Source organism: Bos mutus, chromosome 3 (genome assembly GCF_027580195.1).
Source record: "Bos mutus isolate GX-2022 chromosome 3, NWIPB_WYAK_1.1, whole genome shotgun sequence".
Lineage (NCBI taxonomy): Eukaryota > Metazoa > Chordata > Mammalia > Artiodactyla > Bovidae > Bos > Bos mutus.
Window position 1 is genome coordinate 3,781,387 of NC_091619.1, and position 61,016 is coordinate 3,842,402.

Consider the following 61,016-nt stretch of genomic DNA (forward strand, 5'->3'; position numbering starts at 1 on the left):
ACTGTGGATGATCCAGACAATCCTACTCTCCAGTTCCCTAGAAACAGGCTCTGAAAGTGGTTTCCAAGACTTCTTTTCTACTGTTGATATATGGGTCCCAATCTGAGTTCAGTTCAACAAATATTTATTAAGCTCTCTTAGGCAATGACCCCACGTCTGAGGTCAGGGGTGGCGGCCTAGAGGAGCTATCCCACATCCGAGGTAAGGGCCGGTGGCTGAGAGTGCCAGGCTGCGACGGTTCAGGAGTGGCTGAGAGGAGCTACCTCCCACATGAGGCCAGAGCGGGCAGCCAGGAGGAGCTACCCCATGCCCGAGGTCAGGGGCGGTGGATGAGAGGAGCAACCCCACGTCCAAGGAGCGGTGGCTGCGCAGGCACAGGAGGGCCCAAGAGAGCTACTCCACGTCCAAAGTCAGGAGGGGCGGCGGTGAGTAGATACCCCTTGTCCAAGGTAAGGAGGAGAGGCTGTGCTTTGCTGGAGCAGCCGTGAAGAGATACCCCACGTCCAAGGTAAGAGAAACCCAAGTAAGATGGTAAGTGTAGTGAAAGGGCATCAGAGGGCAGACTCACTGAAACCATAATTACAGAAAACTAGTCAATCTAATCACATGGACCACAGTCTGGTCTAACTTAATGAAACTAAGCCATGCCGTGTGGGGCCACCCAAGACAGGCAGGCCATGGTGGAGAGACAGAATGTGGTCCACTGGAGAAGAGAATGGCAAACCACTTCAGTATTCTTGCCTTGAGAACCCCATGAACAGTATGAAAAGGAAAAATAATAGGATACTGAAAGAGGAACTCCCCAGGTCAGTAGGTGCCCAATATGCTACTGGAGATCAGTGGAGAAATAACTCCAGAAAGAATGAAGGGATGGAGCCAAAGCAAAAACAATACCCAGTTGTGGATGTGACTGGTGATAGAAGCAAGGTCCAATGCTGTAAAGAGCAATATTGCATAGGAACCTGGAATGTTAGGTCCATGAATCAAGGCAAATTGGAAGCGGTCAAACAGGAGATGGCAAGAGTGAACGTTGACATTCTAGGAATCAGCGAACTAAACTGGACTGGCATGGGTGAATTTAACTCAGATGACCATTATATCACTACTGAGGGCAGGAATCCCTTAGAAGAAATGGAGTAGCCATGATAGTCAACAAGAGAGTCTGAAATGCAGTACTTGGATGTAATCTTAAAAATGACAGAATGATCTCTGTTCGTTTCCAAGGCAAAAAATTCAATATCACAGTAATCCAAGTCCATGCCCCAACCAGTAATGCTGAAGAAGCTGAAGACCTTTTAGAACTAAAACCCAAAAAAATGTCCTTTGCATTATAGTGGACTGGAATGCAAAAGTAGGAAGTCAAGAAACACCTGGGGTAACAGGCAAATTTGGCCTTGGAATACAGAATGAAGCAGAGCAAAGGCTAATAGAGTTTTGTGAAGAGAATGCACTGGTCATAGCAAACACCCTCTTGCAACAACACAAGAGAAGACTCTACACATGGACATCACCAGATGGTCAACACCGAAATCGGATTGATATATTCTTTGCAGCCAAAGATGAACAAGCTCTATACAGTCAGCAAAAACAAAACGGGAGCTGACTGTGGCTCAGATCATCAACTCCTTATTGCCAAATACAGACTTAAATTGAAGAAAGTAGGGAAAAACCACTAGACCATTCAGGTATGACCTAAATCAAATCCCTTATGATTATACAGTAGAAGTGAGAAATAGATTTAAGGGATTAGATCTGATAGAGTGCCTGATGAACTATGGACTGAGGTTCGTGACATTGTACAGGAGACAGGGATCAAGACCATCCCCATGGAAAAGAAATTCAAAAAAGCAAAATGGCTGTCTGGGGAGGATGTACAAATAGCTGTGAAAAGAAGAGAAGCGAAAAGCAAAGAAGAAAAGGAAAGACATAAGCATCTGAATGCAGAGTTCCAAAGAATAGCAAGAGGAGATAAGAAAGCCTTCCTCAGTGATCAATGCAAAGAAATAGAGGAAAACAACAGAATGGGAAAGACTAGAGACCTCTTCAAGACAATTAGAGATACCAAGGGAATGTTTCATGCAAAGATGGGCTCAATAAACGACAGAAATGGTATGGACCTAACAGAAGCAGAAGATATTAAGAAGAGGTGGCAAGAATACACAGAACTGTACAAAACAGATCTTCAAGACCCAGATAATCACAATGGTGTGATCACTCACACTCACCTAGAGCCAGACATCCTGGAATGTGAAGTCAAGTGGGCCTGAGAAAGCATCACTACGAACAAAGCTAGTGGAGGTGATAGAATTCCAGTTGAGCTATTCCAAATCCTGAAAGCTGATGCTGTGAAAGTGCTGCACTCAATATGCCAGCAAATTTGGAAAACTCAGCAGTGGCCACAGGACTGGAAAAGGTCACTTTTCATTCCAATCCCAAAGAAAGGCAATGCCAAAGAATGCTCAAACTACTGCACAATTGCACTCATCTCACACGCTAGTAAAGTAATGCTCAACATTCTCCAAGCCAGGCTTCAGCAATACGTGAACTGTGAACTTCCAGAAGTTCAAGCTGGTTTTAGAAAAGGCAGAGGAACCAGAGATCAAATTGCCAACATCTGCTGGATCATGGAAAAAGCAAGAGAGTTCCAGAAAAACATCTATTTCTGCTTTATTAACTATGCCAAAGCCTTTGACTGTGTGGATCACAATAAACTGTGGAAAATTCTGAAAGAGATGGGAATACCAGAACACCTCACCTGCCTCTTGTGAAACCTATATGCAGGTCAGGAAGCAACAGTTAGAACTGGACATGGAACAACAGACTTGTTCCAAATAAGAAAAAGAGTACGTCAAGGCTGTATATTGTCACCCTACTTATTTAACCTATATGCAGAGTACATCATGAGAAAGGGTGGGCTGGAAGAAGCACAAGCTGGAATCAAGATTGCCAGGAGAAATATCAATAACCTCAGATATGCAGATGATGCCACCCTTATGGCAGAAAGTGAAGAGGAACTACAAAGCCTCTTGATTAAAGTGAAAGAGGACAGTGAAAAAGTTGGCTTAAAACTCAACATTCAGAAAACAAAGATCATGGCATCTGGTCCCATCACTTCATGGGAAATAGATGGGGAAACGGTAGAAACAGTGTCAGACTTTAATTTGGGGGGCTCCAAAATCACTGCAGATGGTGACTGCAGCCATGGAATTAAAAGACGCTTGCTCCTTGGAAGGAAAGTTATGACCAACCTAGATAATATATTCAAAAGCAGATACATTACTTGGCCAACAAAGGTCCGTCTAGTCAAGGCTATGGTTTTTCCAGTGGACATGTATGGATGTGAGAGTTGGACTGTGAAGAAAGCTGAGCACTGAAGAACTGATGCTTTTGAAGCATCAGTTTTGAAGTGGTGTTGGAGAAGACTCTTGAGAGTCCCTTGGACTGCAAGGAGACCCAACTAGTCCATTCTAAAGGAGATCAGTCCTGGGTGTTCTTTGGAAGGAATGATGCTAAAGCTGAAACTCCAGTACTTTGGCCACCTCATGTGAAGAGTTGACTCTTTGGAAAAGACTCTGATGCTGGGAGGGATTGAGGGCAGGAGGAGAAGGGGACGACAGAGGATGAGATGGCTGGATGGCATCACCAACTCGATGGACATGAGTTTGAGTGAACTCCAGGGGTTGGTGATGGACAGGGAGGCCTGGTGTGCTGCGATTCATGGGGTTGCAAAGAGTCGGAAACAACTGAGCGCCTGAACTGAACTGAGGCAATGGCTTCTGTGATGAGTGCTGTTAGTGGAAAGATGAATAAGACATACTTTTTTCCTGGAGGGAGATGGGCCCCAAACATGTGACTAAGTGCCTAATTTCTCTGTTTCTAGGATGATCAAGGTAGAACTCCCTGCTCCATCTCTAACCATATGGCTCTGCTGCACTCCAGTTTCTTGTTTCTGATACCCTGTCTCTAGATTTTCCATCCTGTCTCAGGATCCTGGTCATGCCTCTTGCATCAGACTTCATTTTTGCTATTCTGTTTCTGAATTCCCCTCAGCCCAAGGTGCCTTTATGTCTCCTCAGGGTCTGAGTTCTCAGCTGTACAGAGCCTTTGTCATATTGTTAATAGAGCATTTGCTGCTTTAGCTACTTACCTTATCTCTTATTTTCTTGTGAAAAACAAAGATAATAAAAGAATAGAAGCATCATCACATACTTTTTCTGTTTACTTGTTGAAATGAAGCCTGTGGTCTCATTTCTTAGGCACTTACAATGTGTAAATAATTTTATTAATGGAAATTTACAAATGCAAGAAATAAAAGATGACATGGAGAAAAGACAAGCTACCCTGTTACAATCATGGCATCTAGCTTCTGAAATAGACTTAGGTAGCATTTACTGCTAGTGAGCATGTGTGCTGTGCTTAGTCACTCAGTCGTGTCTGACTCTTTGTGACCCCATGGGCTGTAGCCCACCAGGCTTCTCTGTCCATGGGGATTCTCCAGGCAAGAATACTGGAGTGGGTTGCCATGCCCTCCTCCAGGGGATCTTCCCAACCCAGGGATCAAACCCAGGTCTCCCTCATTGAAGGTGGATTCTTTACCATCTGAGCCACCAGGGAAGCCCCAAAGAATGTGTTGCCTCCCCACTGGGGAATTGAATGCCGGTCTCCGACATAACAAATGGGGCTACTCACCACTATACTAATGAGGATGGCACTGGTGAGCATAATCTTCACGTTTGTATTAATCAGTTAATTAATCTAATTTTTTTTTTTTTTTTTTAAGGATCCAAGGTTAATTAGGTACTGCAGACACAAAGAAGAGAAGAGTCTTCTGAGCCAAAACAACTTATTGGCCACCTGGGGACACAGTTGAGAAAATGCCACTGCTATATAATTATCATAGAATATGATAAATGTTACTTTTATGCACTTTTGTACTAAATGTTACAGGAGTGTAAACAGGAAGCTATATATTTAGCTTTGGGTGGGAGGTTTTAGTGGAGAAGGAAGTTGCAACCCACTCCAATATTCTTCCTTGAAAAATCCCATGGACAGAGAAGCCTGGCAGGCTACAGTCCATGGGGTTGCAAAGAGTTGCACATAACTGAAGCGACTTAGCAAGCATGCCTGGGAGGTTTTAGAAGGCTACACAAAGAGAGGATACTTGGTCTGATCCTTGAAATATGGAAAAGTCAGAGATAGAAGGGAGAGAAAGGCATTTCAAGTGGAGGACATAGCATGGGCAAAGGCATGAGAGTGGGAAAGGATTTGATATGTTCATGGATCCATGATATTTCTATGTGGCTGGAGCTAGAGAAGAGGCAGGAGAGGGGCCTGGAAACTCTCGATGGGTCAGATTGTTAAGGGGTGAGGTCCCACAGGAAAATGAATTGATAAGTTCCTTGTTTTACAATAGAAAGATTGATTTTTATGTGATAGCAGCCCAGGTAATGAATGTTAAAGGGATGAGCTGAAAGACTGGGATGGAGAGACAGAATGTGTTTGAGGATTAGACACATTGAGGGGACATGGTTGAGAGGAGCCATAGAAAGGAGCTGGAACTGACAGACTACCGGGGTCCAGCCCCGGTTGGATCCAGGGATTCCCTCGGGAGGACGGCGTCGGCGATTAAAAGGAAAGATAAAGAGATAAGGAAAGAATTTTGTAGTTGAGAAAATAGAGGAGAGAAAAGAGGCTGATATTCCTTGGTTTACTCAGAAAGCCAATAAAGCCCCAGCACGGGACTTGCTCTGTTCACATAGGCCCCAGGCGCCCTCTCGAATAGCTGAAGGTGCCCCACCTTAGGCACCTTCTCGAGTGGGTCTTAGAAGCCCAGGCAGGAAAGTGAACGCAGAGGGCCCCTGCGCTCCAGGGAATCAGCCTGAAAAGGAAAAGGAAAGAGAAAGAACGACACGGGGAGACCAAGCCTGATGAGCAAGGCCCACACTTTATTTTCCAAAGTGGTCTTTATACCTTAAATTGTGCATAGTGGATAATGGGGGGCGGGGTGTGGGTAGAGTCATGCAAGGTCAGCAGTCCTTGATCCTTATCAAAGCCAGGCTTTCTTTCTGCAAACTTATCATATGCAAAAGCTTTAGGTGATTTACATCATCTTCTGGCCAGGAGGCCTGTTAACATTTTATGATCCTTTCTTCAGAAAACTTATTTTTCTCTAAAGGTGATTATTCTAAAGTCAGGCACCACCCTCCAAAAGCATTAGATAAAGTTGCATTCCTATAGGGCAAAAGTGTGGTGGGCTATAACAAGAAAAGAGTTAACTCAAGGGTCCAAGGTTACAAACATTAAAGCTACTACTTACATTTCTATATACCAATTATGTTAATCAATACACTCTCTGGGACACAGTAGGTAAGGGATATGGAAACTTGGCAGCAAGAATTAGCTCAACAAAGAAATCCTCTACTAGTTCTATTCTAACAATTTTAACTCTCTGAGAAACTCTGCATTGTTAGAATATCTTAAGCTTCCCGTGCCTCTCGGGGTTGGGAGGCTGTGAGCAATCACAAACGTAGCTGCAGGAGTCCGAACAAATCTGTCAGGCAAGCTAGAAAGTCATCAGAGGGGTTTGAATTGAAACACTCCTATTATGCCCAGGAGACTTATTAACTAGAGTTTTAAGTTGATTTTCTTACAAAGAAAAGAGGTCGGGGATAGCCCTCCGTTAATGTCAGAAGAGTTGGTGAAAGTCGTGAAATAGTAAAACAGACAGATTTTGGTTTTGGGGTAGACGCTCAGACAGACCAGGGGGTGGCCCTTGAGCCCTGACTTGCCTTGCCCGTCAGGGCTCTCCCGCATGACCTTGTCATGGGTGGGAACTCCCCGTGCTGGCTCCCGGCAACAGACCCTAACAGCTGATTAGATATAGCAGGGAAGTTGAGGTGAAAATAGGAAAGAAAGAAGACAAGGATAAAAAAGCTCTCTGCTTTTGGTAGCTGATGATGGGTAGAGCAGCAAAGAACAGCAATTCAGGACACAGACCTTGGAGTTGGAAGGCTAGGAATTGATTTCTAAGTTTTAATATTTGCTTGTCTGAATTACTTAGCCTTTCTGTGACTCAGTTTCTTAATTTGCAAAATGGGGGATGGCTGCATTTTCTTTAGGGTACATAAGTTTTAATATTTCTTATTGGCTTTAAATGAGTGAATATATATAAAACATCAGGGTGGGAATAGTACATAGTAAGCACTCAGTAATTGTCAGCTATTATGATTTTGGTAGGTTATTAACTAGCACAGGGAAAACAGACTGAAAGCAACTTGGGGAGGCTGAGGAAAGATCTGTGAGTTCAATTTGGGGCACACTGAATTTAAGGTGATTTCTGACATCCATGCAGAAATGATCCGTAAATAGTTGGAAATATAGGTTATAAATTAATCATTGTGATTATGTATTTGAAAAAAATTCCTTGACAGATAATTTATGCAATTATTTGTCTACTATATGATCTCATAAGAAAAATTTCTCAGTTGCAAAGATATGACCACTTTGAATTCCCAGAGTTGATTCATCTGAACCCTGAACCTTGTGCAAGGCTATTCAAAACTGACTGGGCAATCAGCCAGCAAGAGTGATGACAGTAATTATCATTCAAAGAAAGAGTGGTTCTGTTTATGCATTCTTCTAAATAAATTCACAAAGTCTACAAGTCTCTAGAGAATGTACTAGTCATTACTCTGCTTCCTCAAATCAGAACTTCAAGACTTATACTAATGGTCTTTGTCAAAATGTATTTACACTTTAATCTGATTTGAACAACCATCGAGGGCTCCTCACACTTGGACTGCAGATCATTAAAATCTCAAGGTGTGTAGCTGTTTCTTAACCATGAAATAGTATAGCACAACGCCCCAATTCTGACCTCTTTCATTTCTGTTTCTCTTGTGGCATAAATAGTGCAAATTTACACTGTATCTCTCTCATTTTGTAACAACTCATTGGAAATGCTTGACACCTGAATTCCTTGCTTTCTAGGAAACCAGTTCTGCCCAAAATGCAGGCACGGTTTTTATACAAGCTTCTTTAGTAGGTGTTTCCCAAATGAAATTGAGTGGTTATCCAGAGAACAACAGAATTAATATGTGTACACATTTACCTGGAGCTGCAAATGGCACCCCACTCCAGTACTCTTGTCTGGAAAATCCCATGGACGGAGGAGCCTGGTAGGCTGCAGTCCATGGGGTCGCTAAGAGTCAGACACGACTGATCACCTTCACTTTCACTTTTCACTTTCATGCATTGGAGGAGGAAATGGCAACCCACTCCAGTGTTCTTGCCTGGAGAATCCCAGGGAAGGCGGGGCCTGGTGGGCTGCCGTCTATGGGGTCGCACAGAGTCGGACACGACTGAAGCGACTTAGCAGCAGCAGCAGCAGCAGTTTTAGTATCTCTAAAATATCATTATATGTACATATTCATTCAACAAATACTTGTGGACCACCTATTATGTGTCAAACAAAGTGCCAGGTGTGGGCTATACCTGAGGCAAAGTGTCAGGTGTTGGGAATCCAGAGCAGGCAGCATGGTAGAGTCCAAGTATGGACTCTACTCACTCTCATGGTAGAGTCCAACATGGTTCTTGGTGACAAGAAGTCCTAAGTTCAAATCCTTGCTAAGATTTTTATTCGCTTAGCTTTAATGTAAACTAGAAGAATTAATTTCCACTTTACAGCATCCAGTGTAGCAGTTGATATACAAAGTAAGCTACCAGTTAAATATTATAGGCTCCCTGCCCTCAAGTAGCTCTTTATTTCCTTCACTATTATTCAGACATAGCCCCTGTTCTCTCACTAGTTGAGGAGACGGGTATGCTATCAGGTAATTAGGATGTGGTGTGGTAAATGAAACAATAGGAGCAGATCTTGATCTAGGAGGATTAAGAGTTAAAAGTTTGATATACAAAGTTAATTTAGCACAATGTCAGATATATTTCTGTTGCATGGACCTTTATAACTTTGGTTTTAGCATCTTATAATGGTTTCAGGCCTGCTGCTAAGTTGCTTCAGTCGTGTCCGACTCTGTGCAACCCCATAGATGGCAGCTCACCAGGCTCTGCTGTCCCTGGGATTCTCCAGGCAAGAACACTGGAGTGGGTTGCCATTTATTTCTCCAATGCATGAAAGTGAAAAGTGAAAGTGAAGTCGCTCAGTCGTGTCCGACCCTCAGTGACCCCATGGACTGCAGCCTACCAGGCTCCTCCATCCATGGGATTTTCCAGGCAAGAGTACTGGAGTAGGGTGCCATTGCCTTCTTTGTTCAGGCCTATAATAACAGACCTATAATGATCCAGGTCTTTACTGTGTGTGGGCATGGAATACCTCTTTTAATACTCACACGAATCCTACACAGTAAGAGCCAGTATTATCCCAATTTTGCTGCTGCTGCTAAGTCGCTTCAGTCGTGTCCGACTCTGTGCAACCCCATAGACGTCAGCCCACCAGGCTCCCCCGTCCGTGGGATTCTCCAGGCAAGAACACTGGAGTGGGTTGCCATTTCCCTCTCCAATGCATGAAAGTGAAAAGTGAAAAGTGAAAGTGAAGTCGCTCAGTCGTGTCCAACTCTTAGTGACCCCATGGACTGTAGCCCACCAGGTTCCTCCATCCATGGGATTTGCCAGGCAAGAGTACTGGAGTGAGGTGCCATTGCCTTCTCCATCCCAATTTTACTGATGGGCAAATTGAGGCACAGAGAGGTTAAAACAAGAAACTAGGATTCAAACCCAGGTACTCTAGCATCAGAGCCCACATTTGTGACCACTCATTATACTTTGACTGCAGCCATGAAATTAAAAGACACTTACTCCTTGGAGGGAAAGTTATGACCAACCTAGATAGCATATTCAAAAGCAGAGACATTATTTTGCCAACAAAGGTTCATCTAGTCAAGGCTATTGTTTTTCCTGTGGTCATGTATGGATGTGAGAGTTGGACTGTGAAGAAGGCTGAGTGCCGAAGCATTGATGCTTTTGAACTGTGGTGTTGGAGAAGACTCTTGAGAGTCCCTTGGACTGCAAGGAGATCCAACCAGTCCATTCTGAAGGAGATCAGCCCTGGGATTTCTTTGGAGGGAATGATGCTGAAGCTGAAACTCCAATACTTTGGCCACCTCATGCGAAGAGTTGACTCATTGGAAAAGACTCTGATGCTGGGAGGAAGGATTGGGGGCAGGAGGAGAAGGGGATGACAGAGGATGAGATGGCTGGATGGCATCCCTGACTCGATGGACGTGAGTCTGAGTGAACTCCGGGAGTTGGTGATGGACAGAGAGGCCTGGCGTGCTGCGATTCATGGGGTCGCCAAGAGTCGGACACGACTGAGTGACTGATCTGATCTGATTATACTGATTATACTTCTTCCTATTATGTCCTTAAGCTTCATTTTACAGTCAGAAGTTACATGAGAGAAAATGTTTACAACTCAAGGGAAATTCAGGGAAAAGCCTAATAGAAGGAAAGAAATGTATCTTGAAGAAAATATAGTCCGATCATTTCTGTTTTCCAGGAGGAACATGAGAAGTGCTGTCTGTTGACATAGCCTGGACCAGCCAGACTCCTTCCTATGCCCACTTTCCAGAAGTGGCCCAGTAAAACTCTTCTCTTGTGGGCTGTGCAGTTAATAATGTTCTATAGCTTTAAAAAATTTTCATTTAAAATCAGCTTCACTCTCTTTTTCTGAGAGGCATGCAGAAAAATCTGCAGCATTTTTCACTTTCTCTCCCTGGTAAAAAGCCCATGGTGACTTGAGAGGGAATGTCTTGCCTTACCAACTGCTTTCCACTAGAGGCCTCTGCCCCTGAGATTTCAATTTCAAAATACACTAAAAAAAAGCTGGCACATCTTGGTCTGATACAAGTATCTGATACAAATACCTTATAGTAACACATATATATGGAATCTAGAAAAGTGGTACTGATGAACCTAGCAGAGAACAGACTTGTGGGCATAGTGGGGGAAGGTGAGGGTGGGACGGACTGAGAAAGTAGCATTGACATGTATACACTATTCTATGTAAAAGAGATAATTAGTGGGAAGTTGCTGTATAGCACAGGGATCCCAGTTGGAGCTCTACGATGACCTGGAGGAGTGTGATGGGTACAGGGGAGGGAGGCTTAAAAGGGAAAGGATATATATAATTACAACTGATTCATGTTGCTGCATGGCAGAAACCAAAATAACATTGTAAAGCAATTTTCTACCAGTTAAAAAGTAAAGAGTCTGTTCCACTGAAAGAATAGTTTGATTTTATAGGCCTGTTGGTCGTAATATAGCTTATATGGAAAGATGTGAAGGGGAAAATAAGATCCCATTCATATTACAGAAGGATAATCTGAGAACTGAATGGGAATGCAGTGAGTAGCTTATGCCTTCATAAATCAGAAGATTCATAGGGAAGAATCAAACATGGTGTTCTTGAGTCCCAAAAGTCACTTGAAGAATTTCTGTGCACTGGCTGCACCCCAGGTTTGTTCTCCTGGGAAGACCCAAGGAACTCTTAGTTCTAGTTCTTTCATTTCTTCCTTCCTCCCTTCATCTTTCTTTCTTCCTTTCTTTCCCCTTCCTTCCTTCTTTCCTTTCTCCCCCAACCCCTACTTTCTACTGGGGAATTAGAATACTAAGAACATGACTCAGTAAGCACACCAGGGAGAGGCAGGGGCAGCAGTTACAGAATGAATATGTTCATGAGTGATCTCTCAACTCACATAAAGAAGTACTTTTATTTTAGGAAAAATATCTTATTCAGTGTGACTTTGAAACTTCTACATCCTTTGAGACTACGTCTCTTATTTCTTCTTCCATACCCTTCCCTAGGGTGACTGCCTTATACCTGGTTCATTGCTCTACTTGATGTTTTAGAAGATCTGTCTAACTCTGAAAATCTTTTCTCTCCAAATGCCCCTGTACTGGGAATAGCCTCTGATGTTTTCATGTTGATATTTAGTGCTTGCTGTAATTTGATTCCACTATGCTTATTGGCTTATATCCATCAGTACTTCCAATATATACCCTTTTTTCAAGCTAGCTGATCACTTTCAATTCTATTCAACAGCATTTATAGCTCATAAAGCAAGGTGCAAGGCACCATGTTGGCTGATGATAAATGCAAAGATGAATAAAGCTAATACGTCTCATGATCACCTTTTCTTGATCATGAAGTCATGGGCCTTGCCTTTAAGTAATGAACAATACATAAGGAAACAAACAATTATCTATACTGTAAGGTAGAATGAAATGAGTTTTAGTGACAGAAAGACAATAGGGGTGGGGAAAGGAGTGCAAAAAGAACCATAGTTATTTTGACTAGAGAAAGCTTCACAGATAAGGTGATATTTGAGCTGGGTATTGAAGGATATATAAATGAACAAGGGATGAGGCCATACATTCCAGCTGAGCACTATGCCACACATAGGCAAGGGACTGTGATCGTGCATGGTGTGTCTGGGGTCCTGCTGTTTTCTTTCTCTATGCCTTCCTCACTTGGAGGCTGTCTGTCTTCTTTACTCTCTGCCAAATCCCATCCACACCTTGAGGTCCACCTTCAGCTTCATTTCCTCTATGAGGTCTCTTCTGACTGTGTTAGGTCACTCCACCCCTTGTAGCATGTAGTTCAGGATTTGACTGTAGTGTTTGTGCTGTAGTTAGACCAAATCAGACATCATGTGCATCTTATACTTTGGAGATCTTGAAGCCCCCAACATAGTGATAGATGATTCTATGGGCCTATTAATGGGGACCAACACCTTCATTCTGCCTAAAAACAGTTCATTTCTGTTATTGAGACTGGAATTGTTCATGGTGGTTTAGGATTTAGCTGGTTGTGCTTGTTAATACATGAGGGAAACAATTTTTTCAAATGCTTACCTGAAAGTTCCCCTTAGGGGAAGAGGGAGGATCACTAACCATAGCTTGAACCCCACCACTCTCTGGGCTAAGCCTTAGTAACTGGGTGGACACAGTTTCATAATGTGTATCATCATCTCCCAAGTTCCCTCTGGAGAATGACTGCTTCCTTCAACGTCTTTTGTTCTGATGTTTGGGTTTCCCTAAAATGCCAGAAATATAGCTGAGTAGTTAGAAGAAGAACTAAAGAGCCTCTTGATGAAAGTGAAAGAGGAGAGTGAAAAGGTTGACTTAAAGCTCAACATTCAGAAAACTAAGATCACAGCATCTGGTCCCATGACTTCATGGCAAATAGATGGGGAAACAGTGGAAACAGTGGCTGACTTTATTTTTCTGGGCTCCAAAATCACTGCAGATGGTGATTTCAGCCATGAAATTAAAAGATACTTACTCCTTGGAAGGAAAGTTATGACCAACCTAGACAGCATATTAAAAAGCAGAGACATTACTTTGCCAACAAAGGTCCATCCAGTCAAGGCTATGGTTTTTCCAGTGATCATGTATGGATGTGAGAGTTGGACTATAAGGAAGGCTGAGAACCAAAGAATTGATGCTTTTGAACTGTGGTGTTGGAGAAGACTCTTGAAAGTCTCTTGGACTGCAAGGAGATCCAGCCAGTCCATCCTAAAGAAGATCAGTCCTGAGTGTTCATTGGAAGGACTGATATTGAAGCTGAAGCTCCAATACTTTGGGCACCTGATGCAAAGAGCTGACTCATTTGAAAAGACTCTGCTGCTGGGAAAGATTGAGGACAGGAGGAGAAGGGGATGACAGAGGATGAGATGGTTGGATGGCATCACCGACTCAGTGGAGATGAGTTTGAGTAAACTCTGGAAGTTGGTGACAGACAGGGAGGCCTGGTGTGCTGTGGTCCATGGGGTCCTGAAGAGTTGGACATGACTGAGCGATTGAACTGAACTGAGTTCCTTTTGGAGAATGGCTTTATTGAAGATGCCTTCTTTTTCATGATGATCAGGCAGTTTGGAGTGTATCTTAGCCTGGTTTTGTAGAGAAACAGAATTATAGGAAATAGCTATAAAGGAATTGACTCGTGGTTACAGAGATTGAGAAATTCTGAGATCTGTAAGCAAGCTAAAGAGGTCTGAGTTGAAAGGCCTGAGAACCAGGAAAGCTGATGGTGGAAGTTCCAGTCCAAATGCAAGGCAGCAGACTAATGTCTCAGCTCAAGATGCTCAGCTCTCAGACAGTCTGTCTGAGAGAGAATAGATTCTCCCTTACTCTGCCTTTTTTTCTATTCAGGTTTTCAATTGATATGGTGATGCCCACCCACATGGGGGGGGGGGGTTGAGAATTAATCTGCTTTACAAGGTCTATCAATTCAAATGCTTATCTCATGCTTCACACTCACACCCTGAATAATGTTTAACCAAATATCTGGGCAACCCACGTCCCAATCAAATTGACACACAAAATGAACCATTACAGAGGGATACAGAAGGAAAACTTAGCCAGAAAAAAATATTATGAGGTTTCTGAAGTGGAGTCTAAAGAAAAATGCCCCAGAAGTCTAGTCCCTACAGAAAGAACATGTTCCAACACTCGTTTGGAAGAGTGTGTCTGCACAGCTGAGACCCACAGCTCTGACATCTTTCCATGCCACACAGTGATATAGGGTTGGGCTGGTCCAGCCAGGTATACCCTGAACAAACGTTCCCAGGCAAAGGGACAAACAGAGCCTGAAATGCAGTCCACACTCTATACATCAAGTCATGCACTTGAGTGAGAGGCTTATCTGCCCAAGGTACAGGGGGACTGGGTGAGGCCATGCACCAGGGCTTCTCCCATATATTGAGTATGAACAGAGGCTCTTAAGTGGTGTGTCATGGCAGGTTACAGGTGTGTAAATATTGATGCTCCACATATGGGATTGCTGGGAAGAGTCATCCCATCCAGTCATATTCAGCCTCCAGCCATGAGCAATCTTGATTGCTTATTCCATTGTATCATAAAAATTATTTTCTACATGTGCTGCAGTGTGAAGAAGGATGGGAAGCACTGTGCCAAGGGATCTGCTTTGTTATTTGTTAGGAAGTGAGCCATCTTAGAAAGGGCATGATCCATTTGTCTATTTCAGTACAAGTTATGCCCAGCATAACCAAAGAAGTGTCTCCTTCTTTGCTTACATGTTGGAATCTGGTGATCTGTAATTTCTGGGTAAGATCTGGGCAGAGGAAGTCTAGGTCTGGATCATTTGCCATATGTGTGGTTGCAGCTCAGTTTCCATGGGGAGAATTCCATCTAGGAGCCTAGATCACAATTTCATAGCTTGAAGTCCCAAGAGGTTTGCTGTTCTGAGTGCTGGTTTTCTCCATCTGTACAAAAGGGAGAAGAGGGAAATGCTGACGTAAAGGCACTGCTCAAGAATTCCAGTCCCACAGGAAGCCTTTAGAGAGACACCTTAGATTTCCCTGGTTCTGGGGTACTCTGGGGTAGCAGGATCTTGCCCTTTGCTGAGTCCCTCACCTCTGTTCCAGTCACTCCATTTGGAAGCCCTCTTAACTCAGAAAAAATAGCAGGTGGGAATGTAGGTATCTGCATTGATTTTGATTATAGGCTTGAAGCGGCATTCAGGCTCATGTGACCTGCCTTCCTTGTTCCTAGGTAAGCCTTCGTTTCTCCTTTACCCCAGTAACTTCACCTTGGCTTATATGTAGTGGTGTCACTTTCACTGGTGTCATATGCTATAGTTACTTAGAATACTGCAGACAACTCTTCCACTGGCTCATGGAGTCCTAGGTTTTAAATTACATACTAACCAAACTAGTAATTACCAACCAACTTGTCTAGAGAGTTTACTATGAGATGTCTCAATCCAGGAGTCCCTGATTAATCCTTCAAAGCTACTACTTCCCAGTGTATTTTCTTCTGTTTCCTCCCATTCTCCTTCTAATCCTGGTGCAGACATGCTGGCTCCCTGCTTCTCACTTGCTTCTCCTTCCCCTTTTCCCCTCCTCCTCTTTCCTCACTCATTTTCTTCCTTTTCTTCTCTCTCCTTCCATCTTTGGTCCTTGAGGAAGTCAAAGTCCTTCTGTCTTATTCTCCAGGGCACTTGGTTTATCTTGACATTCAAACTGACCTGTGCATTGAGTTCCCTTATGACCTTCCTACTTGTCCAGCTTACAGATGACTCATAGAATCAGCTTTTAATTCTTATTCATGAATGCATTTGCATTCCATTTTGACATCCCAATATTTCCTCCCACTCGTCACTTGTTATCATTATCATCCCTTTCTCCCCAGACATCTGCGTTCAAATTTATCTTTCCTGGTTAGCTTCCTGCCTATTAACTCAGCTATTAGACAGAAACACTTCCAAAAAATTTGATTCACCCAGAGACCCCAAAGCTGTCCTGATTGTGGTGGAAACAAGGACTTTCAGATAGTAACAACACCGAACCAGGTTCCCCAAACTGAAAGTCCTGTCAAAGGTCAGGACCTACCTTCTCTCTTTGCATATTTGAGAGAAGCATGCTGGGGCACAGGGAACATGAGTATCACTAGAGCACTACAAATGCTTGTACAGGTGGCACACTCTGAAGGTCTGCTGAGGGAACCAGTGGCAACTGGGATTCAACCTGTGTTCTGCCTGCCTATCTGTGCATCTGGTATGGCCCTGTGTCTGCCTGGGGCATGGCAGACCTGCCTTCCAATTTATACACTGTGAGCTAGCAATGGCTCTGGATGTTATTAGAGGCTGAAGTTTCCACACTGCAGTTCAGAGACCTAGATGCTCCTTCATAGAAAGGCTGGGAACAGAAATCAAGGAAGCCAGCTTGTAAATGGCCTTGGACCTGGGAAGCGGAGCTGTGTGCATGTGTGGAAGGAGATCAAGGCTATCAGCAATTAATCCTGAGAAGCACAGAGTCCCAAGGGAACCATTTCACTCCTGTTTGGTTAGATAAGATGCCAAAGAAAAGTTGGAACAGACAGGACAACAGTGATAAAAATCAGACAGACTTTACCTTATCAGAGTACTGCATTATGGAGTAAATTGTGTTCACTGGCTCCTCCTTGGTGGGGAGCACCTGTAAAACACCCATCTTGCCCTCAGTGAGGGAGCCCAGGCAAATCTCTTACTTCTTCCTCTGCCCATCAGCCCTCCCTGCTCTCACTTTCACTAAGTGGTCTCCTCTCCCAGCTTCACCTTTGGTTCCATCCAGGTGGAGAGGATCAGGGTGAAGTTGGAGTGGGTATAGGTAGCAATTGGACAAGAACCTCAGAAGCCAAGAAGAACAGTCTGGTGGTTCAGACTGAGTCTTGCTTAATCAGAATTTTAGCTTTCCATGGGCTCTACAAACCCAGCTGAACTATTGGTCCAAGTACAGGCCTGGATTGACCAGGCAGACTTCAATTTCCCTTTCTCTCCTTAGAGACTTCAGGAGAGCAGGCTGGTAGAAGCACAGAGGAAGGCGATACCATGAGGAAGCCTGGTTACGAGTGGAGGTGAGGGAGGGGCAGGCAGGTAAAAGGAAGGTGGGAGGGCAGGCTGTGGGACAGAGTGAATCAGCCTGTGGAGAATAAGCTGCTGCTGCAGCCAGACCAAGAAGTCAAGTTCAAGTGGACCTCTCTCCGTTTTGTGCACTTGAAATCCCCTTAGCAACTTGTTTACTGGTCAGTGGCCACATAAAAGCTCTCACCTCATATCAGAGGCTCCCCTGGTATGGGTCCCCTATAGAAGGTGCTTTACTCTTAGTCATGACATCTAACATGGAGCCAGGCCCAATTAGAAGCATGAGGTCTCAAGTCCAGGAGGCTACCAGGGGGTGACACATGGCCACTTTCTTGTCCTCATAGAAAGATTCGAAGGATCATTTCCCTGACATGGTATTTCTTGGTCGGATCCCGCACCCCCAGCCTCTGGCCTGTGGCTGCTACCCATGACTCCCTGTTTGGGGTGGTGGTGGAGACCTGTGAGTAACACCACCTTACCTTGGATTGGGGGATCTCATCATAGATCCTGGACTCTGCTGGCTGGGTGTTTCTTGAAACTGTGATGTATGTGTATATTGTTTTCTTTGAGGAAGCATCTGAGTCACAAACAAGCATAGAACCACAGTACATGAAAATGTGGATGAATTTTTAGAGATGACTTAATGTTCTCTTTTTTCAAATAAAGAAATGAAACCCCAAGAGGTTAAATGACTCCTGTCCTCTTGAGATGGATGTTTGAATCCTTGCTTGTCTCTTTCTTAGGGATGCCATGCAGTACAGGAGACACCTGGCTCAGGTCTTACCCAGAGCTCAGTGGGAATTCTTTTCAGTCCACATTAGGATAAAGAGATTCTCCCCAACCTCTGTGTGGGCACTGCAGGTAGCTTTTCCACCCAGGGTCTTCCTTAGTATCTCCAGCATTTAGCATTGACTGCCTTGTATGGCTAGTCTTTTCATGTGACGGTCTTAGTTTTTCAATTAGATTGATTCTCTCTAGTTATACACTGTGTTGGTCTCTTCTGGTACATATCTTTCTTTTACCACTGCAGTGTTAGACATGTAAGAGGTACTCCACACATATTTGTTACTTGACTGATTGATTCAAACATTTGTTAAACTCTCTACCTGCCAAGCTCAGTGAGAGGAATTTAAGAATTCCTACTTTTAAGAATTCAGGGTTCACCTAGTGACTCAGATGATAATCTGCCTGCAATATGGGAACTGTGCTGGGCTTAGTCATGTCTGACTCCTTGTGACCCCATGAACTGTAGCCTACCAGGCTCCTGTGTCCTTGGAATTCTCCAGGCAAAAATACCGGAGTGGGTTGCCATGCGTCCTCGTCCAAGGGATCTTCCAAACCCAGGGATCGAACCTAAGTCTCCCACATTGCAAGCAGATTCTTTACCATCTGAGCCACCAGGGAAGCCCAAGAATACTGGAGTGGGTAGCTTATCCCTTCTCCAGGGGATTTTCCCAACCCCTGAATACAACCGGAATCTCCTGCATTTCAGGCAGATTCTTTACCAGCTGAGCTACAAAGGGAGACCAGGGTTCAGTTTCTGGTTTGGGAAGATCCCCTGGAGAAGGGAATGGCTGCCCATTCCAGTATTCTAGCCTGAAGAATTCCATGGACAGAAGAACTTGGTGGCTACAGGCTATGGGATTGAAAAAAGTCGGACACAACTGAGTGACTGTTTTAAGAATTCATGGACTAATAGATGCATTTCTCCCTTTGTACTGCTTTTCTTTGCTCCTAATGTGGAACATTTGAGGGTCAAGTTGAAAACAGATAGCCAGAATTGAGGGCCTTCATATTCCAAAGCACCAACATATCTGCAGACAACAGGTCTGGGCTGAGTGCTATTATTACAGGGATCAAGTGTTTCAGAGTTTAGTCCTGTCCCAGTCCCTGCCTCTGGAGAAGGAAATGGCAACCCACTCCAGTGTTCTTGCCTGGAGAATCCCAGGGACGGGGGAGCCTGGTGGGCTGCCGTCTATGGGGTTGCACAGAGTTGGACATGACTGAAGCGACTTAGCAGCAGCAGTCCCTGCCTCAGACTTGGTGAGTGAACCAGATTCAGTGCTCTCTCTTATTTCATTTGCAGATGAAAAAATAGGACTTCTTCCCTTCAACAAGGCTGTGAGGGATTGAGGGCAAAGGCCTCTTTGAGGAGCCCTGAAGATCACCTATGGCCTGAGGAGGTGGTGTGACTTCTCCCCATCAAGAGATTATTTGAGCTACAGTTCATATTACAGGCTCTCTTCGCCCAGGATGCCTCCTTCTGTGTCAAGCCCAGGTATGTCAATTGTAAGGATAGTATCAAAGTACTCACGATGTACCAGGCACTTGGCCAAGTACTTTATATGTGTAATTCATTAAATCTGTTCAGTAAGTATATGCTGCACAACCTGGTTTTACATGTATTTTACAACTGAGAAAACCAAGACAGTGATAAAATAATTGGTAGCTGATAGATGGTCAAGCTGGGACCTTCACCCCAGATGTCTGCAAAGTACAAGCTTAGGCTTCACCACTCTACTGTGAACTCATCTCTTCCAGTTGTCATCCAGGGAAACTAGTGGTTGAGAACTTACCAGGGTTCTTACTGAAGTTCTTCAAGAAGGAACCTGAGGAATCAGACCCAAAAGAGAGTTAGGAACATGGAATCAGAGGTAGAGCCTCTCTACATCCATGGTTGCTATTATGATGGGTGGGAAAGGAAGATTTTGAGTGGACACAGAATTAAGAGGAATAGAAGGGTGGACTCCCCTAGGGCCCAAGATCAGGTTTTCTGAGTTTAGAATGGTTACAATTACAGAATGATCCAGAGGGACCCAAAGGGATCTAGTGACAACTAGTACTTGTCCCTCAATGACATTTCAAAGGTCACAGTTTTGGTGGACTTGGAAGTGACCTTGGAGACTTAGTCCAAATCTTATTTCACGTGTGAGAACACTGAGTTGGAGAGGTAAATACATGTGCCCCATTGAGCACAGTTTGTTAATGGCAGTGCTAAACTTGAACCCAGGGGCTCTCTTTGACTTGAGGTGTCCAATTCTGATTTTCCCTACAGGAGACCTGGAGAAGGAAATGGCAACCCACTCCAGTATTCTTGCCTGGAGAATTTCATGGACAGAAGAGCCTGGCAGGCTACAGTCCTTGGGATTGCAAAGAGTCAAATACGACTAAGCGACTAACAGTTACTTACTCACTTAAACTTGGACCCAAGTTCTGGACCCATGGCATCCTGCTGATCCCAGAAACATGTTTGGAAGACCATTCAGGGTAATGTAATACAGTAATCAGGGCTGTCTTTCTGGGAGAGGGTAAGATGGGGCACTGAGGAGTCTAGAAAGACTAATTCCCTGGAACAAAGGACATTTCCACCCCACCTTGGATAACTGACTTCAATACCAGAAAAATGAAGGTACATTTCTACATTTACCTTGTGAGAAAATCTCCTACCTTCTCCTTTCTTGCACAAAAGGAACAAAACCACTGAAGGTAGAATGACTATAAGCACAGAAAGCACAGCCAGCCCACTCATCAGTCCAGTGTGGCGAGTATGGGGGGTCATTGTGATGTCTGAAAACAGAAGATTCAATGAGACTTGACTCTCAGGAGATGGGCCAGAGAGGTTAGGCAAGCTTGTCCACATTCAAGAGCACTATCCATACTAGGTGCCCTCCAGGGGAGTGCCAAAGCTACAAGGAAAACTGTACTGCCCGCTATTAAAGGTCAAGATCAGAAACTGAATCAAGCAGCTGAGTGGGGACTGCCTCAGAATACCCTGAAATGCCTGGCATCTCCCAGAAGGCTTTGGACTCTTTTCTGGGGCTTACTGGGAGGAGAAGCACCTTGGGTCCAGCCATGCCATAACGAAGGCACCTTCCTCTGGAGAACTTGGGCCAGTTTCAGGCCTTGCAGCAGGTCAGAGTGAATTTTGAGACTCCAAGAGAGATGGCCAGAGATGCTTGGTTACCTGCACAGAGCTGCTGGGCAGAGATGGAGTCAGAATTGTTGCTGACAGGGTTCCACGCTGTACACGTGTAGGTCTCCTCTTGGTTGTCAGGGGTCTGGAAGATTTGAAGGACATTGCCCTCTTCCCCTCGTGGACTCCAACTGTATGTCACATTCTTTTCTTCTTTATCCACAGAGCACATCAGTGTGACATTACAGGTGCTGTTCACAGATGTCACGAAACTCTGAGTAATTTTTGGCTTCTCAAGACGACCTGTGAGGAGAAAACACATGAGCCAGTGGTAAGCTGGAGATGACCTATATCAGCCTGAGGGAGTCAACTATTAAATTTTCAGACATTTTCATGAGGGTTGTTAAAAACTTACAATGAAATACATTTTATTAATAACAAAGCTAATAAATCCTCAAAACTCATCACTTTCTAATGTTTTTAGACAATTTACTTTTTTATTTGTTTTTTTTGGCAGTGCCATGAGGGATCTTAATTTCCCAGCCAGGGATCAAACCCATGTCCCCTGTGGTAAAAGTGCGGAGTCTTAACCATTAGACTAATAGGGAAGTCGCAATTTACTGTTATCTATGCTCTAGGAGTTATTTATATCTATCATATTTATTCCTTGTAATGATGTAAAATGTCTTCCCAACTCTGCATGACTTAAAATCAGCTGTAGTGGGAGTATTTACATCAAAGGAATTGGCAAATGCTACAAACTAGGGCTTGATTTATTGCTTTTCTGATTGTCACTTCAGACTTAAGAAAGGAATGGAGGAGAGGGTTCTAAAGCAGATTAAACAAACAAACAAAACTGAAGATTTTACATTGTGACTAGCACACAAAAAGTCAGAAATAATCTTCTAGAATTTGAGAACCATCATCCAGTTCAGCAAAGAAGTTACTCACATCATTGATGAACAAATGAAGTTCCAATACATGTGTCTTTGCTGAATCACTTTTTTCTTATTAGTAAGCTTAAATTAAAATGTCAACCGATACTTACGTTGATTGTGTTCACGCATTTTCATGTTGGTTCATTCATCAGTTGCAACCACATGTTGGCTAGGGATATAAATGCTCAGCGAAAACCAGTGAATGCATTCTGTGAGAACAACTGGCTATATGGAATTTACAATAAAGGCTATTGTATATTATCACTTATACAATTGTGTGCCACATCTCCTTTATGTCAATACAGTTTATAGTGTGTGTATACAGACACACACATCATTAAGAACTGGTTGAAATTTTATCAGCACCCCACTGTATGACACAATCTTTAAACATTTTTGTTCGGCTCTGTTTTCTGGTCAATGTGTGTTTTCTTTTTTTTTTTTTTTCATTTATTTTGTTTTAAAGTGCCCATGATGAAAACTTCAAACCTCTTTAAAAGTTCATTTCAAAAAATGGTTTTGCTAAAACAACCAAAAGGTAAATGATAAAAGTTTTAGGTGTAAAGGATTACGAAAAAACCAATTATATGTAAGTTCATGCAATAACTAGATCTGGAGCTGGAAGAAGTACAGCTGGAAAGATCCTTTGCCAGGAGATAAGAAAAGGACCATATTCAGAGTATATAAGTTCAGTTAATTCTTGGCAAATCTGCTATGATGTGGTTTGCCCCTCCACTACTGCCATGCGAGGGAGGGAATAGAGGAAGGAACTGGCACATAACTTTCTAATTAACATAGAGTCTGTAAAAGCAATACATTTGGCAGTGTAGAGACAGAAACCATTTGTTTGTACCTGTGAGGATGTGAAAAATGGGAAGTAAGAGCTGTAAAGGCTTTGATTCCAACCTAATCAGAAACTCTGGTTCTAAGAGTCTCTTGTGCATGCTTACACTCTTTGTGACCCTGTGGACTGTAGCCCAGCAGGTTTCTCTGTCCATGGGACTCTCCAGGCAAGAATACTGGAGTGGGTTGCCATGCCCTCTTCCAGGAAGAGTCTCTTAGAGGGGAACATTCCAGATCAGAATTAGTGATGACTTGGCAAAAAAGCTTCTAAATAAGTTTGGAGTAAAGACCTTGATTAGCTGTGACAGTGATAGATACAGATATACATGGTGAAAAAGGAACCAAACTGTGTGTTTCCTCAGAAACTTGATTAACAACAGTGTTTCAATCTCTGCTTATTGTTCACTTGTTTTTAGAAAGTTTTTTTTTTTTTTTAGTGAATGTTAAGGTGGTGGATAGTGGTGAAAATAGGATTCCATCTCATTTTTCTCAGCAGGCAAAGAGATGTTACTGTTAGGTAGTTAGAATAGGAAAAAGAAGTCCAAAATGGTGGTGGCTAAAAGACAAAGAAAGAAAAAAGCCCACAGAAACAGAACAAAAGAAAATCTGAGGACCAGACTGAGAACCTCAGGTGAAACAAACAGCTTTCTGGGTTAGCCCAGTTTACATAGGGCAGGCTCAGGGGAAGGAGACAAAACATATAAAAAGAGGAGCCAAGATTGAGACTCTCTCCTTTTGGGTCAGCCTGCCCTCATGCTTCGAGGGTGTACTACCTTTTGTTTGCCAAATAAAACGGAGCTGTAATCGGGCTATAACACTGGTCCACCATTTCAAATCTTTGCTGCAGTAAGACAGAATCTAGGAAATTACACACTCCCCTGATGACATATCTGGTGCCATAACTCGGATGTAACCTGGCTGAAACAACCTCAGCTCAGCCCCATGAGGCAGAGACCAAGCACAGAAGAAGCCCGACAACAGTCACGTGGCAAAAGGTCATGTGGTGGAAGCTGAATGCCAAGGAAACCCAGCCCAGTGGAAGTGACAAGAAGCCTAGTATGCTGAAAACAGGGACAGCAAAAACAAACTCAGCAGAAAGTTCACACAGCTCAGTCTCAGATTCCAGAAGACCTCCAGTTAAGGTAAGAGGTCCTTGCCCCAGTCGCTGGAAGGACATATGGCTAACAAATCTTAATTCCTTTACAATCTCTAGTTTCTTGTTTCCTTGAACCCCTTGTGAACAGGTGAGCAGCAGTGGGTGCAGTTGAGGGTCTCTGGCACGGGGCTACTTCTCAGTGTGTCCTGAAGGCTCCACTATCTGCTATGCCTTAGTAGCTGTTGCCCAAGTGGGTGAGGGTTATTCTGTTCTTAATCTTCTTTGTGCCAAGGATCAGGCCAATGAAAACTATGGGTACAGGTCAGGCATTTAGCAGTTTTTCTGACAGGCTATGAAGGGGGTTCCTCGGCATGCTTTTCCCACTGCTTTTTTTTTTTTTTTTAAACTTTACAATATTGTGTTAGTTTTGCCAAATATCAAAATGAATCCGCCACAGGTGTACATGTGTTCCCCATCCTGAACCCTCCTCCTTCCTCCCTCCCCATACCATCCCTCTGGGTCGTCCCAGTGCACCAGCCCCAAACATCCAGTATTGTGCATTTTACATGCTTCAATGCCATTCTCCCAAATCTTTCCACCCTCTCCCTCTCCCACAGAGTCCATAAGACTGTTCTATACATCAGTGTCTCTTTTGCTGTCTCGTACACAGGGTTATTGTTACCATCTTTCTAAATTCCATATATATGCGTTAGTATCCCACTGCTTTTTCTCCCATTCTTCAGCTCCTCTCTCCATCTGTGCCACTGTTTACAAAATATTGGGCAGGTCGTCATCTTTCCGTCTCCAAAAGTTGTGTTTGAAACTGTTTACCTAAGATTGGGACTCAAACTCATATGGCAGGACCTAATGAAACTCAGGTTTTTGATGTCTCATTGCAAAAAAATTCAGTGAGAGACACAGTGATAGGTAAGGGGTAGATTTGTTTGGATTCAGAGAGAAGCACAGGCCACAGAGTGTGTGCCATCAGAGAAGGTAAATGCGTTGGCCGTGAAATGTGTGGTTAGTTTTTGTGAGCTGGCCGATGTCATATGCTAATGGGTGGGAGGATCTTTCCAACAATTGGGGAGCCACCCACTCCTTGGTCTTTTGGTAGTGCCTTGGAACTGTCATGGCGCCTTTGGGTGTGTCATTTAGCTTGCAGATTGAGGATCAAGGCCTAGTTGAATTTGACTTGTCTGCCATCTTGGACCCATTTGATTCTAATCAGTTTATGTTATGCCTATGCCCTTGGGCTATGTCATTCTTTCAAAAGTTGTGCCCTGGCCCCTTCCCTCCTGTTTCATGCTCTTACAGGCCCACCATGTTGCCTCTACAATCTTCTGGAGGGACAACCAGAAAATAGCTGGCCCTTGGGAGGGAAGTACTATATAATATCCAATCCCTCTAGAGATTCAGGCCTTCATCTTCCATGTTTCCTACAACATGTGTATCAACAGCGCCTCTCAGTGAACCTGTTAGGGGGTGACAGGGCCACAGTGCCTGCTAGAGGTCCATCTGTTGGTGGCATCCCTTCAAGAGCAATTGGGCTTCCAGGGACAATGTTTGCCACTTTGGGAGTGAACCCTGCAGGCCTTTTGGGCCCAAACCCTTACCACCCTTCCCCTAAAGTTACAAAAGTAGTGAAAGCGAAGTCGCTCGGTCATGTCCGACTCTTAGCAACCCCATGGACTGCAGCCTATCAGGCTCCTCCGTCCATGAGATTTTCCAGGCAAGAATACTGGAGTGGGTTGCCATTGCCTTCTCCAAGGAGAAGGTTACAAACATAACCCTGATCAAATCTCCACTCCACTTTTATGGAACACCTGATCTGTTGCCTCTTATTAATTTGTTCTCAAGTCACTTACTAACTCCTGCAACCAGGACCCTGCCCCCTTGTAGGCAACATCACCACCCAGCTTATTATTAAAATACTCTTAATGCCCCTAACAGGACCAGGTAACCCTCTCCTTTGCCATTACTTCTGTTACTACCTAAAGTGGGCCTATGACAATGAAATGTTGATCTCTAGGAGATTGTCAAGCCTCAAACTCCCTGGGGATCTGCACCTTGACCCTTAGCTCTCAGGTTGCAACAGTACTGGGTAGGATAATCTTTAGAAAGACTCACCCCTAAGGAAGTCCACCCATAAAAATAGAAGAAGGTCTATTAGTTTCTTCTCCTTTTTTCTTTTTCTCCCTGTCATCACTGTCTTTTAGATGGGAAATAACCAATCAACTTCCTTACAGGTGCCCTTGAGATGCATCCTTGATAACTGAAAGTTGTTTGATCCTCTAAGGAAAAGTTGCTTAAAATTCTTTTGTGCCACTTCGTGGCCACAGTATTCTCTGGGGGATAAGGAACACTGGCCTGATGATGGGAGTTTAAATTACAATACCGTCCTACAGTTGGACTTATTCTGCAAAAGATAAGGGAAATGGACAGAGATCACCTATGTCCAAATTTTCTTCCACCTAAGAAATATGAAGGAACTCTGTCTTAAGTATGGGATTGTTGTATGCCCTAAAAGTGAGCCTACTAGGCAAATGGTGTTAGGCATAGACAACTAAGAGAAGGAAGCCTCCCATGAAGGCTCACCTCCCATGGCTCCCGAGTTGCCTGGTGTTCTTTCCTTGTATCCAAATGTGCCCCCATATCTGGGAGCACCCCCTCCACAAAAGCCAACTCAAGTATGTCCCTTAGTGAAACTGGAGGAGAATTTGGATCAACCTGGGTTCATAAGTTCTTCTCCCACTTAGAACTAAGACTGATAAAACAAGACCTGGAAAGCTATCCAGATGACCCAGGCAAATATATAGATACATTCCAACACATTACCTTGGCCTTTGACTTGACGTGGAAGGACATCATGGTCATATTGAGTCAAACTTTATCTGACCCTGAGTATGCTAGGGTCATAAAGGAAGCCTGAGGGTATGCTACAGGGCTTCAACAAGTCAAGCAGTAAATATCCAGTGGGGGAAACTGCAGTCCCCTCCTCAGATCCTAACTGAAATTATAATGACCCTGAGCACATCTGGGAAAGGGATTACTTTCTGATCTGTGTTAAGGTAGGGCTAAAAGCAGCCCAGCAAAAAGTAATCAGCTATGCCTGGGTCTCAGCAATAAGTCAGCAGTCCAGTGAGAACCCCACTGCCTTTCTGGAAAGGCTAAAAGAGGCCCTCCAAAAGTTTACCAATCTGAACTTCGACTCTTACAAGGAACAGGTGATTTTAAAGGACAAATTCCTGTCCCAATGTGCATCAGATATTAGGATAAAGTTACAACAACTACAGCAGAAGGACCCTTCTGCTTCTTTAAATGGGATGGTCCAGACAGCCACCAGTACCTTTTATAACAGAGAACGAGAGAGGGACGTCAAGGCCGAGGAAAGGGAGAAAAGGAAAGAGACAAGGCATACCCAGATGCTGGCCGTCCTCCAGGGAAGCACTATGGCGAACCCCGAGTTCTTAAAGGACAAGGCACAAGGCAAATGCCTAATCTGTAGACAGGTGGGACACTGGGCCAAAGAGTGTCCAAACCATGACAAGTCTCCTAAATGGCTTGCTACAAATGCCATCTATTGGGACATTGGGTGGCATTCTGCCCTTGGGACCCAAGAGCCTCAAGGTCAAGCTTCAAGCCTTCCCTCACGATGGTTTAACAGGACTGAAGTGGCCCGCTCCAGCCAGCCTGCCTGTCACAGATAATCATCACGGGGCTGGAGCCAAGGGTGCAGCTGGATGTGGCAGGTAGGTCTGAGAATTTCTTGGTTGACACATGGGCTACCTACTGTGTCCTGACCTCCTATTCTAGAGGCTTCTCCTCCCAAACCTGTACCATTTTGGGTGTTACAGGAAAAACAATTACAAAAAGATTCACCCAAGCACTTCTTTGTTGCTGGAATGGACAAATATTTTCCCACCAGTTTCTGGTGGTCCCTGAGTGTCCTACTTCTTTATTGGGAAGAGATAAACTCACTAAACTGGGGACCACCCTTGTGACAGGAAGCTTTTCTACAGCTTCTGGTTACTACTGAGGAATCCAATATACCCTCTCCAATAGGGAGGGACCAAAAACTATGGGAGGACAAAATTAACCCCAGGTTTGGGACCACGGAACTCTTGTACAAGCCCACCAAGCTGAACTGGTCATCATTGTCCTCCAAGATCCCACTTGGCTTCCAAACTGGAAACAATACCTCTCAGAAGAGAAGCTTGGGAAAGACTACAATCGCAATAAAATTCCTTGCCTGTGGGCTATTGGTCCTCACCAGTTCACCGTGTAACACCCCAATCCTCCCTGTAAAGAAAAAGGATGGGACCTGGTGAATGGTTGGAGATCTCTGGATTATAAATGAAGCTGTGGTCCCCCTCCATCCCACAGTACCCAATCCCTATGCACTCTTGGGATAAATCCTGCCCAGTGCCAAGTAGTTTACAGTCCTGGATCTTAAGGATGCATTTTTTTTGCATGCCACTGGTTAAAGAATCCCAATATCTTTTTGCCTTCGACTGGGAGGCTCCAGGAGAAAAACACCAACAGACGACTTGGACAGTATTACCTCAGGGGTTCAGAGATAGCCCCTATCTGTTTGAGCAGGCTTTTAGCTGGGATCCCCTAGATCTGATTCTGGGACCTTTGGGAAAATATTACAATATGTAGAAGACCTACTATCTGCTCTCCAGATGAGAAAAATGCCCAACAACATGCAATTCAGATTCTTAACTTTTGGCAGAGAGGGGATATAAAGTCTGTGCTAAGGCACAGATGGTCGAGACAAAGGTCACCTACCTGGGAGTTCAGATTACACATGGGTCATCTAGGAGGTTGTCCTTTGATCAAGTACGAGGAATCTTCCAGTTGCCCTCCCCCATGACTCGAAAACAACCATGAGATTTCCTGGGGCTAACCGGGTATTGTAGAATCTGGACACCCAATTATGATCTAATTGCCCAGGCCTTATATGAAAGCTTGAAGGGAGGGGGTGATTTAATCCCATTGATGTGGGGAAGTCCTCAAAAGGAGGCAGAGGATACACTAAAAGAAGCCTTAACTCAAGGACAGCCTTGAGATTGCCAGACCCAGAAAAAGCATTCCACCTGTACATACATGAAAATGAAGGAATAGCCTTGGGAGTGTTAACTCAAAGGTTGGGACCTGAGCCCCAGCCTGTAGCTTACTTATCCAAGAGGCTCGACCCAACTTCCCAAGGCTGGCCTCCCTGCCTTCTAAATCTTGCTGCTATTGCAGTCCTGATAGGAGATTCTTTAAACTCTCTGGAGAAGGCAATGGCACCCCACTCCAGTACTCTTGCCTGGAAAATCCCATGGAAGGAGGAGCCTGGTGGGCTGCAGTCTGTGGGGTCGCTAAGAGTCGGACACCACTGAGTGACTTCACTTCACTTTCACTTTCACTTTGGGGGCAAACTAACTACTTTTACCAGCCACCTAGTGAAACAACTCCTGAATAGGAGAGGCCATTTATGGATGTCTGATCAAAGGATCCTCAGATATTAAGTAGTGCTGATGGAAAATCCAGGCCTGACTATATCCCCTTATGAGGTTCTTAATCGAGCTACCCTCCTACCTACCCCCAAGGGCTCTCTCCCTTTCACTCTTGCCTAGAAACTTTGGATTACTGGACAAAACCCTGAGAGGGCTTGTCAGAAGATCTAACCAATCCTGAGGAAATCTGGTACACTGATGGAAGCAGCTTTGTCTTGGATGGAAAAAGAAGAGCTGGATATGCAGTAGTTTCCAATTTTGAGACCATAGAGGCTAAACCTTTTCCAACAGGTACTTCAGCCCAATTGGCTAAGCCTATAGCCCTGACTCAAGCTTTAGAGCTTGGAAAAGGAAAAAGAGTAGCCATTTACACTGACTCCAAGTATGCCTTTCTGGTGCTACATGCACGTGCTGCTATTTGGAAAGAAAAGAGGCCACTTGACCACCCGAGGGTCCCCAATCAAATATGGTGATCAAATCCTTAGGCTCTTGGAGGCAGTCCATCTGCCAGATGATGTTTCAGTCTCCCATTGTAAAGGACACCAAAAAGGGAGCACAGACGTGGCACAAAGGAACCAAGCAGATGATCAGGCAGCTAAGAAAGCAGCATTAAAAAACAGTGATGTAGTAGTGGTTGCCACCTTAGTTCCATGGGCTAATTTGCCAGAAATTCCTTCATATACTGAAGGTGAGACTCTTAAAGCTAAGAGTGAGGGCTTTCAGGAAGATCATATGGGGTGGTTCCAAAAGGAGGGACTCCTTTTTCTGCTTGGGAACCTTCAATGGAAGTTGGTTAACTCCTTACACACCACCACTTATTTAGGGGAGAATGCCCTCCAAAGGTTACTAGAAAGGTCCTTCAGAGGAACAGGCCTCCAAACAGCTGTAAGGCGATTGGCCTCCTCTTGTCCCACTTGCCAATTAAACAATCCCCAAGAAGCTCAAAGACCCCAGCTGGCCCAGCCTGTCCAACGGTGTGGGACCTAGCCAGAAAAGGACTGGCAGATGGACTTCACCCAGATGCCAGTTTCTCAAGGGTATAAATATCCTACTAATCATGATAGATACATTCACAGGATGGATTGAAGGTTTTCCCACCCAGACTGAGAAGGCCAAGGAGATGGTAAAAAACTGCTCCATGAAATCGTTCTGAGATTTGGCCTGCCCAAGTCATCACAAAGTAACAATGGGACATCATTTACTTCTAAAGTCACCCAAGCGGTCTCTAAAGCGTTGGGCATTACTTATTATCTCCATTGTGTCTGGAAGCCTCAGTCTTCAGGAAAAGTAGAAAGAGCCAACCAATTCTTAAAATCAGCGATAAAAAGATAACCCGGGAGATCTCCCTGGGATGGAAGGAGGCTTTACCAATAGCTCTCCTCCACACCTCTATTGCCCCTAAGGAACAGGTTGGTCTTAGTCCTTATGAGATGCTATATGTGAGAACTTTTGTTTATGCCAATGACCTCTTCCTAGATCCAGAGGCTCAGACCCTCGAGTCTTACACTGTGGTCATTGGGTAATTCCAACCAGATATATTCTTGTGGGGTGTCAACCAGGACCCAAAAGATTCTAAAGAGCCACCACTATATGCTTCAGTGACTCAAGTCCTAATTACAGTCTGGAAAGATGGGTCCCCAAAGACTCAACTCCAGCCCACATGGAAGGGCCCCTACGCTGTAATACTTTCTACCCCCACAGCAGTCAAGTTTTCAGGGCATGATTCCTGGATTCACTACTCATGAGTCAAGCCATGGAAGAAAACAGAAGAAGACACTCAATACACCTGTGAGCCCCTGGAAGATCTCAGAAAACTGTTCAGGACCACAAATGAGTGCCATTCTAATGAACACCCCCAAAATTAAGTTTCTGGGGATAAGATTTCTCAGGACAGCTCTTAAGAGCCAACACAGCCTGGAAAGGGTTATACTCCAAAATAGATAGGAGATAGCTCTCCTGATCCCTGAACAAGGAGGGACTTGAGCTATCTTGAATGAAATGTGTTGTTTCTGGGTAAATACCTCCAGCCAAGTTAAAGAAAGTCTCACAGTCCTCAAGAAAAACATTCAGATCCTATGGGATCTCAAAAAACGAGCTGGAGAATTCTTGGGGTGGCTACAATCTCTCCTTGGGAATCCTTCTCGTGGCAAGGGAGGATTTGGAGTTGGCTAATATCCCTACTAATCCCTGTTATCACCATTTGATGCTGCTTATGATTGCTCCATGTATTATCAATTGTCTAACCCATTTTATCTCTGCTCAAGTCAACAAGCTACAACATGCGGTGCCAATTCAACAAGGATGTATAAAACTATACCTGACCATGGGAAATATCACTCACCCTTAGATGGACACCGCTATAAGGACTCTGAGGATTGCGATAAGCAAGAGGGGAAGGCCCAATGCCCTTTGGTGTCCCAGCTCAGCAGGAAGTAGCCAGAGAGACCTCGACGCCCTATTCCCAAAGAATTGGGCCACCCACCTCTTGAGGGGGGAATGTTAGGTAGTTAGAATAGGAAAAAGGGGTCCAAAATGGTGGTGGCTAAAAGACAAAGAAAGGGAAAAGCCCACAAAAATGAAACAAAAGAAAATCTGAGGACTGGAGTGAGAACCTCAGGTGAAACAAACAGCCTTCCTGGCTAGCCCAATTTACATAGAGCAGGCTCAAGGGGAGGAGACAAAACATTTAAAAAGGGGAGCCAAGATTGAGCCTCTCTCCTTTTGGGTCAGCCCACCTTCACACCTTGAGGGTGTACTATCCTTTGACTGCCAAATAAAACAGCTGTAACTGAGCTGTAACACTGGTCTACCATTTCAAATCTTTGCTGCAGTGAGTCAGAACCGAGGAAATTACACACTCCCCCAACATATCCTACACAAATCTGATGGGCAGTGAAGATCAGAGTTGTGGCTGACAGGCTTTCATCTTTCCAAGTCAAAGAATGGGGAGGCCATTGGAGATCAGCTTCAGAATCCAGGCTCCACTGTTCTCTAACTATAAAATTGTGAAGAAGGTATCCAGTGGTACTGAGCTTCAGCTCCCTCAATTTTAATGTGGGGACAACAAATTTCTCTAGCTAGGGTGGTTGAGAGGATTAAATGAGTTATTACACAGATAGACCACTCTACTATCCATCAATTTGTCTATCTATCATCACTCTATTTATGCTCATATGTACTTTAATTTTCTATTGAAGAGGCAAAATAAACTGATAAGAGTGACTGCCCCTGAGAAGGGAGAGTTGCATTTCACTGTATTATCTTTTGTGCGTATGTTGCCTAAATATGTATAATCTTTATGTATTTTTAAAAATTAGTAGAATGTCAGTCAAGTACTGTCCAGTAAATGTCAGTTTTTTCTCTTTGTCTTCTCAGCTTACTATTCCAAAAGCACAGATTTTGTTGTATGGGAATTCTCTAAGATTTTACAGCAGAAGGCAATGGCAACCCACTCCAGTACTCTTGCCTGGAAAATCCCATGGATGGAGGAGCCTGGTAGGCTGCAGTCCATGGGGTTGTGAAGAGTCGGACACGACTGAGTGACTTCACTTTCACTTTTCACTTTCATGCATTGGAGAAGGACATGGCAACCCACTCCAGTGTTCTTGCCTGGAGAATCCCAGGGATGGGGAGCCTGGTGAGCTGCCATCTATGGGGTTGCACAGAGTCAGACACGACTGAAGCGACTTAGCAGCAGCAGCCTTAACTACAGATGGTAAAACATCTAAAGACTGAGTGGGTAAAACTAAACATATAAAGGGATGAAAACAAATATCATAAAAATTGAACACCCTCTTTATTTTCACAAGCAAAGGTCTTGAATGAGTCAGATATTTTCTGAAGTGTCCAACTTGGGTATGGTTCTTTCAATTATGCTATATTAATTGAGCACTTATAATCACCAGACCTTGTATTAGGACCCGGGACTACTATGCTTAACTCATTCTTTCATTCAACAGATACTTCTGCAGCACCCACTGTATGCCTGGCAAGGTGGGAGCTGGGGATATAGTGATACACATCATCTACAAATCTCTGCCTTTATGGAGCTTGAATTTTAGTGGACTAACTATATACCTGAATTGTATTAGCCACATTTCTGTGTTTTTCTACTGTGGGGCAAGATGGAGATGGTAAAATCCTTGAGACATGATTCAAATATTCTCTATGCTAGAAATTAGTGCTGAGAAAATGTTACTCACTTATGTCATTTAAGGTTTTCTAATGGTGAAAATAAACAGGTGATGTAATAATATATTTTATTTAACTCACTATATCCAACATGGAATCAATATAAAAATAATTAATGAGATATTTTATGGGTTTCTTTTTTGATAATAAGACTTTGAAATTGAGAGAGTAACAGGCAGGAAGGTTTGGGTCCCCAAGCGGAGGAAATAGACTGCAAGTAACAGACGCTTTTTTTCCACTCTTTTAAGTGGCAGGAAGAAACAAACTACAAGTGTCAGATGTTTTTTCCCTTCTCTATACAAAATTAAAAGGAGGTTTCTTTTAAAATTCAGTGTTGCCATGACGACACGTGGTTGCCTGAACTTTTGTCAAACCTTGAGCTAGTCAATGCGTTTTTCTTATGAAGATGTTCTCTTAAGCTATGTTAATGAAACTATGTATTTGCTTGGAAATCTGCCTTTCCTCAAGATTCATGTCAATTGTTTTATGACCCAGGATAACTCACCTTGTGCCAATGCTATCTTAAATGCATGTTGTGGGTGAAATGCCTGGTGCAACTTTCTCAGTTTTGAGGCATTTTCTTTCTCTAATTAGCAGCTTGCTAATAGGTATAAATTTTATTGGCATCACCAGATGGTCAACACCAAAATCAGACTGATTATATTCTTTGCAGCCAAAGATGGAGAAGCTCTACACAGTAAGCAAAAACAAGACCAGGAGCTGACTGTGGCTCAGACCATGAACTCCTTATTGCCAAATTCAGACTTAAATTGAAGAAAGTAGGGAAAACCACTAGACCATTCAGGTATGACCTAAATAAAATCCTTTATGATTATACAGTGGAAGCGAGAAATAGATTTAAGGGCCTAGATCTGATAGATAGAGTGCCTGATGAACTATGGAATGAGGTTCGTGACATTGTACAGGAGACAGGGATCAAGACCATCCCCATGGAAAAGAAATGCAAAAAAGCAAAATGGCTGTCTGGGGAGGCCTTACAAATAGCTGTGAAAAGAAGAGAAGCGAAAAGCAAAGAAGAAAAGGAAAGATATAAGAATCTGAATGCAGAGTTCCAAAGAATAGCAAGAAGAGATAAGAAAGACTTCTTCAGCGATCAATGCAAAGAAATAGAGGAAAACAACAGAATGGGAAAGACTGGGGATCTCTTCAAGAAAATCAGAGATACCAAAGGAACATTTCATGCAAAGATGGGCTCGATAAAGGACAGAAATGGTATGGACCTAACAGAAGCAGAAGATATTAAGAAAAGATGGCAAGAATACACAGAAGAACTGTACAAAAAAGATCATCACGACCCAGATAATCATGATGATGTGATCACTCACATAGAGCCAGACATCCTGGAATGTAAAGTCAAGTGGGCCTTAGAAAGCATCACTATGAACAAAGCTAGTGGAGGTGATAGAATTCCAGTTGAGCTATTCCAAATCCTGAAAGATGATGCTGTGAAAGTGCTGCACTCAGTATGGCAGCAAATTTGGAAAATTCAGCAGTGGCCACAGGACTGGAAAAGGTCACTTTTCATTCCAATCCCAAAGAAAGGCAATGCCAAAGAATGCTCAAGCTATCGCACAATTGCACTCATCTCACACGTTAGTAAAGTAATGCTCAAAATTCTCCAAGCCAGGCTTTAGCAGTATGTGAACCGTGAACTTCTTGATGTTCAAGCTGGTTTTAGAAAAGGCAGAGGAACCAGAGATCAAATTGCCAACATCTGCTGGATCATGGAAAAAGCAAGAGAGTTCCAGAAAAGCATCTATTTCTGCTTTATTGACTATGCCAAAGCCTTTGACTGTGTGGATCACAATAAACTGTGGAAAATTCTGAAAGAGATGGGAATACCAGACCACCTGACCTGCCTCCTGAGAAATCTGTATGCAAGTCAAGAAGCAACAGTTAGAACTGGACATGGAACAACAGACTGGTTCCAAATAGGAAAAGGAGTACGTCAAGGCTGTTTATTGTCATCCTGTTTATTTAACTTATATGCAGAGTACATCACGAGAAATGCTGGGCTGGAAGAAGCACAAGCTGGAATCAAGATTGCCGGGAGAAATATCAATAACCTGATATGCAGATGACACCACCCTTATGGCAGAAAGTGAAGAGGAACTACAAAGCCTCTTGATGAAATTGAAAGTGGAGAGTGAAAAAGTTGGCTTAAAGCTCAACACTCAGAAAACGAAGATCATGGCATCCGGTCCCATCACTTCATGGGAACTAGATGGGGTAACAGTGGAAACAGTGTCAGACTTTATTTTTCTGGGCTCCAAAATCACTACAGATGGTGACTGCAGCCATGAAATTAAAAGACGCTTACTCCTTGGAAGGAAAGTTATGACCAACCTAGATAGCATATTGAAAAGCAGAGACATTACTTTGCCAACAAAGGTTCGTCTAGTCAAGGCTATTCTTTTTCCAGTGGTCATGTATGGATGTAAGAGTTGGACTGTGAAGAAGGCTGAGCGCCAAAGAATTGATGCTTTTGAACTGTGGTGTTGGAGAAGACTCTTGAGAGTCCCTTGGACTGCAAGGAGATCCAACCAGTCCATTCTGAAGGCGATCAGCCCTGGGATTTCTTTGGAAGGAATGATGCTAAAGCTGAAACTCCAGTACTTTGGCCACCTCATGCAAAGAGTTGACTCATTGGAAAAGACTCAGATGCTGGGAGGGATTGGGGGCAAGAGGAGAAGGGGACGACAGAGGATGAGATGGCTGGATGGCATCACTGACTCGATGGACGTGAGTCTCAGTGAACTCTGGGAGTTGATGATGGACAGGGAGGCCTGGCGTGCTGAAATTCTTGGGGTCACAAAGAGTCGGACACGACTGAGCGACTGATCTGATCTGATCTGAATAGGTATAAAAATCCTTGCTAAAAACCAACAAGGGGGCACTCTTTCTGTCCTCTCTGATATCTATGTCAGAAGCTTTCTCTATATCTTTTATACTTCAATAAAACTGTATTACACAAAAAGCTCTGAGTGATCAAGCCTCATCACTGGCCCTGAATCAAATTTTCCTCCTCCAGAGGCCAAGAATACCAGTGTCGTTCACAGCTCATAGCAGCAACCTTTCAAAATCTAGTGTGTATTTTACATTTACAGCACATCTCGATTTGTACTCATCATCTTTCAAATACTTAGGAGCTACATGTAGCTACTGACTACCATATTGAAGGGCAACTCTAGATGAGCACTTCTCAAACTGTAGCACATATAGGAATAGTCCAGAGAGAATGTTAAAATACAGATTCCTGGACTTCACCACCAAAGGTAAGGACTGGGGCCTGAGAATTTGCATTTCCAATAAGATGCTGCCACATACAGACCATAACTTGAATAGCACTGCTTAACACACCACACACCTGCCAGTGAATTCAATTTTAGTGATAATAACTGTACTAATATTTGACCTCTTAAAAGCATTTTGCATTAGCTACTGGTGAAATTAAGATTAAAAACCAAAATGAAATATCACTACACACTCATCAGAATGGCCAAAATAAAATATACTGACAACATTAAATGCTAGAGACACCAAATCATTCATACATTTTTTATGGGAATGCAAAATAATTTGGCAATATTTTTAACACTAAAAATGACTTAAAAGTTTTGGAGAGAGTTATCAAGCCATGAAAAGGTATGAAGAGAACTTAAATGTATTTTATTATGTGGAAGAACCCAACCTGAAGGGGTTACATACTATGTGATTCCAACTAGACATTCTGAAAAAGACAAAACCATGGAGACAGTTTCCTCTTTGAAAAAACCCTGATGCAGGGAAAGACTGAAGTGAAAGGGGAAGAGGGTGGCAGAGAATGAGCTGGTTAGATAGCATCACTAGCTCAATGGACATAAATCTGAGCAAACTCTGGGAGACAGTGAAGGATGGAGGAGCCTGGCATGCTGCAGTCCATGGGGGGTCGCAAAAAGTCAGATACAACTTAGTGACTAAACAACAATTGAGACAGTAAAAAGATCAGTGGTTGCCAGGGGTGGTGTGGAGGGGTGAATAAGCAGAACACGGAGGGTTTTCAAGGCAGTGAAGCTACTCTGAATGATACTATAACGGTGGATAAATATCATTGTATTTTACCATTACCCATAGAATGTACAATACTAAGAGCAAACCCCTAATGTAAACTATGGACTTTGGTAATGATGTATCAATATACATTATTAACTGTAATGAATGTATCCCTCTGGTGGGAGATATAGACAATGTAGGAGTCTAGAACTCCTGTACTTTTACTCAATTTTTTCATGAACCTTGAACTGCTCTAAAAAATAGAATCTATTTAAAAGGGGAAAACAAAGTTCTGAAGAGTGATGATGATTGCACAACAACGCGAACGTATTTAATGCCACTGAGTGTTACACTTAAAGATAATTAACATGTTAAATGTTATATATATTTAATCACAATAAACAAAAAAAGAAAAATGGATTTAGCATATGATTTCATTCTTGGGCATTTATCTTAAAGAAACAGAAAGTCATTTAATGTAGAAACTTGTACACAAATATTCACAGCAACTTATTTGTAATTGCCCCCAAACTAGAATAGCTTCTTAGGTGATGCCAATGCAGGAGACATAAGAGGTGCAGATTTGATCCCTGGTTTGAGAAGCTTCCTGGAGAAGAAAATAGCAACCCACTCCTGTATTCTTGCCTGGAAAATCCCACAGACTGAGAAGCCTGGTGGGCTACAGTCCATGGGGTTGTATATAGTCACACACGACTGAAGTGATTTAGCACCGAACTAGAAACAACTAAAATATCCCTCAGTAGGTGAATGGTTAAACAAAGTAGCACATCTATACCATGAAATACTATCCAGCAATAAAAATATATAACCTACTGATAGTTGCAATAATTAGGGTGACTCAAAGAAATTATGATGAATGAAAAAAGCATGCATACTGCATGATTCTATCCATGTAACATTTGTGAAGTAGCATAATTCTAGATATTAAGAGTGGATTAATGTCTTCCAGGAGTTTGGGAGGAGAAAGAGGGTGGTAATGAGTGACTGTAAAGGATGAAGGAATCTTGTGATGTTGGTCCACTTAAGTTTGTTGATTATGGTAATGGTTACATGAAGCTATTAATGTGACTAAGTTGTACAGAACTTCACATATACACATAAATGAGTGCCTGTATAACTGCTGAAATCTAAATAAGCTCTATAGGTTGTACCAATGCCAGTTTCCTGGCTTTGATATTGTACTCTAGTTATGTAAGCTGTTACCGTTGGGAAAAGATGGGTGAAATGCACACAGGCACTCCCTATACATTTCTTTACACCTTTCTATGCCTCTATAATTATTTCAAAATAAAAAGGGTTTTTTAAAAGTACTTTGCATACTCTATCTTACTTGATATTCACAATAACTATGGGAAGTAAATAGTATGATTATTTTCATTTTATAGAAAAGAAAAACAAGGTTTACAGGAAGAGTACATTGCTAAATGCAAGCAAAGCCATACCCTCTCCATAAGCATCAATATATTTATGTAAGTACTTATAAGTATGAAAAGATTTAGGGAACCCAACTGTCAGAAATAAAGGTGTTTTTACATAGCAAATTGCAAAGTAAAAATAAAAAAACAAGCCTTCTCTCTTTCTACAACTTACGATAGACTTGAAGGTTGTAGGACCTGGTGGTTGTCATTTTAGAGGTCTCTACATTTATGTCGGCTTTGTAGATCCCTGAGTCTTCAATCCTCAGATTTCTGAGCTCCAGATTATAGTTCTGACCTGAGACACTTATTCGTTCATGGTAATTTTGGTGGGTTATGGTAACTATGGGTTCTTCTCCGAAGTTTCCTGGTTTTACGAAAGCAACAGATGTTTTGGAATGCCAAGAAATGATGGTAACTTTCTGTGATGGTTGGATATTTAAGGGAAAAGTAGCTGACTCCCCCAGAATCCCATTCACTATGAAGATGTCTGTGTCGCTTCCAGCTGCTTCCAGACCTGAGAACATAAATAGAAAACCATAAACATTTGACAAAACCATAACCATTTGACTGTTGCTCCTTTTAGAATTCTCTTTCTCTCCAGGCTTGAATCTCCCTGAGGAACAGCTGATCCAGTTTCTTGATGATACCTTTTTTCCTCTTTTTTTTGATTTTGCTTTAAACATATTTAACATGTTATGATGGCTAACTTTTCTAAAAGATTCTCATTCAAAAATTAAGTTTCCAGTGAATTTTTTAATTATAAATTTATTTAATTGGAGGCTAATTACTTTACAATATTGTATTGGTTTTGCCATACCCAGTGAATTTTTAAGCAATCTATTTCATTAAAACATATTTATCTAGACACCTAGACTCTAATGAGAGTTAGATGGAATTTGAGAGATTAAGGCTGTAAATCTCCATATTTAAACCTCTGAGGTCTGAGATAGTAAACATTTTCTTTCCCAAGGTCAAATTGCCAAGTGGTAGAAGAGCTGGGGACAAGAGCCTGTGATGGCTGCCATGGTCTTTACAAAAAAAAGTTACATTTATGCCTCTATTCCTAGAAGATATAGGCAGAGAGTGCTTTAGAGGTCCTGGAGTAAATATGCCCCAAGTTAGTGATTTTGAGGGCTCTTTTTGCTTACTGTCATAACTCCAGTCTGTAGATGAGTACCTGACACATAGAGGGTGCTTAGCAAATATTTGTGGGATGATTTAATAAATTAAATTCAGTTATGTGTTGCCTAGGCTCTTTTGGAGCAACTTCTGAAGTAAGCAAAGTTCATTTATTCATTTATACTTTTATGAATGAATGAACATATTTATTCAAGGACAACTTTGTTCTAGATCTTATAGCAAGTATTTATTAGTTTGATTATAATACAAATGCTTGTTGAGCCTCTACTCTTTAAACCATGATGTCAAGAGACTGGGGTACAATGGAGAGTAAAAATAGACATGGTTTCTGTTCCCTGGAACTTAAACGAAGAGAACAAGTTTGATAAGGTAACTACAAATAACTTAAAGGTTATGGTACTTTGAGAGAGAATAGGAAAGGGACGTGAGTCATTCTGGGAATCCAGGAATAATTTTGGGATTGTAGTATTCAGTATAAAGCTGAAGGATGAAAATCTAACATAGAAAAAAAATTAAAAGTTTATTTTGTTCTCTTCTCCATTACCTTATGAACATAAACTGATTTAATACATAGTTTGTAAAATGAATAGCAATATAATTATAAGGTGTTATTTTCTCCCTTTTCTTCTATTCTTTCATTACTCTGTTATTCTCACTGAGCTATATGGTATGAGAGGGTGTTTTGAGCCAGCATGTATGATATTCAAAACATTTAATAACCAATAGACACAAGCACTGACCAATCAAGAAGAGCTTCAGCCATAAACACTAACAGGGCCATTCTGATGAGTACTGACTGCATATAAGCCCCAAAGAGCAGAGCAAAACTTTTCACTTAAGTGGGTTCAGCCTGACTCTAAAGTTTATTCAGGGCTTGGCATAAAGAGGATAAGAATAAAGGTCACTGAGAATACAAGTCATTGTGATGCATCAGAAAAGCAAAGGGATTTCTTAAACTGATGATGCTGTCTCACTATGACCACTCTTGTACTCTACCCCAGTACTTTCTGGACAAGCCAGGGACTGCTCACATAAACCTCTTTCCTTTCAGAACATCCAACATTTTCCCTTAGAAGGAATATCCCAGGCAAGGACTGGTGACTTAGTTGGGGTGGGCTAAGTAGAGATGGAGATGTAACAAGGTCCTGGGGTGGGAGAGAAGAAGGAGACTAAGGACCCTTATCTACAAACATTTATTAAGTGCTAGGGCTTCCCAGGTGGCTCAGTGGTAAAGAATCGGCCTGGATTGGGAAGATGCCCTGGAGAAAGAAATGGCAAGCCACTCCAGTATTCTTGCCTGGGAAATCTCACGGACAGAGGAGCCTGGCGGGCTACAGTCCACCAGATCACAAAAGAGTGGGACATGACTAAACAAGTGCCACTCAGGGATGAATAGGACATGGTGGCAGCTCTGAGGAACTCAGAGCCCAGAGAATAAGATGCATGTGCATGCATGCAGACAGTAATACAATATGATGAGTACTAAACAGTAAAACAATAGCAACCAAACTACTGGGGGAACAGAAAGCGAGACTAAGCTTGTCTTTGGTGGCAGGAGTCAGAGTTAGCCAAAATCCATTCCTTGAAGGTTAATTCTCCCCAGATAAGCTCTGCCACTGTGTTGATGAGATCTGGTAGAACGGCACTTGGAGTGTCCCAGCCTGAATCCTTGAATGTCCCCAACTGGACATGTGACCTGTGCAGGGTACAGAGACTTGAGCTCAGAAGGACCTGAATTTGATTTAATGCTGTTGTGTTGTCATGAACTTCTTAATATTACTTGTAAAAAGACCCTATATTTTCATATTCTACTGGGTTCCACAAAGTGTACAACTGGCCCTGGTGCCAAATCTCACAAGGTTTTTTTCTTTTTTTTAATATCAAGTCCTTGTGCCTAATTTCCATTTCACTCTTTGGATTCAGGTTCAGTGTGAGAAGATGGAAAAGGTGGGGGTTCCATAGACTCATAATTCTGGTGGGTTTTCTCGTCAAATCCCAGGAAATGGTGGGCAGTTTACTAAGGCTGAGATCTTAGTAGGAGGGCAGTTGTGCAGCCACAGAATGGTTGGTGGGTGGTGTTGCTTTTTGAAGTATATCTTGTCTCCTCTTGCGAGTCATTCAGGAAGTGGTGCTTGGGTATCAAACAGTCAGGGTGTCAGATAGCTAAGCTAGAGGAAGTCCTTTTACTATTTTGTGCTGTGGTGCTGCTGGTAAGACTCCTGGGCTTTCTGAGAAAAAGTGTAGGGCTTGCACAAGCATAATATGTACCTTTGAACACCCAACGGAGGTATGAGGCACCCACAAAACGACAGCAGGCAAAGAAAAGATAGGGAGGATGAAGTCATAGGTGCTATGAGCAGCCATAGCTGCTACTTCTACATATGAGCTGGTCAACTTTAATTAAGTCACAAGGCTTTTCTGAGTCTCAGTTTCTTCATCTACAGAATGGCAATAGTAACTATAAAATTTGCTTATCTAATTAGTGATCAGAAAAATCATATATGAGTGGAAACTCTTTGTTGACCATCAAGGCAAAATCAGATCAGATCATATCAGATCAGTCGCTCAGTCGTGTCCGACTCTTTGCGACCCCATGAATTGCAGCACACCAGGCCTCCCTGTCCATCACCAACTCCCCAAATGCTAGTTATTTCTGAGGTTATTAATGATAACGATTCTCATTCTCATCCTCATCTTAACAATTAGGATATGCCCTTTAGGACTTCCCTAGTCCATCTCTATGATGACCTTGGTAACACCAAGATCATACTGAAGAATGTATGAAGAACCATTATTAAGGGCCAATTCAGGAAAAGCACAGAGGGACAGTTTTCAGTACCACTGCACTTGGTGGCCTCTCTATTCTTCTCTTAAAGACTTTGGTGTTTTAAGAATCTCCATATCAGCCAATGTTAATATTTATTTTTCTAGGTGCTGGGGGGACTCGAACACTATATTAATGTTGGAGGCAACTTTAAGAAAACTTAATTTCAGAGAGAATTTATGGCACAAAAATATCTTAAGGACTTACTATGAAAAGCACTATGCAAGTCTATGACCAAGACAAGTTCTCTGTCCCTTTTAAAAATTTCATATATGGTTAGGGAAATAAGACACACACACACACATACACACTCATAACTCACCTTTGCAATATGATCTGGTAAATGATAAATTCAAATGAATGGTAGAGACAGTAATTACAATAGGAATTTGAAGAAGGATAGATCACTTTGATCTGCAGTGGTTAGAAAAAACTTTTTGGAGGAAACAGAATTTGAAGAGGACCTTGAAGAGTGAAAAGAATGTTACTAGATAGAAAGGGAAAGAATTAGTGTCTCAGGTCTTCAGGTTCTGAATAAAGGTTTAGAAAGAGAAGAATGTGTGATGCAGGTTGAATAAGTATAGATTTGCTTAACAAAGTAGAGAGCAATCAAGCTAGAAATGTAAATTTAGGTTTAGATTTAGGACAGACCTGAGTTTGAAGTCTACACCATAGGCAGGGGGAAGCTATTAAAGTTTTTGAGAACGAAGGCTAATAATGCTTTAGGGTTAGAGTCATATGGTAATAATTTGTAGAAGGAATAAGAGGAAGGAAAAGCTGGGCTTGAAAGACCATTTCAGAGGCTACTGTTAGCCATCTGGGCATGAATCGAGGGGTAATGGGAATGGAAAGGAAGGGATAAATTTGAGAGATAGGACAAAGAAAGGCAAGGAATGAAGAGGCATGTCATAAAATTCAACAGTATATTGGGTGTCTAGTTCATGAGAGTGGAAAACTAATAGCTACTGGAATTTGATTAAGTTTATGCTTGGAAGAAGTCAAAAGGAGAAGACAAGTTTAATGTCAGAAACACTGAACGTGAGATGATGGTGCACCACTAAATAAGAAGTTAGAGGAGTGGAAGATAAGAAAAGTACAAATGTATTCAAAGTATTGTTTGGGGGCTGTGGCAGAATCTGCTGGTTGTTTTCCAATATTTGTTTTCTACTTCATTCTTAGTAATATAATCCCTCATTTTTAGCAAGGTGTATGGTCACCTTGCTAATAAATATTAGGGCGAATAAAGATTATATCGCCCAACTTTCTGCAATCTCAGTTTGGTCATGTGACTAAGTTCAGGTCCATGGGACGAAAGTGCAAGTATTGTATTGACTTTTATGTCGTTAAGAAGACGGCGTTTGCTTTCTTCATCTCTTCCTTGCTTGTTATAGGCTGGAATGCCATGACAGTGGATCTTGGACATTTTGGATCAAGAAGAGGAAGCCAAGTACTGAGAATCATGGAGCAGGAAGACTCAAAAAGTGTGGATCCCTGATGACCTTGTGAACTATTCTACCAACTGAACTGCCAACTCCAGTCATTTTACACTAACAAGAAATAAATTTCTTTCTTCTTTAAGGAATTCTTATTTTTGAGTCTCTGTCACTTGCCATCAAACTGAAATCCAAGTGGTTTAGGAATCATCTATGGAGAGGAGGTGATTGAAGGAGAGGGTCACTCAGGAAGAGTAGGCTGAAGTCCAAGGCTGAACCTTGTGATAAGTGCTTACAGTTACAGAAGAGGCATTATCAAAAGAAACTGAATAGATCAAGCGATACAGTGGCAAGAGAGGCACCAATAGCAGACAAAATCATGAAACCCAGGAGGAGAAAGAATCTCAAGAAGGTAACTGTCACTGACGTCTAGTGATCCAGAGTCTTCAAGTGAGTTAAAGGCTGAAAATGACCCCTAGATTTGTCCATTAGGAGGTTACTGATGGCCTTTGAGAATGTAGTTCAAGTTAGGATGATTCAAATGAAGGCCAGAGTGTAGTGGATTGAGGATAGAAAAAGTGGTAAAGAAGTGGAGAAGCTTCATAGTGAAAGAAAGGTTATAAAATATAACAAATAGCTAGCTAGAGAGCCAAACAAAACCAATTTATTTTATTTTATTTTAAAATAGATGATACTGAAGGGGGAAGTGTGGTATGGAGAAAAAGAAAATAGAGATGTCCCTGATCTGGGATGGATGTCCCTACGCATGGAGTTCTTTGTTTCTCTCTCATAGGACTTGCCACTCTGGGTGGTAGTCATGAGCCCACATGTCTGTTTCTGGACACTGAGCCACTTGAATCCTGGGATCTTGTCTTAAAATCCCAAGCACCAAGCACAGTGAAGTATACACAGGCCACTAAGACTTGTGTGGAACAAAAAATGGAAGGGAAATGGTGTGCAGAGAAAGGTATATGTTTTCAGTCAGAGGAGGGTCATGCCTTCATCTGAAGTGGAAGGAAAAAAGGAAAGGATGTGTGAAAGGATATTGATATTTTGAGGTCTTGTTGGGAGTGAGGATAGGAGAAAGTTTGCTTGGCAAGATGGAAGAAGCGCACAGTTTGAGTCCAATGGGCCTGTGTTCAATTCCTGATAGTTACTGAGGCCCTTATCTTACTTAGCTACAAGATAGGATATAGTAATACCTACCTCATGACATTGTTGGGAGGACACATAGGTGTTGCTTAATATGTAGTGGACATTTTGGAACAGAGAAGATAAAATGCTAACTAGTCACCTGGGACTGCAAGGACATCCAACCAGTCCATTCTAAAGGAGATCAGTCCTGGGTGTTCTTTGGAAGGACTCATGCTAAAGCTGAAACTCCAGTACTTTGGCCACCTCATGCGAAGAGTTGACTCATTGGAAAAGACTCTGATGCTGGGAGGGATTGAGGGCAGGAGGAGAAGGGGACAACAGAGGATGAGATGGCTGGATGGCATTACCGACTTGATGGACGTGAATTTGAGTGAACTCCGGGAGATGGTGATGGATAGGGAGGCCTGGCGTGCTGCGATTCATGGGGTCGCAAAGAGTCGGACACGACTGAGCGACTGAACTGAACTGAGTCATGCTTGATGGCCTTCATATCTTCAGTAATGTGGGAAGCAAGAGGAGGCAGGAGAGGGACTACTTAAGAAGTGTAAAGTTAGGGGCACAGGTCTTGAATCTAGGGATATTTGAGCCTAGATATGTTATTTGGTGGGAAACTATTGAAATTCTCTGATTCTTAGGTTCCTTACCTTTAAAATATAGGTAATTATTAAATGCAATTATGAAGAAAGAACACTAAGCACAAATTCCTGGCACATAAAAATGATAGTTGCTATCATTATTTTGATGAATGTAAAATTTTTGAGGAAATGCTGCTCTAGGGAACACCGCCAGGAAGTTAACAGTTTGACTGAGGGGATGAAGGGACTCGTGAACAGGCTTGGGGCCCAGTGAAAAAGAGATGACTCGTATTTATAATATCTCATAATGAGTGTGAAGAAAGCAAAGAACTAAAGAGCCTTTTGATGAAAGTGAAAGAGGAGAGTGAAAAATGTGGCTTAACACTCTACATTCAAAAAACTAAGATCATTGCATCTGGTCCCATCACTTCATGGCAAATAGATGGGGAAACAATGGAAACAGTGAGATACTATATTTTCTTGGGCTCCAAAATCACTGCAGATGGTGACTGCAGCCGTAAAATTAAAAGATGCTTGCTCCTTGGAAGAAAAGCTATGACCAACCTAGACAGCATATTAAAAAACAGAGACATTACTTTGCCAACTAAGGTCCATGTAAGTCAAAGCTATGTACGTGATGTGAGAGCTGGACTATAAAGAAAGCTGAGCACCAAAGAATTGATGCTTTTGAACTGCGGTGCTGGAGAAGACTCTTGAGAGTCCCTTGGACTGCAAGGGAATCCAACCCATCAGTCCTAAAGGAAATCAGTCCTGAATATTCATTGGAAGGACTGATGCTGAAGCTGAAACTCCAATACTTTGGCCACCTGATGCAAACTGACTCTTTGGAAAAGACTCTGATGCTGGGAAAGATTGTGAAGGCAGGAGGAGAAGGGGACAACAGAAGATAAGATGGTTGGATGGCATCACTGACTTGATGGACATAAGTCTGAACAAACTCCAGGAGTTGGTGATGGACAGGGAAGCCTGGCATGCTGCAGTCCATTGGGTTGCAAAGAGTCAGACGTGACTGAATGACTGAACTGAATGAGTGTGATTTCCTGATTCTCATAGCCAGACCACAGCAGGATAGGGTGGGAGAAAGGCAATACTTCTAGAAGAGAAGCAAAGGCAAGAAAAGGCTTGAACTCCGTGATGTGGGCTTGGATGGAAAAATTGGTTCCCCATGACCTCTAGATAGCTATGGTGAAGAGGTAACCGGAGGGTCAGGATGACCCCAGCTTGAACAGAGAACACCATGGACAGTCTATTCACTGGAGCTGGGTTTCCCCTCCTGGAAGGGAAGCTGGACATCTTTCTCAGCCTTATATATCTTTTGTGTTTTAGATGATAACTCCTGTTTCCCTGGATGAACCCATGTGAATGGGTGAACTTTACAAATATACATTTCATGATAAAGTAGCTGCCCAAAACCACTGATTGAAAGAAGGAAATAGAGAATATGAGAATAAGAAATGTGTTTGGAAAAAATAAAGACTTAGAAACTTTATCTGGGTTAGAAATATTGATGGGGTAGGAGGAGGTTAACTGGCCAGAGGGAAATTCTTCAGACCTGAGTAAGGGAAATTTACTGAGAAGTAAATTTACTAGAAGTTGGGTAAAACCCAAAGAGATTACAAAATAACAATTACTGATGGCAACAGAGAGGGCATTTAGACCTAAACTTCATAGTTCTCCTTCAGTTCAGTTCAGTTCAGTCCCTCAGTCATGTCTGACTCTTTGCAACCCCATGAATCACAGCATGCCAGGCCTCCCTGTTCATCACCAACTCCCAGAGTTCACCCAAACTCATATCCATCAAGTCGGTGATGCCATCCAGCCATCTCATCCTCTGTTGTCCCCTTCTCCTCCTGCCCCCAATCCCTCCCAGCATCAGGGTCTTTTCCAATGAGTCAACTCTTCACATGAGGTGGCCAAAGTATTGGAGTTTCAGCTTCAGCATCAGTCCTTCCAATGAACACCCAGGACTGATCTCCTTTAGGATGGACTGGTTGGATCTCCTTGCAGTCCAAGGGACTCTCAAGAGTCTTCTCCAACACCACAGTTCAAAAGCATCAATTCTTTGGCGCTCAGCTTTCTTCACAGTCCAACTCTCACATCCATACATGACCATTGGAAAAACCATAGCCTTGACTAGACAGAACTTTGTTGGCAAAGTAATATCTCTGCTTTTCAATATGCTATCTAGGTTGGTCATAACTTTCCATCCAAGGAGTAAGAGAGTCTATTAAAAACAAAGACAGTGTACATTTGGGGTTTCAAGGGACTCCTCCCTAGTCTCTTAGATCCTATCTCCTCCCACCTGATCTCATATCCTTCTCTCCACTGCACACTCTAACCACACTGACTTTCTCATTCTTCAAACTGGCTAAGAACACCTTAGAACCTTTTCTATTAAATACTTGCTGCCTGGTAGGCTGCAGTCCATGGGGTTGCTAAGAGTCGGACACGACTGAGCGACTTCATTTTCACTTTTCACTTTCATGCATTGGAGAAGGAAATGGCAACCCACTCCAGTGTTCTTGCCTGGAGAATCCCAGGGACCGGAGATCCTGGTGGGCTGCCGTCTATGGGATCGCACAGAGTCGGACACGACTGAAGTGACTTAGCAGCAGTAGCAGTCCTTTTTTTACAACACCCTTTCCAGCACTCCTTCACTGTGAAACTCTGTTCCAATGTCATATCTTCAGAGAAAGCCTCACCATGTTTAAGTAGCCGTCTCTTTCCCATCACTCTCTATTGCCTTGCCTTATTTATTTTTCTTCACAGCAGTTATGACTACTAAAGCATTGCATGTGCATATTTACTTATTGTCTTCCCCACCTTTCACCCCCATGAGAATATAATGGCCATGCAGTCTTTTTCTGTTTTGGTCACTAGTACTTCCCTTACAATTAGTGGATGATTATTAAATATTTGTTAAAAGAATAAATACTTTTTTGGCAACTGACTCACTTTCCCTTTTTCTAGCAATAAAAAGCAAGATAGAAAACTTAGAGTAAGAGAAACAGTGAGGACAAGAAATAACTCTACATGTCTCTGGCTCTTGGTAAGGAAGGTTCAGAGTATAAACTGATTAATAAGAAAGAGCAGTTGGCTAACAGTAAATTCTTTCCACTCCAATATTCTCATATTGTTAACAAAAATTTGCATATGTCCACAGGCTAGGGAATCATAGCATGGTGAGTAAAAGATCAATAAACAAGACTGAGCCAAGGTTCTATTGCCAATTAGCTAAATGACCATGACTAAGCCAATTACCTGCTAAACCACAGGATTCTATTGGTAAATGAAATAAAATTTCTCTACTACTTTTGAGGAAGTATGAAAATTAGATGACATAACACCGCTCTCAGGTATATACAGCAATAGAGAAGAAACTAGAGACCCCAAAGGGAGAGTTGCCCTGAGGGGCACCCTCTTTCTGCCCCTGTGTCAGACACTATGACTTAGTAATGAAAAGCCAGACTGCCTGAGCTTGAATCCTGCTCCTGCCAGGTTCTAGCCATGAGGCCTTGGGAAAGTTAACCTCTCTGTGCCTTGGTTTTATCAGCTTCTAAATAGACTAACAGGAGCACTTCATAGAAGTGTTATATTAAATGAGTTATTATTTGTAAACCTATTAGAAAAGTACTTGGCATATACTAGGCACCATAAGTGCTTGTTATGTAAAATAAGAAAACATTGTTGCAGAGATTAAAATAATACCCCCAGACAACTCTTATGGAAAAAAGGAGAACTGGAGTATTATGGAGATGTTACAAAAGGCCAGCATGAAGGTTTTCATATGAGTGGAAATAAGGAAGGGTGTATTGTTGCTTAATAGCTACCCAACCCCCCTTGCTTCTTTAGGACCCTTCAAATCAGCATTTCTTGATATTTCTTCAGTCATAGCTAACTTTTGCCTTGTCTCCTCCCATCCACTGCTTCCCTGAGTATGGCAGGTCTGGAAAAGAGTTACCAGAGGCAGCAGCACCCAGAAGAGAGATGGTTGTAACTGGTTATTCTGAGTGCAGGGAAAGAAGGACAAAGAGGAAGCAAAGGGTTAGCTACAAGGAGCTTTGTGTCTTTCTCCATGAAAATGGAAATTCCTTGCTTATGAGGGTTTTAAAACAAGGAACCTACCACCTCCATACAGTTCAGTTCAGTTCAGTCTCTCAGTCATGTCTGACTCTTTGGGATCCCATGAACTGCAGCACGCCAGGCCTCCCTGTCCATCACCAACTCCTGGAGTCCACCCAAACCCATGTCCATCTAGTCGATGATGCCATCCAACCACCTCATTCTCTGTTGTCCCCTTCTCCTCCTGCCCTCAATCCTTCCCAGCATCATGGTCTTTTCCAATGAGTTAGCTCTTTGCATCAGGTGGCCAAAGTATTGGAGTTTCAGCTTCAACGTCAGTCCTTCCAATAGTATACTATTTTCTGCTGGCTTGTTTTTTTCTTTACTTTATATAATCTTTATTGAGATTTAGGGTGACATGAATCCTCTTCTGCAAAATAAATACACACACACACACGCACATAGATTCTCAAAGATGAGATCCTGTCACTCATCATTTTATCATTACTCAGCACTCTATGGACATGAATCTGAGCAAACTCTGGGAGACAGTGAAGGACAGGGAAGCCTGGTGTGCGGCAGTCCTTGGGATCACAGAGTCAGACACAACTTAGTGACTGAACGATAACAACAGCACTCTAAGCATATAATAAAAAATGGAGTATAGTGAAGGAAAAGGTGTAGTGGGTATGTACCTCCACTAACATCAGTCACCCAACTGACTGCTCAGACCTCTTTCTTTTCTAACTTCCACATAGCTGAGTCTAGTTACCCCCAAACTTACAGATTCATCCTTCTCTTAAGTTCAAGAGAACAAAAGTCTGATTTGGGAATTATTCGAGTAGCCCAAGTGACCTGGCATTGACCTTTGGGCTCCTGTTGTGGAAGCACTCTGGCTGCTCTGGGGTCACACACTGATCTCCAGGGCTGCTCTGGCATATTGGGTTGATGAGGGGGTCACTACCCCCTCTACTGGAGTCTCACGTTGTTACAAGGATGCAGCCTCAAGCATCTCTTGGAGACTGGAATTTAAAGCTAATGTCCTGATATCTACTTTTCTCCATACATAACATATTCTTCCATTTCTGTGATTGGGCTTTTGTTTTTAAGCCCTTCTGGAAGGTCTATGGCAATAGTCTGCTCAAATCTCTTTCTACAACAGAGGCTTTGTCTTTATCTTGAAAGTGAAAGTCACTCAGTTGTGTCCGACTCTTTGCAACCCCGTGAACTATACTGTCCATGGAATTCTCCAGGCCAGAATACTGGAGTGGGTAGCCTTTCCCTTCTCCAGGGGGTCTTCTCAACCCAGGGATCAAACCCAGGTCTCCCACATTGCAGATGGATTCTTTACCAGCTGAGCCACCAGGGAAGCCCAAGAATACTGGAGTGGGTAGCCTATCCCTTCTCCAGTGGAGCTTCCTGATCCAGGACTCAAACTGGGGTCTCCTGCATTGCAGGTGGAATCTTTACAAACTAAGCTATGAGGGAAGCTGAAGGCCCCTCTCTAATAGGACTTTGAACTAATGGCAAATTGACACTTGCCAGGACTCTTCTCCAGGCGTGAAATCTTATCTCCAACTCTCTCCCCTACTTCTTGTGTCAGCTGCTGGAGTGCCTCATGACTGTGCTCTACATTCAGCAGAACATCGAGATCTTGTTGACACTGGATCTTTGCTTGTTTTGAAAAAGCAAATTCAAATCATTCTATAACCATGCTCATGTGAATGGTACTTGATCCACGTCTCGAGATGGTTATTTCTTTGGATATTCTACCTTGCTGGCCTGCCTAAACTTCTGTTACTGGCAAAGGCCTGCCCACCAGCCTCCAACCTCCTCTGTAGGTGGGTACAGATAGGCCCAGTCTCTATTGAATAATCACCACTCATGATAAATCCCAAAGTGTGATAACCATCAGCCTCAGAGATAATATACTATTCTATTTCAGCATCAAAGTGGTGAAGGCATCACTGACTCAGTGGTTAAGTCTGTAGACAGGAGTTCAAATCCTACTTCCTCCACTTTTTGGCTAAATGACCTCTGTTTTCTTCTGTAATATTAATAGTACCCATCTCAAAGGGTGTTATGAGGATTAGACAAAATAACATATGCAGACTACTTAGAGTAATGACAGATATGTAGTGACTGATCCATAAGTGGTTAATTATTACTATCGTTGATAAGAGAGGAGAAGGCGGCAAGGGGAGGGATTGAAGAAAGAGAAACAAGAAAGGTATGGAGAAAAGGAAGAATTAAAGGAGTGTGAGAGAGAATATGTAGAAGGAAGTGAGTATGGAGCAAAAGCAGTGGGCTCTTGTTTTTTATCCCAAATGGTTGGCGGCTAGTAGAATACTTGGAAGGACAGTCAGAGTCACAGTATTCACAGGTCATGATGAGGAAGCTGAGATCACAAACATAAGACTGTGAGTCTTGGCTCTTCAAGAAAACTTTTCCAACATGGAATGGTCATGAGCTTGCACACTCAGACTCCTCTTATTTCAGTGCTTTCCAGCGGAAAAGGGGATTTTTTAATTCCCTTTTCCCATTGCATCTCAGCTGCTTAAATTGTTCAGAATTCATTCCAGGGAAGTAAGTACAGTCAGTGTTGACATCTAAGCTCAATGCTAAATATCAGGGACCATCTTTGTCAGGAATAGCAGCAAGAGAGATATGGGGTACACTTTTGCACTCAGGAAATGTTGGTAGAATAATCTTTAAGAGGCAAACATATCCATTCAACAAAGCCAAATGGTACATGAAAGTACTGCTGGTTTTTCTGCTATAAAAACAAACTCCCACCTCTCATTAATGGGTCCTTGACAAAGGGAATATTTCATCCCTGGTTTTCTCTTTGGGAACTTCAAAAGCCCACACCTAAGTTCAAATTCATACCATCTTTTCACCGGCTCATGTTCCTTGGATCATCCTAAACAGAGGAATCTTGGCCAAGATCTCTGTGTAAGAAAGCCCTGGCTCTTTCCTAATACCATATGAAAAGCAGGTGTGAAAAACAACAGCATTAGCTAGTATTTGGTAAGCACCTACTATATTCAAATACTGTGCCAACTGTCATACCTGGGTTATCACTTTGATTCTCAAAAATCTTATTGTACTAAGAGTTCTCCCATTTTGAAGTCTAAATAACAGTGTTGGGTTGGCTGAACCCAACCCAGCCCAGGATGGATTGCCCCCAAATATGCCACTATGACATATGATTTTTTTTTTTTTTTTTTTTTGTCAGCATCATTTGTGGGAATCTGTTCTCAGACCAGAGATTGAACCTAGGCCACAGCAGTGAAAGCCCAGAATCATAACCACTTGGCCACCAGGAGACTTTCCATATTGATTATTTTGAATAAAAGTTGATTGAGAAGAAGCCAGTGCAAGAGAAAAACTCTGATTCTTCTCTATCCCCCTGAAAGCAGAAAATAAACCTCACAGCATCTGGAGGTATAAGGACATCCTTATCAACAAAGACAGGGAATCTGGGGGCAAGAAGCTTATATAAACAAATCTTGTTATTTTAATCTACCACTTCAAGCCCCAAGTCTGTTTACACTCTTCACTAACTGATCACCAAAAGCCTGAGTTTCTTTGTCCTGTTGATTCTTCACAAATTTATTGTTTCTTTGTCTAAAAAGTAAAAGCTGTTTGTTTTGGCCACTTCTTAGTTTCCATTTCTATGAGACCTCTGTGTGCAAAAATTAAAATTTGTTACTCAGTCTCACAAACTTAGAGAATGAACTTATGGCTGCCAGGAGAGAAGGATGGAGGGGACAGGATAGTTAGGGAGTTTTGGATGGACATGTACACACTGCTGTATTTAAAATGGATAGCCAACGAAGACCTACTGTATAGCCCAGGGATGTTATGGGGCAGCCTGGATGGGAAGGGGGTTTGGGGAAGAATGGATACATGTATACATGTGGCTGGGTCCCTTTGCTGTTCACCTGAAACTATCACAACATTGTTAATTGGCTCTGTGTGTGTGTGTGCGCGTGTGTGCATGCGTGCACACATGCTCAGTCATGTCTGACTCTTTGCAACCCCCTGGACTGCAGCCTGCCAGGCTCCTCTGTCCACAGAATTTTCCAGGCAAGAAAGGGTTGTCATTTCCTACTCCAGGGGATCTTCCCATTCAGGGATCGAAACAGTGTCTCTGGTGACGCCTGCATTGTCAGGCTGACTCTTTTACCACCGAGCCTCCAGGGAAGCCCCTAATCACCTATACGCCAATATAAAATAAAAAGTTGAAAAAAAATGTTTATTTTCTCCTGCAGTCTATCCCATATCATTTTTTTAAATTTATTTTTTAATTGAAGGATAATTGCTTTACAAAATTTTGTTGTTACGTCAGTTTTATTATTAGTCCAGCCACAGAACTCAAGAGGCAGAAGAGGGAAATATTCCCCTTTCTGACAACAGGTGGATTTTATATAACTTTCCCAAAGTTCTAAAGCTAATGGATGAATGATTCATTGCTAGCTGATTCAATAACTTTGATTTCCATTTTAGTAGATGAGGCAAGTGTATCTTAGAGCTGCCTCTCATGTAGTGTACAGTAGCCCTTTGAAGAGCATCAGGGACTTGAAAACTGTGAGTGAAAGGTCAGAAAAATGTGGAGCAGAAAGAACTATAGCCCTGGGATTAACACAACAAATGTTCATTTTCAGCTCTACCAATTTCAGGCTGTGAAATTTTAGGTGAATTGTTTAACTCAAGTCTTAGATTCTACTTTTTTTTTTTTGCATAATGAAATTAAGAACATCTATCTTGCTTATTTCAATGATCTTAGTATGTATCACATAAGAGTATGTACATAAAAATCGTGAATGCTTTGCTAGTTAAGTGGTATCAAATGCTTCCCTGTCCAGCCCTTCTTTGAAAGACTGGGGACATCCCTAGATTTCCACTTAGGTTCTATCCAATATTTTCCCCCATCTACTTGCATTTTCTACTTGTCTGTTAGGGTGACTAGCACAGGCTCTAAAAATTTGACCTGCCCAGTGGATACAATCTCAAGGAAGCTCACATGAAGGAGCCATAGCTTTAAGCGGTCAGGGGAATCAGAGATACCACAGTGCACCAATTGTACCTTTTCTAGAAATCCTAACCCACTAGATTCTCTGTGTTCTAACTCATGCCAGGAATTTGCTAGTGCATTCCAAAGCTGATAAGAGACACTACAAGTATTTTTAGAAATGATACTTTTTACATAAACAAGGCAATTGTTCAGATTCAGTGAGATAATATATGCAATGACAAAACACTCCCAAAGCTATGTTAATGTTACATAGTGTCCTTTGTACTAACAACAAGCAATATTCATGTGACCATTATACTTTACTGTTAAGCCTTACGTAACAAAAACAGGATTTTTAGTTCAACTTCTCCATTTCTTTTTTGAGAACTAATTTGTTTATAAAACGTGGATAATACTCTCTTCTCCATTAATTTTAGAGTTTTTGGAGGACAGAAGCAGAGTAATAGCTTTGAATGTGCTTTGAAAATAAAGGGAACTTAAAGAGATGAAGTTTTTATAATGATAATTATAGTCATGCGTCACTCTAATCTGCTGGAGCAAGAAATAATTAAGTCATATCTCTGTTAAAATTTATATAACACATTCTAAAGCCCCAAAAAATTGCTTCTAAGTTTTTCAAAGTTTTGGACTATCTATTCCTTTGTTGGTTTTCTGGGCAGGTCTACCATGAGCTGATGCTTCTGAGCAGAAGAGTTTTTCTCAGATGTTTAGAGGCTGAGTACAGATAAAATTCAGATATATAAACTATAAAGCTGAAAACCAGATAGGTTTGGATCTTAAGTCTCTTCCCAGTCAGGAGGATCCCTTTTGAGACCCAGGGTGTTTCTATTAAAGCAGGCCAAAAGGACATTTCAATAGCCTCCTTAAGGGCAGTTTCCAAAACTTAATAGAAAATTAGGAGGATATCAGCAAGGGTCAGAACTCACAGGTTTGTAGGCAAAAGAGCAAGATCCATAGGTGGTGATAAGCCATCTTTTTCACTATAAACTTCTGCACACAGCATGGCATTCTTTCAGTGGAGAATCAGTTTCACTTCTGTTGCCTTTTTATAGCCACAAAGGAAAGGAAGTTGAGTTAACTCATGATGGACTGACTAGTTCTTTTTTCTGTTGTATAAAGTGCTTAGCAATAAATATTTATTGAATGCCTACTATGTGCCAGACACTATGTTGGCACAGGCAGTATAAAGAGCCACAAAGCGATTTGATCTCTCTCCTTTCATGGAGCTCATATTCTTGTTACGGAAATCAACATCAGCAGGCAGTGTAGTGTGATATGTATTTCAAAAGAGAAAATAAGGGGAACTAGGAGGGCAGCAGAGACATCTAATCCAGGCTAGGACAGTGTCAGGGAGGCTTCCTGAAGGAACTGATGACCAAGCTGAGCCAGATCTGAAGAGCAAGTTAGCATAATTAGGAGAAAGGTGATAGGGATCAGGCAATGGGAAGAATGTGTTAACACTGTAAGAGCTTTATAAGTGATAGCAACTAATATTGCAAAATTATTAATATTAGCATATGCAATAATAATCATGTAGAATTCTATTATACAATTGTATATAACTGTATAATTATTTGTACTATATGATCATTATAATCATATATGTAATAATAATATAATGTATATATCAGATATACAGGTATTATCTGATAATAATATATAGTTATATATATATAAGTTTAATAACATATACAGCTATATATAAAATATAGATATTATCAGATATCAGATATTATCTGATAATGTATCTTATTAGATATAATATGGCTATATATAATTATAAAATTGTTATAAATTGTAGTGTATTGTATTACTGTATAGACTGGTTCCAAATAGGAAAAGGAGTACATCAAGGCTGTATATTGTCACCCTGTTTATTTAACTTATATGCAGAGTACATCATGAGAAACGCTGGACTGGAAGAAACACAAGCTGGAATCAAGATTGCTGGGAGAAATATCAATAACCTCAGATATGCAGATGACACAACCCTTATGGCAGAAAGTGAAGAGGAAATAAAAAGCCTCTTGATGAAGGTGAAAGAGGAGAGTAAAAAGTTGGCTTAAAGCTCAACATTCAGAAAACGAAGATCATGGCATCTGGTCCCATCACTTCATGGGAAATAGATGGGGAAACAGTGGAAACAATGTCAGACTTTATTTTTCTGGGCTCCAAAATCACTGCAGATGGTAACTGCAGCCATGAAATTAAAAGACGCTTACTCCTTGGAAGGAAAGTTATGACCAACCTAGGTAGCATATTGAAAAGCAGAGACATTACTTTGTCAACAAAGGTTCGTCTAGTCAAGGCTATGGTTTTTCCTGTGGTCATGTATGGATGTGAGAGTTGGACTGTGAAGAAGGCTGAGCACCGAAGGATTGATGCTTTTGAACTGTGTGTTGGAGAAGACTCTTGAGAGTCCCTTGGACTGCAAGGAGATCCAACCAGTCCATTCTGAAGGAGACCAGCCCTGGGGTTTCTTTGGAAGGAATGATGCTAAAGCTGAAACTCCAGTACTTTGGCCACTTTATGCAAAGAGTTGACTCATTGGAAAAGACTCTGATGCTGGGAAGGATTGGGGGCAGGAGGAGAAGGGGATGACAGAGGATGAGATGGCTGGATGGCATCACTGACTTGATGGACGTGAGTCTCAGTGAACTCCGGTAGTTGATGATGGACAGGGAGGCCTGGCGTGCTGCGATTCATGGGGTCACAAAGAGTTGGACACGACTGAGTGATCTCATCTGATCTGATATGCATATATATAGTGTATATAATATATAATATAATTTGTATAATTATGATTGAACTAGACATGACTCAGGACCATTCTTTTATGAAGCCTCCCCAGTCCCTGTTAGAAGTATAACAAGGGCCTTGTCTGGGTTGGAGGTGAGGGAGAGTGGTAATGGGAGTAAAATTTAGGACCAGATACCAAGCAGTTTGAACTTGGACCCAGCTATTCTGGGGAGAGGTGGGTGGTGGTGGTGGTCCAGTTGCTCAGTTTTGTCCAACTCTTTGCGGCCCCATGGACTGAGCCCATAAGGCTCCTCTGCCCATGGAATTTTCCAGGCAAGGATATTGGAGTGGGTTGTCATTTCCTTCTCCAGGGGATCTTTCCGACACAGAAATTGAACCCGAGTCCCTTTTGTGTCCTCTGCATTGGCAGACAGATTCTTTACCATTAGCACCACCTGGGAAGCCAGTGGAGTGCTGGGGAAACTGAGGAAATAGGCCCTGAGACCTGGAGAAGTAAGATTGTATGTAGCCTTTTCCACTAACAGGACTCCTCAACCAGCTAGCTCATTTCTAGGGATTCTGAGCATTTGGAGTCATTCACTGAGCAATCCTTCTCATCATTTCCCATATATACTTATTCAGTGTTGAACGGTTGAGTGCCTTTTTGAGATATAGTGAATTGGGAAGCTCGGACCAAAGACTGATTAATATAAAATTTTCCAAATTATGTCCTTTCACAAAATTAGCCCATATTACTTTCACAGTTTTAACAAGCATATCTCCCTGAAATATGTAATTAGTACATTTGCACAACCACACATCTATCTTGTGTTAGTTGTACAGAGAAGGGAGAAAGACTATGAAGTTGCCAAGAGCTGCTAAAAACCTAACTTTGTATCTTCTTTATTCCTTCTTTATTCCCTGAAGGAATGTTCCTTCTTCTCTTGCATTTAAAACTCTTGCTTGGTCTCATATGTATGTGTTTAGAACTTCTGTATTGGTATCTTGCATGTGCATGCTAAGAAGCTTCACTCATGTTTGACTCTTTGTGACCCTATGGACTGTAGCCTGACAGGCACATTTGTCTATGGGATTCTCCAGGCAAGAATACTGGAATGGGTTGTCATGCCCGCCTCCAAGGGATCTTCCCAACCCAGGGATCCAACTCGCGTCTCCTGCAGCTCCTGCATTGCAGGCGGATTCTTTACTGCCACCAGGTAAGCCCGTGCTGGTGTTTTATTCAAGGACTTATCTCCTCTTATGCTTGGACAAATGTCTTTTCTCTGTATTTCAGCCTTAAGCTGTCAAACAAGCAGTGTATTTTTCTTTTTTTTAATTAAGAAGGAACTAGCTTTTGTTGCAGAGAAGGCAATGGCAACCCACTCCAGTACTCTTACCTGGAAAATCCCATGGACAGAGGACCCTAGTAGGCTGCAGTCCATGGGGTCGCTAAGAGTCGGACACGACTGAGCGACTTCGCTTTGACTTTTCACTTTCATGCATTGGAGAAGGAAATGGCAACCCACTCCAGTGTTCTTGCCTGAAGCGACTTAGCAGCAGCAGCTTTTGTTGAGGATCTTTTCATGTGTTTATTAGCTATCTGTATGTCTTCTTTGCAGAAATGTCTGTTTAGGCCTTTTCCCCACTTTTGATTGGGTTGTTTGTTTTTCTGGTATTGACTTGTATGAGCTGGTGCTTTTATATTTTGAAAATTAACCCTTTGTCAGTTGTTTCATTTGCCATTATTTTCTCCCATTCTGAAGGTTGTCTTTTCACATTGTTTATAGTTTCCTTTGCTGTACAAAAGCTTTTAAGTTTAATTAGGCCCCACTTGTTTATTTTTGTTTTTATTTCCATCACTCTAGGAGGTGGGTCATAGAGGATCTTGCTGTGATTTATGTCATTGAGTGTTCTCCCTATGTTTTCCTCTAAGAGTTTTATTGTTTCTGGCCTTACATTTAGATATATAATCCATTCTGAGTTTATCTTTGTGGTGTTAGGAAATGTTCTAATTTCACTCTTACATGAAGCTGTTCAGTTTTTCCAGCACCACTTATTGAAGTGACTGTCTTTGTCCTGTTGTATATTCTTGCCCCCTTTGTCAAAAATAAGGTACCCATAGGTGTATGGGTTTATCTCTGGACTGTCTATCTTGTTCCATTGGTCTATACTTCTGTTTTTGTGCCAGTACCATACTTTCTTGATGACTGCAGCTTTGTAGTCGAGCCTGAAGTCAGGTAGGTTGATTCCTCCAGCTCCATTCTTCTTTCTCAAGACTGCTTTGGATGTTTGGGGCCTTTTGTGGTTCCATATCAACTGTGAAATTTTAAATTCTAGTTCTATGGAAAATGTCACTGGTAATTTGATAGGGATTGCATTGAATCTGTGGATTGCATTTGATGATATAGTCATTTTCACAATATTGAGTCTTCCAACCAAGGAATATGGAATATCTCTCCATCTGTTTATGTTGTCTTCAATGTCTTTCTTTAGTGTCTTAATTAGAGAAATGCAAACCAAAACTATAATGAGATACCACCTCACACCAGTCAGAATGGCCATCATCAAAAAAAAAACTACAAACAATAAAAGCTGGAGAGGGTGTGGAGAAAAGGAAATCTTCTTGCACTGTTAGTAGGAATGTAAATTGATACAGCCACTATGGAAGA

At 42.3% G+C, this 61,016-nt stretch overlaps 1 protein-coding gene across 3 annotated transcripts; it reads right to left on the minus strand.

Annotated features, from left to right (window-relative positions):
* Window positions 1–8,279: 8,279 nt before the first annotated feature.
* Window positions 8,280–56,700, minus strand: CD84 (CD84 molecule). Of its 3 annotated transcripts, XM_005903896.3 has the most exons (8): window positions 56,535–56,667; window positions 39,530–39,871; window positions 21,345–21,596; window positions 20,828–20,947; window positions 19,957–19,989; window positions 17,860–17,957; window positions 16,893–16,955; window positions 8,285–15,242 (listed from the first exon to the last, which is right to left on the minus strand). In XM_005903896.3, the coding sequence occupies exons 1-8, from the start codon at window positions 56,614–56,616 to the stop codon at window positions 15,177–15,179; spliced, it is 1,056 nt and encodes a 351-aa protein (XP_005903958.3). In that variant the 5' UTR covers window positions 56,617–56,667; the 3' UTR covers window positions 8,285–15,176. The 3 variants fall into 3 exon arrangements, with proteins under 3 accessions (XP_070222196.1, XP_070222191.1, XP_005903958.3); XM_070366095.1 differs by lacking the exon at window positions 39,530–39,871 and having other exon boundaries at window positions 8,280–15,242; window positions 56,535–56,700; XM_070366090.1 differs by lacking the exons at window positions 16,893–16,955; window positions 17,860–17,957 and having other exon boundaries at window positions 8,284–15,242.
* Window positions 56,701–61,016: the final 4,316 nt, after the last annotated feature.

Bases quoted from the DNA above. Each gene is read 5' to 3' on its own strand.
- CD84 (XM_005903896.3), bottom strand. From the start codon at position 56,616: ATGCCATGCTGTGTGCAGAAGTTTATAGTGAAAAAGATGGCTTATCAC. The intron at 19,990-20,827 runs GTAGGAGATTTT...CTGATTCCTCAG, and splicing joins TTTGTGCAAGAAAGGAGAAG to GTTCCTTCTTGAAGAACTTC. The intron at 15,243-16,892 runs GTAAAGTCTGTC...CCTTTTGTACAG, and splicing joins TAATGCAGTACTCTGATAAG to ATGGAGAAAACCAGCACTCA.